This window comes from Cupressus sempervirens, chromosome 3 (genome assembly GCF_028749045.1).
Source record: "Cupressus sempervirens isolate cs-2001-9-10 chromosome 3, ASM2874904v1, whole genome shotgun sequence".
In the NCBI taxonomy this organism is placed as follows: Eukaryota; Viridiplantae; Streptophyta; class Pinopsida; order Cupressales; family Cupressaceae; genus Cupressus; species Cupressus sempervirens.
Genome location: NC_143120.1, coordinates 65,387,992 through 65,460,080, shown reverse-complemented (window position 1 = coordinate 65,460,080; position 72,089 = coordinate 65,387,992). Strand labels below are relative to the sequence as shown.

Below are 72,089 nucleotides of genomic sequence, written 5' to 3'. Positions count from 1 at the left end.
TCATTGAGTTATGCAACTCTAATTATGCACATGGTGTCTACAACACAGGAGTATGCATCATTCACTGAGTTGTCAAGTTGACAACATAGTTATCTGCACTCCTCATTTAGCACATGTTGTCTACACCACTAATTTGCGTGCTACACCATTGTAGGCTTATCCTCACATCATTGCACTTAATCCTATGCTCAATGGAGGATAATTCATATCTGGTGGACATGTGCCTGGTTGTATGACATATCATGATGCTGACTTCTATGCATTCTAGAAGTTCTCCTGAGGCCTTTATATTCAGGCACTCCTAGTGTACTTTTAAAAGCAGTTATTGAATGAATATCATCATTTTGATCATACTCTATCTATTTTGGTCTATTGTGTGCTTGTGTTGAGTTCTTTAGTTCTTGGGTGAATTCTGGCCTAAGCCAAATTCTTACAAAGCTCATAATAGATGAAAATAAATTATCACTTCAATTTATCTACCATCTAATCTCGTCTTTTTATCTTCTCCTTTCCTCTTCTATTTTGCTCCAATTGAATCTCTTGCCAATAGATTTTTGCATGACTCTTCAGTCTAACCTTCACAAACTTGATCCTATCAAGATTCTCTATATCTTCATACTCAAAATATTCTTCTAATTCATTGATCCATTTGATCAATTATTCTAGGTTAAGATTTCGCAAAAATGTGGGGGCCTTAATCTTGGAGCTTTTCCCAATATTAGAAATGGCCCTAAAAAGCCTTTCTTCCTCTTAGTTGAGAACTTTGCATTCTCCTTTCTGATCAACATTTTCTTCTTTGAGCTCATTCTTACTTTCATCTCTTATTGCAAGATTCATCCCCTTGTGAATCTCTTTTGCAATGCTCACACTTGTCTCTAGAGAGCTCTAACCTCAGGTGGCACACCATTGAATCTTTTGCCACATTCCCTTTGTGGAGACATTTTTTGATTTATCACTAAAACCCTAAACTATGATCCTCATGCAAACTCCCTCATAATTGGTGATTTGTTTACACACTCATGAACTCCTATTATGATACCACTTGATGAAGGGTGCTCCCCTTAATACCACAAACACATACATAAATAGAGGCACAACAATATTTTACAAGAACACAAAATGGGCTTTTCATTATCTCCAAATGTATGGAATTTTAGATTTTAGAAATACAATATGCAAAGCCACATGGGTGCCTTACTTCCAATATTCTGCAAGAAATGCCTACAAACAACCATCCAGAACTGCCCTAGACATCCCTACCAACCTTCCTTATATAGGCAACTTTCAATGTCTAGGAAGGTTCTAGACATTTAAGCCTAACCCTTGAGGCCAACCAACCCTAAAATTATATTATTTTTCACATTTAATTGCATAGAATTGGCTCAATACAATTACAAAATAGATATTTAGGTAGCCCAAATTTTGGAGGCCATAATTTTTAATTGTAGACCCTATTGGCTACTATAACCACTTTAAAAAATGGCAGTTGTTGATCTATAATTCCCAACTCACACAAGCTCTAGTTAGATGAGGTTTGACCCCCTCTAAAGCCTTCAAAATTAATTGAGCTCAAAAATTCTATACCAAAAATTCATATTGAAGATCATCAATAAATTTATTCATATATATGATCTAGAAATGGAACTCAACTGGCAAACTAATATATCTAAGATGAACCCCCAATTGTAAAATCAGAAAATTTCAAGCTCGTATGACCAACTCACTAAAAATAGTAAGTTTCCAAAAATAGCAACTCTACATTGAAACACCCTTATTGAAAAGACATAAACAAAAGTAATTTTTCGGTGATGTAAGATTGCCCTTACAACTAGGATGCTCCTGCATCATCTACTAGACTTTATTTAGATTCATATTTCATATCACAAGTAGATTAATTGCTTAGGGTATTTTAATTTTTTTTTAATAAACATTGTTGTTGTTTTCACCATGTAAAAGCTTGGTGTACACCTCTTGAAGTTAACAAAGAGCCAAAAAAAGAAAATTAAGTCCATGCCTATGTGAGATTGAAGAGGTGAAGGGAATCATCCAAAGATTCTATGCTAAACATATAGGAGTATTCCCAAAAGCTCAAGGTTTAAGTGAAAAAGTAAAAAAAGTAATAAAAAAAACTTGCAAACTTAGAAAACTTTGTAGTCCTCAATTTTGGAGTTTCGGACATCTGACAACTTCAAAACCCCAACAACTTTAAAAAATCCAAAAAGTAATCAGCACTTAATGAATTTTGCACCTCAAAATTTTGGAGTTCGAGTCATGCTCTAACAATTTTGACTAATCGCATGTTTTTGCATATTTTCATGCCAGATCTTATTTTGGGTAGCTTGCATGTGGCATTTTGGATGCTTATACATACCTTGGAAGCATGAATCACTTGCATATGATCAAAGGCTTTCATGTGTTGGCATAAAGGTATTTTCCATTAGTGACAACACTCATTATAAAGTTCAAACCGAGCGTCGAAGACACAGTTCAAACCGAGCATCGAAGACACAGTTCAAACTGAGCGTCGTAGACACAGTTCAAACCGAGCATCGAAGACATGGTTCAAATCAAGTAAAGTTGCACTTAGTGTTAACCGAGTAAAGATAGAAGCAGTGTTAACTGAGTAAAGACAGACGAGGTGTTAACCGAGTGAAGATGTACTTAGTGTTAACCGAGTAAAGATGGACTCAGTATTGACCAAGTGAAGAAGGATTCAGTATTAACCGAGCTCAGTCAGTTAACAAAGAAATTAGCTTTTACCGAGTGACACTATATCTACCGAGTCACCAATGGTTACCGAGTTCCAAGCAATGTTGTATGACTAGTATGAACCGAGCCCCTACCTCTACCGAGTGCATGACGATGCCATGTAACGTAGTGGATGCCATGTATCAGAAGGTCATCAAGTCTGTTTGAAGAACCCGAGTTTATTTTACTATTTGGTTGACTTTGTTATATTTTGTTTACTTGTGTTCATCCGACCTTGCATCTATAATTACTGAAATGGTATATATATGTTGTAATTGTTGTGATACAAAAGTGATGTATGAATATGTACATATTGTGATACAAGAGACAGATGCGAATTCAGCAGCAGAGCAGTATATTAGCAAGGTTCACAAGGTGCAGTAAAGATTTCATCAATCACAAGAGGTGATTATTGCAAAGGATCTAATCAAGGTATATGTAGATCTGATTGGTTCATCCTTACAGGTGAGTCATCTAAAAATCCTCTAACAAGGTAGACTTAACAGTCTTTGTATAAATCTCCTAATAGAGTGCATACTTGTAAAGTGTGTTTTAAATCCTTTAACAAGGTGGATCTAGCAATCCTCTTTGCTCCTAATAGGGCAGATCACCAGAAGTGATCATTGTATGCCTTAACCGGCTAACTTCCTACTGCAGAAAAGAAGCTTTGTGGGTTTCATCCCCACCCCAGTTTTACTTTCTATTTTGGAAGGTTTCTGGGTCACCAAAATCTCTGTGCATATGTGTTATGAATATTTATTTATCTCTTGCATGCATCAGATTAGGTAAATGAATGATTTTCAGTTTATGCTGAACTAACTTAAAAGTTGTATTGTTACTGATTCACCCCTCCCCTCTCAGTAACTTGTTATATGTTGAATATTTCCAACAATTGGTATCAGAGCTATTTGGTTCTCAGGACAAAGCTTGACAGCTTGAGCAAAGATCAAAGTCAATGGAGATATTCAGACTGGAGAAAGTTATAGAAAATGAAAAGTTAGATCTAGAAATGGCCATGGTTCAACTCAAAGAAGCAAAGGAACATCTTTCTCAATCCCTAAAAAGAAGAAAGGAACTTGCAAGACAAATGAATGACCATTTTTATGTTGAAGAAAGGATTGAAGATTTGTTACCATCAAGTAATTCAGAAGAAGCTGACAAAGCAATCAAAGAACTTCTAGAAAAGAATAGATCTCTGCAAGAAGAGGTAAGAAAGCTTAAAAGAGAGCAAGAAATACAGTCAATTAGGCTATGTGAAGTTTTGGAACAAAGAAACAAAGCACAAGAAGAATTGGAAGATAGAAGTCATGAAATTCATAATCAATCCCATCAGTATGAAGATCTTATAGACCAACTCTCTAATGCAAATGAAGAAATCAGGATTCTTAGAGCACAAAATGAAAGAATAAGGAATGATTTAAACACTGAAAAGCAAATCAATGAAATTCTACAGAGTGACTTAAGAACTGAGAGACAAATCAATGAAAGCTTGGAAAATGACCTAATCTCTGAAAGGCAAGTTAATGAAAGAATGATGAAATCCCAAACAGATGTAAATCAATTAAATCAACAAAATGAGGAAAACCTTCATAGACAAAAGGGTAAAGTTGGTCTTGGATACAAGGAAGAAGGTGAATCCTCCAAACAAGGTGAACAAAGGAATAAAAGATCCACTTGTAATCACTGTGGTAGGTTAGGACATACATCAAACAAATGCTGGAGCAACGGGAAAGCAAAATTCAGTGGCAAATGCTTCAATTGCAATCAACATGGTCATAAGGCAAATGAGTGTAAAGAAAAACCAAAATTTGAGGGCAACTATCACAAATGCAAAAAGCATGGTCACAAAGCATTCCAATGCAAAACCAAATCATTCAATCCAGCTAAACAGATTGTCAAAGCCATATTTGGATGGGACTACAACACCTGGTGCAGATGTCACTATTGTGGAGAATATGGACATTCTGGCATAAATTGTGCTAGACATCACCTAAGGAAAAAGGACACTACAGTAAGATGCTATACATGTACAGAACTTGGTCATATAGCTAAAAATTGCATGAATATCAAAAGAATTGAAGATGAGAAGAAAATCAAAGCAGACAACATTCGGAAGCAAATGAAGCAGCAGTGGATTCCAAAATCTACCGAGCAAAATAAATCGAGTAATGGAAATGTCACTCAAGAAATGGGTGATTCCACCATTTCCAATTAATATTCATAAAAGAATGATTGGAACTGCATCCTCCAAGATTTATCCTAAGCAACTCCAAAGGAAGAAGGATGATCAAATCAGTATTTCAGATACACTTTGACTTCAGGACGGTTCAAGACTTTACCGAGTTTGGTCGGGTGTAACAAAGCTTCATTAACCGAGTAGCAGCTACCGAGTTAGGTCGGTAAGAGGCTTTACCGAGTTCGGTCAGGCGCAACAAAGTTTCATTGACCGAGTTGTGTCAATCGAGCAAGGTCGGTTCGTGACCTAACCGAGTTAGGTCGGTACTTCAATGTTTTCATTTGATCGCCGAGTTGATAATATCTACCGAGCTAGTGGATGACAACCTGTCATTTCATCTACCATCGTACCAAAACATTTATGGCAAATTTGTTGTCAAAAGGGGCAAAATTTGATCTCATTTTTCACTGCGAACAAAGGGCTAAGTTATCTTCTGCGATTCCAGAGCGAGCTTAAAGCATTTTTGAAGCGAATTTTTTCAAAAGGGCAAAGAATCTATTCAAATTTTTTCTACACCTACCGAGTAGCAATGGCATCCGGAAGTGGCAACTCCAAGACAAAGAAAGGTTCATAAATGCTGGTTAGAGGAGAGGAATGGAAGACCCTGAACTTCAAATTGGCACCGGCAATTGCAGAAGCATTGGACCCCAACGGTGCTCAGTCACAAATCCCTCCAAAGGTACTTCTTATTAATGACATTCGCTCTCATTTCAAGTGTTCCATTCAAGAACTTGGAAACCTAGAAATTGACAATGCCCTAGGTGAAATGAGCATAGATGGAACCTTGAAACCCGAACATAAACATCTTGAAACAAAAGCGTTAACCCATATTTCGCATTTGCCAAGGAAATTTCAAGTAAAATGGGTTAGGTATGTACTCAGTCGGGTTCACAATGGCCAATTGTGGTTAGAGCAACCAGTACCTATCACTAAGAGAATGATTAGCAAAATTACTAGACTCCCCATGTTGAACAAAGCCAAGACTACCAAAACCCTAGGTCGAGAAGAATTGCAGAGACTAACCCAAGCAGAATGGGATGGTAGAGGACTTAAGCTCAGTACAGTAACTGATGTTGAATTAAGATTTGGCATTCACGTCATTGCTCATAAAATCTACAGTTCAAGCCATCCAAACAGTGTATCCTGTGAAGCTGTGGATTTGGCATACAAAATAGTAAAGAAGAATGTAGAGTTTGATTTATCGGAATTGCTTTTGTCCCAATTCAATAAAAATATGGAAAGCATAAGGACTTCCAAGAACAACTCCTATAAATTTGGTTCACTTTTGATTTGTTTGTTTTTCTATGTTCTAAAGTCCTTTCCATCTAAAGGATCAATAGTATGGAAAAAGGATATCCCAATTCTTTATCAAATTAATGAATTCATCGCTGAATTAGGTGAAAATTTTGACAGTCTTTTGGATAGTTATTTTGAAGAATTTAAGGAAAGAATGAACAATAGGTTCCGAATTCCTTCAAGACTTGTTGAAGAGTACAAGGAAGATGTATGTTTCATGGTAGACTGTGACAAGGTATACATACAGGTAGTCAGGCCTCGGGTAGCATGGGTGAAACCTCTTCCCTATGAGGTAAATATTGATGAAACCAGGGACATCATAGAAGCACTAGTAAATGAACCTGTAGACCCAAGGCAACCAGTTTTTGGAACATATGATGAAGCTAAGGCCAGAATTGAGCTTCAAATTAAGATCCCTCAGGCCATTAGCAAAGGAAAGAGGAACATAGCCAAACTAAAAACAGATGTTGGCCCTCTCATGATAACAGAAGGGAGAGGAGAAGATGAAGAAGAGGAGGAAACTGAGTCTGAAAAAGAAGAAGAGCCTCAACGAAAGAAAGGTAAGGTGACTATCACCAAACCTACAAAGCAAACCACTGTAGTGTTCTCAAGGAGAACAAGACAGGGAAAGAAGGAACCTATACTTGTTAAGCCTCCACTCACCCTTGAGGCAAGACTGAAGCAATTAGATGCAGGAGCTAGCTTCATAAACTTCAAATCATTAAAGTTTGAAACCAGAACAGAACAGGAGAAAATGCAGATTGAGGAACTGGTACTAAACAAAATGGGTAAATGGAAATACTCCCCGGACCAGATAGCCTCTTAGATCTCCAAAGAGCTATTGGAAAGTTTGCAACCAAGATGGGAAGTTGCAACCAAGACTGTCGAAGACATTTATGAGCAGACCCTGAGGAATCTCCTGCCGAGTCTCACTAATGCTGAAGTGAAGAAATCACTGAAAGACCACAAAGGTAACATGATGATTAGATTCCACACTTGTTTGATACTTGTCAAAGACATTGAGCATGTAGTAAATGATGCAACAAACATGTGGAAAAATATCTATCATCTACACAAACCCAGTGATGATACTGTTGAAATCAAGGACAATGACAGCAGTGATGATAATGATGATGATGATGATGGTGATGACATTGAAGACATTCCAGAAGACCTGCAATCATTAATGTTAGAAGTTGAGGAAGAAGCTGAAAGAGAAATGAAAGAAGAAGCAGAGCAAGCTAAGGAGGAAGAAGATCCACTAATAATTGCAGCTGAAGTCATTACATCTCTTTCTCACTCTCCACCTAAAATAGGTACATCAACTGTGGAGATAGCTTCTATTGGTGAGATTATGAGCTCAATAGCCTCATCAATTGATCAATCTTCACTTGTCTCCTCTCAGCTCCGGGTACCATCTATGCAAGTGTCTACCACTTCATTAACCGAGTTGCAGCCACCTTCTTTGACCGAGTTATCCTCAGTCACAGCAGAAAGTTCTTCAAGTATATCAACTTCTACTACAGAGTGTACAGTAAGTGTACCTACAGGTACTACAATTTTGACTTCTCCTGCTCCAATTTTGGCAACTGTTAGTTCTCCCACTCCATCCTGTACAGCAATTTTGGGAGCAACACCAATTTTTGATACTATTAGCACTTCTCTCAGTCTTTCTCTAGTTAGTCCTATTCCAGTTTTGTCAGCTAGTCCAGCATCATCAACTATTGTTTCAATTTCAAAGGGCAAAGGTGCAGTCACTGTAGAAAAACCAAAGAGATACATGTTTTCCAGTAAGGCAGTGGATGAGGAAATAGATCTGGATAAGGACATTGTCATTCCTAAGATAGATCTAGATACTGCATCAGTTGATGAAATGAGAATGCTCAGTCAGCTATTAGATCAGAAAGCTAGGCAAAAACAGCTGAGGCATGAGAGAGACCAGGAATATAGCATTATTGAGAATGCTAAGAATATCATAACAGATGCTATAGGTGTTGAAGTAGATTCTACTCAACACATTTTGATTCAGTTAGAAGAGGTTGTATATAAATTTAATGAGGACAGCTCCGGCCAAGAGAAATTGATTGAAAAGGCAGAGAAGAAATTTGACAATAAGGTGCTTGAGCACATTGCTCAGCATATTGCAGTAAAACAGGTAGAATTGTCTACAATTTTGAGTAATTTTGAACATTCTTTTAATAATGTAACTTCACTTTTTGGCAAACTCTGCGATGTTACCGAGTTTACTAAGGAAATAAGAGAAAAGTTGAATAAAATTGATGCGATATGAAGGTCAGTGCCCAAATGCTGCAATCTGACCACAGTGCAAGTTCATCCCATCATCTGAGAATAAGGTTTTTGTCAGAGAAACAGGCAGAATTGTTGAGAGAAGAAGCAAGGATCAGGTCTACTCTGATTGACATCCAGAATATGATCCTTCCTGTCATGGACACAACGTAGAAGCATATTGCTCATTCTAAAACATTGATCCATGACAACAACTTCTCTATTGCAGATCACATGATTGAACTCTCTGCAGAAGTTCAAATTGCACTCTCCACCAGCAAAATTTTGCAAGAAAATTGGGATTAGACTTTGGCTCTTATTCTCAAGGTACATTCAGAATTTATCTCTCATTTTGGAATCTCCGTGTAAATATATACTGTTTGGCATTATTGTCAAAAAGGGGGAGATAGACTTCAAGAGCTAACTGTGCAAAAGATATATGTATTGACTTATAAATATTGTACATATTGTATGGGGGAGATATATGTAAATAAAAGGATATGTGTTGCAAGATTTGCAAAAAGATCAATTTTGAATTGTATGTCATTTTTATTTTGCACATAAACTTTAATTCATAATTGTTTTTGTCACTAATGCCAAAGGGGGAGATTGTTGGCATAAAGGTATTTGCCATTAGTGACAACACTCATTATACAGTTCAAATCGAGCGTCGAAGACACAGTTCAAACCGAGCGTCGAAGACACAGTTCAAACCGAGCGTCGTAGACACAGTTCAAACCAAGCATCGAAGACATGGTTCAAACCGAGTAAAGTTGCACTTAGTGTTAACCGAGTAAAGATAGAAGCAATGTTAACCGAGTAAAGACGGACGCAGTGTTAACCGAGTGAAGATGTACTTAGTGTTAACCGAGTAAAGATGGAATCAGTATTGACTGAGTGAAGAAGGACTTAGTATTAACCGAGCTCAGTCGATTAACAAAGAAATTAGCTTTTACCGAGTGACAGTATATCTACCAAGTCACCAATGGTTACCAAGTTCCAGGAAACTTTGTATGACTAGTATAAACCGAGCCCCTACCTTTACCGAGTGCATGACGATGCCGTGTAACGTAGTGGATGCCGTGTATCAGAAGGTCATCAAGTCTGTCTGAAGAACTCAAGTTTATTTTACTATTTGGCCGACTCAGTTATATTTTGTTTACTTGTGTTCAGCCGACCTTGCATCTATAATTACTGAAATGGTATATATATGTTGTAATTTTTGTGATACAAAAGTGATGTATGAATATGTACATATTGTGATACAAGAGACAGATGCGAATTCAGCAGCAGAGCAGTATATTAGCAAGGTTCACAAGGTGCAGTAAAGATTTCATCAATCACAAGAGGTGATTATTGCAAAGGATCTAATCAAGGTATATGTAGATCTGATTGGTTCATCCTTACAGGTGAGTCATCTAAAAATCCTCTAACAAGGTAGACTTAACAGTCTTTGTATAAATCTCCTAATAGAGTGCATACTTGTAAAGTGTGTTTTAAATCCTTTAACAAGGTGGATCTAGCAATCCTCTTTGCTCCTAACAGGGCAGATCACCAGAAGTGATCATTGTATGCCTTAACCGGCTAACTTCCTACTGCAGAAAAGAAGCTTTGTGGGTTTCATCCCCACCCCAGTTTTACTTTCTATTTTGGAAGGTTTCTAGGTCACCAAAATCTCTGTGCATATGTGTTATGAATATTTATTTATCTCTTGCATGCATCAGATTAGGTAAATGAAAGATTTTCAGTTTATGCTGAATTAACTTAAAAGTTGTATTGTTACTGATTCACCCCTCCCCTCTCAGTAACTTGTTATATCTTGAATATTTCCAACATCATGGACACAAAATGAGTGATATTTATAGAAGAATAGATTGAGAGTCAAAGACCGATTTTTCACTACAACTCAATTTCTTCAAGTTTTGGATAGATTTTTAAGTTGCAATGCATACATGCATAGTAGAAATGGATTAATTCCTATGTATAGTAGTTAGTAATATGTCTAGGAGATTTGTGCATAGAATTTCATGTATTTACATTGTAATCTTAGTTTTATGCATGATGAAAACCTTAGCTTTGAAATTCTTAGTTTAGGAATTGAACCACCGTATAGATAAGAATGTACAATGGAATTAAAATTGACAAATTTTTTCTAGTTCTTTTCTCTGGGAGCTTTTTTGAACCAATTATTGTTAATATAAATATAATGTTTCACCAAAAAAAATTGACAAATTTTATAATAAAGATCATACAATTGTGGTGTGATATTTTTTTCTATTTGTGAGAATTAATGAACAATACAATGCTAGTTTATGGACTCAAAGAGTCAATAGATTTGTTGTGATTAATGTTTGTGAGTACTAGATTTTATGGAGTTTGTTATTGTTGCACTTTACTTTTATTATTATTGGTAATCAGTTTTGACTAGAGCTTTGAACTAGTGCGATCACATCTTTGGGACCTCATCCCCTTCGTTATGCATACAATCCTTCTTATTATTGTAGTGAGGCACTAACACCTTCCTAGAGTTAGACCTGCTCAAGATTCACACATACTAAGTGAAAAACCATAATCCAAAAATGATCGATACAATTCCAACTCCTTATCCCTCTAATAATGTCTCCTTATCTCTCCATCACCTTAACACTCTGATAGGTCTTCTTATCTCTTCGTCCCCTTATCACTCCAACACATCTCCTTATCTCTCCAATCTATTATTAGGGACAATGAACAATGCTAACTAGGTATGAGGGGGACTATAGGAGGATAACCAAAGAGGCATGATAATTGTGGAAGCACAATAACTTTGATAGAATATGGGGACAACATCTAAAAATGTTTGTGAATTGATCAGTCCAAATAATCACCAACATTAGCTAGTGGGAACAACGGGAAAATATCCAAAGGGGGCATAATTGGTCACTTGGGGGGCATCAAATCATCAATCACGTGGGAGCATTTTCAACATCATTCCTTGTGCACCTTGGAAAAAGACTCAAACTTATGATCTATATCAACACAAGCTTATAGTGTTATCGTTTTACTATGGGGTCAACCCCTTTGCTCTTTACTTGCTACAACATATCACAGGGAAGATTTATGCTAGTGTGTTCAAGATGAATTTGTCTTGTGTGTACACACCTATGGTAGCCTTCGACTAGATGAATTTTGACAAATTATTGTATTTGTGAAGTTTGAGTTGGCTTGTTCGTTGCTACGTGGTTTCCTTATCTTCTTGATGATTTAATTTGCAAGGTGATTAAATGATAGATTATGTCTATACAAGTTTATATTTATATAACTATTTTATGCTCTCATTACCCTAACATCTTTGTGATTTATTTGGTATTGGTCAGTTTAGGAACTCATTATAGAAGATAGATTTAGTTGCATCGGTAAATCAACATTTTATCATAAAGGTAAAATGCAAAAAAAAGTTGGTATCATCGTTATTTCCCTTCAACCTCATAGATTTCTCATCAAACCAACACTCATGAACAAATACACCAGTCTTCAATTAAACTATCTAGGCGGTTGAAAAAGTAACCTAAAGGAACTTGGGGGTAATTTTATTATCCTTTCATACTATGTAATAATACTGAGGAGGGCTTCAACCTTTTGTCGATCCAAAAATAAATAAAATTATTATTATTATCCTTTCTAGAGAGGAATTTGCATCAAATTCCTATTGCTTCCTACGTGTAAAAATGACACCCAACAAGTCTTTTTCTCCTCTCCAAACTTCTTGTTATAATCCATTGTCCCATGTAAATATATTTCTTATAACTTTTGGTCCCCTCACTTTTGCAAGTTTTCCCTCCCCAAAGTGAAGCCCCCAAAGATGCATCTTATTTATATATCATATTTTCTTTGTTTCTCTATTTTTTAAAAGGTTAGGATGAGTAATTCCTATTTTCTTCCAACTACCCCACCACTCATTCCTAAACCCAATTGAATTTTTTTGTTAGTTTCCATTTCTTCTCTAAATTTTAGTGCTAAAAGGTGGATGTTAGATAGGTTTTATTAAAAGCCAACCTCTTGGCTACCTTTAAACAAGCAACTTACACATAAAGAATAGACATCTCATAAAATTTCTCATGCATATTTTATATCAATGAACATTTAATTTAATTTAATTGACAATTTTTTATGAATGATGCATTTTCTATTCATTTACAATATAAAGCACATATTGACAAAAAGGTAGTGGGATACAAGATCACCTCGTGAGAGTTCAAACAACCAAGCTAGAAATAGTTACAAATATCAACTATTCATAAAAACAAGGGCAAAGCCTAAAGAAAGCCTGCCAAGATGGCCAAAGCAATGCCAACCGAGGGTGGAGGGATAGTATCGTGATTATCATTTATTCCTTAGGTGTTAGGGCCAGGGTTAGATCCAAAATGGACCACCCACCTTCATCTTGTTTTGTCTTTTTTTGCATCTCTCTAAAAGGGCAAGATAACAAGTGCTAGATGAGGAAATCACTTGGAAGAAGTGGGCCATGAGGTATCGCCATCAATATCTAGCCATCATGATCCACTAGATGCTAACAAAGCAAGAGGAATCTGTCATGTCCCCTTTTCAAATAATTAAAAAATAATAATCTTTGCTAAGGCAGGCAGGCCCAAGAAAGTGAAGTTTCAGAAAAAGGGGGTTAATCTTTGGAAACTATTGGACTAATAAATGAAAATTATTATTAAAATATGTTTCATTAACCTCTCTTGGATGTGAGTTATAGTTATGTCCTCTTTTAAGAGGTTTGGAGGCATTTTGGGGGCATTCCAGAACTTGATTTTTGCTCATTCTTTGTTATTCTTCAGAGGCTGCCAAACCTGTGGAGAAGGAGACCCAAGAACGGGAGTTTGCAGGTTTCCAGGGAGACCCAAGAACGGGAGTTTGCAGGTTTCCAAGAAGGCTAAGGACGGGAGTTTGAAGCCATTCCATGTGCATGCTCATACAGAGTTTGCCTTTGTGCTGAACAGTGCAGATTTGTGGGTTTTCGGGTGTGTTTTTTGTATGAGTTTGGTGTTTTCAGTTGAGTATTTCATATCAGTTTGGGTTGCTGCTGTATTTCAGACTTTAAGGTGTTAAAATAGAGCTGAATATATGTATTGGGACGTGATTAAACTTCTGAGATAGATTATTAGTGTTTTTGTGGTGTTTCCAAGCATTTTTGTGTTAATTTCGGGAGCCCGATGAGCATAGTTTTTGTCCTACATTTGAGAACTGTTATGTAAAGGCTATACGGATCTGGAAATGTCATTTTGTAGGCTGTTATGCTGCTAAAATTTCAGTAAAAATGTCCACTTTCATATTTATTAATAATAGGTGAAGCTGTGAAGCTTTTGGCACAATTTCTGGCATACCCGATTTGGGGTTTCTTGAGAAATTTGGTGGATCTTTGTGATATTAGCTATTTGATCTTGAAAATCTGATTAGAGGTTGGGAATATCATACAAAATCAAAAAAGGGACATTTCAGAATCATGGGCCAACCAAAGGTAGAACCACAATGTGTAGGAGAAGCCAAGTGACACCTCCACACTCACCTCCCCTGCTAGAGGAGTGATAAGGGGCTTGTGATTGCAGGGTCTGAAAGTAATGAACATAGGGATTATGACTATGAAAACACCCATGAGGAAGAACCTAGTCCCCCGAGGTAAAATATGATGATGCTCTAGCAATTATATGTGGGGTGTTACCCCAATGTCAAAGCAACTCCTAAAGGTGGGCCACCTGCAATGCAACTTTATTAATCTGCACCTAGATTTACATAATCACATTGTTACATGTACATGATTTAGTACACATAAAGACATCAATATCTAGAAAGTTGTGTGTGAATAAAATAATATTTCTATCCTTCCATACTGTGAATAAGATTTCTATCCTAAGAACATGCCATATCTACGAGAACTTGAAGGGAACCTAGGAGAATCACCCAACAAAACCATTTGCCAAGAAAAATGGTCTGGCCTTAATTATCATTAAAAAACATGAATGCATCTCCATTATTGTAAGCTCTTTTGCAAAACCACAAAATATGGAGAAGACTCAAATTGCCCATGAAATTTTAAATTTAATTAAAATATTATATTTTCTTAATCTCTTTTATTAAACCTATATTGAATAAACAATTATCATTATAATCATAATACAAAATACTATTTTAACACCAATCGTTATCAGAGATAATAAAGAAAGACAAATATTTAAAGTCATCATTATGACATACTTCGTAATTTTTTGGATGGAAATCTTTAAAGTGGTAGTTGTAATTCTACTATTTAACTCTTAATTTGTCTTCCACTAACCCGTTATGATTATTTTCTTAAAGGTAGATTCTCTAGTTTCAATTATAAAAAGCAAAAACAATCATCCCATTGTGAATGCAATAATTTTAATATACCAATGACAATTTATCCATTTTAAAATAAGTAAAATAATATTTATATTATCAAATAAGATAAACTACATAAACTTAAGGGATGCGACAAAATGAATTCATGAATCAACAAATCATAGAATAAAGTATACTCCACTCAAATATTTTACTTATCTTTATTGTTCTTTAAACTTTGTTTATTAATAATTTTTACTAAAATGTAGAAAAAGATGTCTGGTATAGCATATAATTGTAACTAATAAGAAGCGATAGAAGAGGAGCTATGAGTACCCCTTAAAGTATGCAACAAGTGTACGACTATATGGACAAATGTTAAAGCACAAGGAAATTCTCCATAAAGTGAGACAAAAGTCTCTCTAACCCCCCATAATGTAAAGAAAATAATATCTCCACCTTCAAAGTGAGCTTAGCCATAATGTGAATATAACTCAATTAAGTAGGTTGACAAAATTAGTTAGGCAAGACATCTTTTTGCACTAATAAGCATAAGTTACAATACGTTCATACAAAAGCTCAAATTTTATGGTTGGAGAATGATGATTAATAAATGCTAAATTTATAGATTGTTCTCATAAAAAATTTGAAGATCAATGGTCAATAATCAATGAGAAAAATTGGAAGCTAAAAACAGAAGCTAAATGATTGTTGACTTAACAAACTAATGTATGAGAGAACAATTGATGAGAGAAGTGAGTGAAAGGGTTAGATGCATTAAAATAGTGGATGTAAACAAGTACAAATAGAATTGAATTTGAATTTGTAATGACTGCCCCAACAAAACCAATGCCACATTAACAATCTCCATAAAATGCAAAAGTCAAGGACAGTCAAAGTCATTTGAATATTGACCAGTCAACACTAGTTGATTAATGATCATTAACTTTAACAAAAATGATACATATACATATATACCCAAATCTAAAAGAAACCATAATTTTGTTACCAGAATATCGAGATGTATCGATTATGTTCACCATTTTGACAGAACTTGTCTAAGAACACATGGGCAAGAATATTGTTGGAGTGCTATACCACCTTACCATGAAACTATTAAGCTTCCCTAGAATCTTTCTTGACAGAATGATACCCAAATAGACAACGAGGAAGACTAACCAAGTAAAACCACGAGAAGTAATGGAATTGTGTCTATCAAATACAATATATCTTCTCTCTAGTATAAAAGACACTAATTCTCTATTGAATAGTATTCCAAACATATCATCATATCTTGAGCTCATCTCATAAGATATTGTTACACAAGGTGCAATATCTAAAAGAAACAGAAATTTAGTTACTTTCTAGTCAAAGCCACTTAATGGAAATAATCAACCTCCAACATATGTAAATAGTGATATTTTCAACATTAGGGAAATATGCTCATATTCAATACCCTTCCAATTCAGTCTTTCTCTTAGAAAAGATAACATGACACATTCTTACAATAGACAATCTCTACTACAAATAAGATAAGAGATAATTGAGTACCATTATTTCAGTCCACAAATGTCTGATAAGAAAAAGTACTTTAAGGTGCATGAAATACTAACTATGCTTAAATCAACATCCAACTAATCATGCACTACATATACATCAAGAAACCCACTATAAATGTTGTATACAAATAAGAACAATCTCGCTCTCAATGAAAGTTCTGTTTGCAAAAATAACTAATATCATCTCACTAATCATACTAGTGGTAGACACCGAGCTGAATCAAAATTCAAAATATAATGATCACTCAACAACATTTATCATAGTTCAACATCATAAAAGCAAGACGATATAATTAAGAGAAACTATAAGGACACATCACTTATAACATTACAACCAGGTTGACATTGTTAAACATTCAAGTACCTTTATATAGAACTCATTGATTTACACTGGCTTAACTAATAACTTTTCTAGCAGTGTATATCTAACTGCAACTAAGTTATTCAATTCCATTGAAAATAGAATAAGAAATCCTAATTCATAAATTTAGTATTTATTTTCACCTTCTTTAGTTCTCTTCTTTGTCTTCATCACACTAAGTAACGATTCAAAGTTCTAATTTAAATAAAGTGACAATAGTTGGATACAAAGTCATGTTAAAGTTAATGCTCCTTCAAATGGAAAAATGGGAAACTAAGCCTAATGTTGTGTAAACCAAAATTTCAAACCATAGCTGTTGAATGAGGGAGAAAAAGAGAAACATCTCTAAACATTTGAGAGTTTGATTTCATTCTTATCGATAATTCCATAACAATAAATAAAGTTGTTTCCTTCGAAATAAGCATGGCAAAAAAAGTTAATTGTGTTTGCTAAGGAAAGTGAAGTCATGATATCTGATGTTTACACTTGTAAATGCAAGAAGAAACTAAAAGGAAAAATCACTCCAAATCATGAAGACTTCAATATGTTTCAACATCTATCAACCATTAATGGTTTTGGTTCAAAATCTAGCCCCCTATGCTAGTCTAAACAGATTCTAGAACTTTTAGCATGGAAAAACTAACAAAACATTAAGTTTGTTTGTCCAACTAGAATAGTGCACTTCCTATCTTTTCTTGGAAATGCAGAATTTGTATAACAACCGATAGCTAGAAAGGTTCAAAGATGAATTTGGTTTAGAGATTTAAGTAAACTTAAGAGGGTTTATGAACCTACCTATACTCAAAACCTGCCCCAAAAGGTCTTCTAGAAGAAGTTATGATGCAACATTTAAAGATGAAAAGAACATAAATTACTAATCAATCCTCTGTATTTCCAACTTAGCAATTTCTTTAATAGAAAAAGTCAAGGATTTCGAAAGAAGTCAAGCTAAGAACAGAAATATTAAATACATATGCACATCCAATGTAATGTTCCCAAGTATAGAGGATTGAACAACTAGTGGAGATGAAGCTCAAATAACTTGTACATGCATGAAAAGATCAACCACACAATGTAATAGGGGTTTGTACAATGGAGGAAAGAGGAGGAAGTATAGAGTTTCTATCCAAGAAGTTCGTATGATGTCAGAGCAAGGTGCAGGAGAGGCTATACGGTATCCACAAGAGGGCCATATGATGAAGGAGCAGGAGCCGTACAATGGGTGAAAAAGAGGTCATACAAAGGAGATGACTAGAAGGCCATATAGTGGAAAAGAAATGATGTACGGTGACCAAGTTGCAAGCTATATAGAGTTTGACGCCGATGCAATGATAGGGTGTCTATACAGTGACAAAGTAATGTGAAACAGAGGGTCGTACGACTGGAATTGAGGGTTGTACGAAAAGAAATCTACTTGGTTATATGGTGCAGATGGAAAAATGGCCTTACAAGAGGGAAGAAAAGGATGAGCACACATGAGGAAGAATACTGAGACCGTGCGGTGGATGCTGCTAGGAATCATAGATAGGTAGTGAGGCATACAAAAGATGGAATGGATCTACACTTAGTTCTAGAACAATGCATTCGCCAATTAATACCAAAACAACTGATTCAATTTGTTACCAGAGATATAAGTTTACGCATTTGCAATTAGATAGTGCTCTGATTTGCTAGACTCTAGCAAAGTATTACATGCAACAATGAAATAGGGTGAGGGTTGAATCCCATTGAAACCGTACGAGCCAAATAGGGAAGATCTTTCACTTCCAAAATGGCAAATGATCCATAACTCCAATAGGAATCCACAATACATAGAAATAATCCAATAAGCATACCTAAAGACTACCTACAAGCCATGCTTAAATACCCATCGGAAAACTTTTCGAGGGTGTGCAAAGATAGTCAATGATGACACAAACTATGGAAACAAAATAAAAATGGGTCCGAAATATATTAAATCAATCAGCCCATTAACAAGGTTTAATTAAATACATTTATTTTATGACAGGGACATTACAGTCCTCTCATCCCAAAATTTGCTTGTCCTCAAGCAAATGCACATCTAGTTCTAAGAAAGCTTCTATAATTAGTTCCTTTAGTTCTGAGTCAGGCACTAAGCAGATCTTCCCACCGAAGTAGATGATGTCATCAATAACTTTGTATCTTTCATCGTGTACATAGCCATCCATCAACTCACATGCAAAAGTGTTCTTGGAATACTCGACCAATAAATAGGCCCGCCAATGATCCAAGGAATATGGTGAGTTGTTGACTATCTTGTTTTTACTTGTAGTGTCTAGGACCAAATCTTGTTTAAAAATTGCCTCCATCTTCTTGATTATGACTTCCCTCAATCCTTTATTTGGCATTCCTCTTAGCAACACCTTCTTGCCCTCCATCTCAAATGAAAAGTCCATCCTTTTGAAACTTTGGGTGTACTAGTCAAGAGTTTCCAATCACTGAATGCCCAAAATGATATCAGTATCAACCAAATCTATGACAAAGAAATCATCTGCCATGGTATAGTTTCCCATGGAAATTTGTAGTCGTGGGATCACATGAGTGCAAGGTATCAAGGTTCCTCTTGCAACCTTAACCTCAAGTCCTCCATGCTCAACTACGCGTAGGCCTTTACTAGTGACCAAAGATGAATTGAGTGTGGCGCCACTATCAATCATGATTGGGAGTCATTTTCTATGAAGTATGTCCTGAACCCTGAAGATACCACTTCCAGTCAATGTAGTGAGGGTAGCAATGGAAACCCCCTTTTTGTATTAGGGCATTTATTCTCTCCAGCTGGATAATTTCTTTATCAGTTGCTACATGTATTTGTCCTTTGTCATCATCAGGCATCACCTTGATGTAATGAATCTTTCCTTTCCCAGGGTAGTGATGAGTAGGTCCCCATGGTTCTTTGCATGTGAAACATGTAGAGTTCTTGCCAAGAATCTTCATCAATCTGACATTTCTTTTGAACCATCTCCTTGTCCTTGTCTTCTTATGGGGATGGTGTTAGTGTAGCTATGTGAGTTTTGGAGGAAGATGCGACCATGTCACATACCTTCTTAATAGCTTCATTGAATGCATATGAGTTGAACCCTTTGATCCAACCTCTCAAAGGCTCTCTCAACACATCCACGAATAAGACAATTCAATGTCTTTTAGAGATGTTTGTGACTAGTACTGACAACCTTTGGAACTTAGTGATGCATTTGTCTACAGTGCCCATTTGCTTTAGCTGAGCTAGATCTTTGAAGTTTAGCTCAGGATCCTTCCCATCGAAACAGTCAATGAGTCTCTCAGTGAACTCGACATAAGAGGTCACTTGGTCATGAACAAGAGTGACTGATCTATGATGCCACCACTCGTGTGCCACTCCTTCCAGATGAAGTGCTACAAACTTGATTGCTTCCTCTTCAGGTATTGGATTGAGTTGGAAATAGGTATTTGCCTTTAGGACCCATGACTGTGCAGTAATGTCTCCAGATCCATCAAATGGTGATAAGTTTACCTTTCCAATCTTTCTCCTAAGATCATCATTAAAATAACAACGATTTCCCCCACCAGAATATTTCATTCTTAGATCAACATAGTCTTTGTAAGATATATCACCTTCCATATTTGCGTTTCACCAATCTTCTTGAATTTTTTCTTGCATTTCCTCAAAAGTGGCCTCTCTTCCTTTGCATGGTGCTTCCGTTCTTGGAAGGAAGATGGGTAGTGAGGGTCGAGAGCGAGAGTGTTGAAAGTTTGTCCTTCCTAAAATGGAATCGTCGCTATGCCCATTTTGTTCTCCTGTTGTTTTTCCCTTGGCAAATTTTTGTAGAGTTTCCTGCACAAGCCTTTATGTATCGTTGAGTTGTATTTGATTTTTGTTCAGCTCTCTTAAAAGATTCATGAGTTCTGTCGTAGGATCCTGATGATTTGCCATTCTATCAATAGGGTAATTTCGCCTTCTCCTTTGAGTATAAACTTGCATTCACTTCCATAGGTAGGCAGGATCAAAATCTTTGATACCACTGTAATGTTCCCAAGTACAAAGGACTGGACAATTGGTGGAGATGAAGCTCAGATAACCCATACACGTGTGAAAAGATTAGTCATACAATGCAATGGGGGTCCGTACGATCGAGAAAAGGGGAATAAGTACAAAGTTGCTATCTAAGAAGTCCGTACGGTGCTAGAGCAAGGTACAAGAGAGGTTGCATGGTATCCATAGGAGGCTTGTACAGTGAAGGAGCAGGAGCCATACGACAGATGAAGAAAAGGCTATACAGAGGAGATAACTAGAAGGTCGTACTATGGAAAAGAAGTGATGTACAATGACCAAGTTGCAAGCCATATAGAGTCTGACACCAATGCAATGATAGGGTGTCTGTATGGTGACAAACTAATGTGAAACAAAGGGCTATATGGTTGGAATTAAGGGTCGTACGGTTGGATTTGAGGGCCGTACGATAGGAATTCTACTTGGTTATATGGTGCAGATGGAAAAATGACCTTACGGGAGGGAAGGCAAGGATGAGCGTACATGAGGAAGAATATTGGGACTCTATGGTGGATGCCACTAGGAATCACAAATAGGTAGTGAGCCGTACGGAAGATGGAATGGATCTACACTTAGTGCTAGAACAATGCATTCATTAATCAATACCAAAACAACTGACTTAATTTGTTATTAGAGATATAAGTTTACACAATAAGATAGTGCTCTGATTTGCTAGACTCGAGCGAAGTATTACATGCAACAACGGAATAGGGTGAGGGTTGAATCCCATTGAAACTGCATGAGCCAAATAGGGAAAATCTTTCACTTCTGAAATGGCGAATGATCCAGAGCTCCAACAAGAATCTGTTGTACATAGAAATAATCCAATAAGCATACCTAAAGGCTACCTACAAGCCGTGCTTAAATACCTGTTGGGAAAATTTCTAAAGGTGTACAAAGATAGTCAACAACGACACAAACTATGAAAACAAAGGAAAAATTGGTTCGAGATATATTAAATCAATCGACCCATTAACAAGGCTTAATTAAATACATTTATTTTATGATGGGGACATTACATCCAATAAGTAACTACCGTTTCATATGAAAGAAGAAATGAGGTTTGTAATATTGTGCAACATCAGATTACTACAAGATACAACACAAGCAATACTGCATAATTAATTACCAAGTTTAAATCAAACAAAAAATAACTAAATATAAGGAACCTGGTACCTTGTTGAAGATGTTGAATTCCATTCTTAGTTTCCAATCTCCCCTATATTTTCCCGATTGCCTTCTCCCGAAAGATGAATTGACTTTTTACCATGCCAAAATTCAGTGCCCTTTAACTTATCAATTCCTTTGCAGCATCGCCAACCTCCAAACTCTCACAATTATGAAGAACATAAAGAAAACTATCGCAAATTTGCCTCCTAAAAATTATTACCAAATTCCTCTACAAAACATAGCTGCATGGCCTTCAAAAATTCCACTACATCCAATCCGTCATTCTACAACATTATGTCTCAAACCGTTCATCATTTTGGCAACAATTCTTCCAATTTAGGAAGGTTGGGTTTTGGTAGGGTCTGGGTAGTCAACTCATTGGAAAATCCCAAATACGCACACAAAAAAGTTTACCAAATCTGGCTGATTCTCAAAACGAGCCCTTTTCCCCAACAAAAGATGATGGTTAAAAAGGCATCGCAGTGAGACTTCCTTAAGGTGGTGTTTCGTACTCTAAAAACTCTCATTGCTCATAAGGTAGTTACAAAAACTATGCCAAAATCGAAGGAAGAAGAGCGGATGTGGTGGGTATCTTTTAAACACTTAATACTACAACTACCCTTAATCATCAGACAAAAAAAAAATCATTACCTTATTATTCGTTCATCAATAATGCTTACACAGAAAGTGATTTGATTTAATTTAATAAAGGATAAAATAAATTTGGCAAAATTACAAGTGACAAGAAGTGAGCAATAATTTCAAAAGTTAAAATATGAGTTGTGACAGAATTGTGTGAAAAACATATTAGACTATGTAGAAAAGTGTTGTATATAAGGATTTTGATCTCTTACACTCCATGTAAACACCACACTCTACTTACATCACTAAAGGAACTAAAGTTATTGAATAATTTGTAGATTTAGATTCATTGTCAAGAATTTGGTGTTTCTAACAATATCACTCATAAAAGTTATGCAAGCTATTTTAGGTAGGTTGACATTTAATATGGTAACATTATTAACAACCAATGAGATTTTCCACAACTAACCAATCCCTTTTCCAATATAGAAAAGCTATCAAATTTTACTCAATAAATGTATTCCAATTCATATACATCTTCCAATGTACATTCCAATTTTTTTTATCATTACATAATTTAGTTCTAATTTGTTAAGATGAAGTTTCAACTATAACAGATAATTTTAGTTGTAGTCGTTATTTTGTTGATTTTCTATAAATATTCTTTATTATATCTATCTATCTATATTTTATTTACCAACTAATTTCTAGAGTACAAATTATGATCCAACTCATTTAGTTTAGGTATGTAAGAAGACCACGTGAACATCATGGTTAGTATGAGGTCCAACAAAACATAGGCAGGTCGGTATCTATTACAGAAAAGTCCAGAAAACAACCGGCCCATAAAACCCTCTGTACACACTCGGAGTCTTCTTCATACCTAAATAGCGTGGGAAGAGTTTGGCGGTATTTTTGAAGTTTCGAAGAAGGAAAAGGGCAAATCTGCGGGCTTGAGGAAAAACGACTCGGAAGAATTTGTCTTTCCTACATTCGGAAAGCTCAAATACGAAACAACATCTGCCCATTTAATTCTTTTTGCTGTCGAGCTAACAATAAATCTTAGAGAACAATGGAGTCGAAGCCCTCTGGATTAGTTTTGACAGATTCGGTTGCCCTAAACGCAAGCGTCGTAACGTGGATTTATGAAACATTACCAGAGAAAGCGAAAGATCTGCACATAATTACACAGGCGGCACGATTAGGTTTGATACTCTAAATTTTGAAACGGAAATGTATTCTTTTTTTCTTTCTTGTAAATCATACATGTTTGTATTAACTGGTGTTATATTCTGAATTTCTTGTGCATAATTTTATTGACTTTCCTTAGGCGTGGTTTGAATTCATAAGTTTTTGGATAACTTTCATACCTGCTTGGAGTAATTGATCTAGTAAAGTTGGGATCTTTTGCTCTGTATGGGGGAGGTAGATCGATTAGGCATGTTCTTGGGTAACTTTTACACCTGCTTGGAGTAATTGATCTTGTAAAATTGGGATCTTTTGCTTTGTACGGTGGAGGTATATCGATTACGCATGATACATTTATTGTATGTGAAGAATGATTTTTAAAATTCCAGATCCGTTTTCAAGAACTGATTAGTTAGTTTTAAGATCTTTTGCACATAATACTAGGATGGATTTCTCTTTCCCCAGAAAACTCGGATTTGTTTAGTGTAGTATATGTGTTGAAATTTGGTTATTTTGCATATAATCACAGCGGCGGTGAGGCAGCTTGATTAGGCTAAACCGTAATACGAATATATGTTTTCTTTTAAAAAGATATATTTATTTAGTGCTTTATGTGTTAAAACTAGGGTCTTTTGCACATACAGGCGGCATGATTAGGAATGATGTCTGTTATTTTACTGTGAATTATTGAATAAGTCTTAGTTTGATGTATTGATGTATGGATATTTTGCAGAAGGAAAGTTGAATTTCGATTCATCATCTCTGGAAGCGGTTGTATCAGTTTCAGAGAATTTGGAATTTCATAGCCAACTGTGGCTTGTGGAGCTTGCGAGGGTTTTGAAGTCTAATGGCACAATCTTTTTAAAAACCAACGTTTCTTCAAATGTCGTAAGTCTAAAATAGCTCCCTTATTTTTTTATTTGTATTATCTGAGTTTAGTTTTTTGTATTTCATCACCAATTCTTAAAATTTGAAGATGCTTTCTACTTTTTCCCTACAGCCAGATGATTTCCTGTTTTCTATTCCTTTCTATATTTGTTAGTCTGTTTTCAATTCTACGAAGTTTTTAGTTCTTACTCAATTATTACTCACATGTTATTCCATAGATTCTTCTTTATTATTTTTTCAACTCTTTGAATTTTGTGGGTTTTTTTGGTTGGTAGAATGTTTATTAATAGTAAATAAAAGGTTCATACATTATTATGTATAATTCAAAAATAAAATATCTGCAAAAACTCCCTACCCCTTCTGTCTACGGACGGACCAGAATATATACTTTTTCATGGTGGAACCAAAATTAACCGTATCTACACAGTTATCTGCAACAAGCCATAAAGATGGTCTAGATACACCTATTGACACAGAACAAAGTCTTGAGCCCATTGTCACAGATGTGCAAAAATTCACAACAGACCAAGATTGGGCTTGAAACATAATTGAAGATGCAAAAACCAGTTGCATATTTGAAAACAGAATGAAAATTGGGTGATGAACCACCCCTGCTCAGCTCCACTGCCCATGATTCCGTCCATGAACCATGCGACGGACATGTCCATGGCAACCCCGGTCTCTGCCAGCTCCTAAGACAGCATGTCTCTCCAGCAGTTGGCTAATTTGAACTTGAAGCGACTCCTTTCCATCCACTCCTTTGATACTCCAGCAGCCACCACCAAATCCTAGTAATGGACATTGTCCACTATGTAGCCCCTATACTTTTTTGCCCCAGCTTTGTCCTGTGCCCTCAAAAGACGAGATAGATACACGTGTTGGGAACCCTGGCATGCCAATCCAATCCCCCAGTCTCTGCCAGCTCCTAAGACAGAATGTCTCTCCAGTAGTTGGCTAATTTGAACTTGAAGTGACTCCTTTCCATCTGCTCCTTAGGTACTCTTAGCAGCCGCCACCAAATCTGAGTAATGGACATTGTCCACTATGTAGGCCCTATCCTTTTTAGCCCCAGCTGTGTCCAGTGCCCTCAAAAGACAAGATAGATACACGTCTTGGGAAAACTGGCATGTCAATCCAATCCCCTCTGGCCACAATGAAATTATGGCCTGGTTCTGCCAATGTGAATACCTCATCAAATTCAACCCCCCATTCCACACAAACACAGCGCTCAACAACCATTCTCACCTTGGCTCTTGACCCAAATTCCATGCCTCAGGCACAAAACATGGAGGAGATATTAGTATTGGTCCTGTACTTGAATTTTGATGCCATAAAGTTAATGTCAAAGAATGCTTGCACCAGAATGAGGAAGAAAGGATTATCTGTTGCAAATACATTTTTTAGCCTTTCCTCAGAAAGTAATCCCCAAAATGACATTTGTTATTTGGTGGCTTTGAAACTAAAGTTTGCTTCAATTTCCCAAAGACCATCTTGTTCCGCTGAGACCTCAAAACCAGCTTGAAACTTACCAAAATGAAAATGGGCAAGAACTATCTTAAAAATGGAAAATCTCATAAGTGCCCCACAATAATGCCCTTCAATAAATTCCCTGCCAAGACATCAATGCAAATACTCTGGTTTGTGTGCAACACCTGCCCAGATTAACTATTGTACACCAACATGCAAGATCATCATTACCATCTTTTGATTGGTTATACCAAAACCTCTGCCAAATCTCGTCTGTAAATGGCACTGCTAATTTTGACAAGGAGCCCGCTAGGAAATTACCTTCCCTGTATATGTGGGATACCTTGAATTTATTGAAAAATGTAAATTTCTTTCAAATAGCATTGATCACCTTGTCAATTTGTCACACTTTTGAGCATGTCTGTTCGCAATCATATCCATTATCTCCTGCGAATCCCCCTCCAAATGTATGCCTTGTAATTTGGATTCTAAATCAACCACTAATAGGCCCGCTTGAACTTCCAGCCTCATTATTAGTTTCCTTCATGAGCTTCTTTGTTTCTATTGCAAGGGTTTTACCATCCACATCCTGAATAATACCCATGGCACCTGAGGTTTGCGAATTTTCATGAAGAACAAACTCTTCTGCTTTGTCACAGATTTGTAATATAGCTTTTGTACCATGAAGGAAAAGGATGAGTGTAAACCATTACATCTTTGTATCTCTCAATTTGGCTTCTGTTGTCTTCCAGATATGTGGGTATGAGATCATGTAATTTTTAGTTTGCATCTTAATATCTTAATGATTTGTTTATTTGCCAGTCATTTCACTGCACCTTTTTCATTGGTTCAATATTTTTATTTCTGCTATTTCTTTTTGTCACCCATTCCTGTTCCTTTTAGAAGAGCTATTACTTCAGCCTTAATATTTGTTTCTGTTCGTCATTGTCTCTAAAGATTTCTCCCTCTCATATTAATCTTGGATTTTCCTTTAACAGTTCCATTGAAATTGAGCTTATCCAAACTGAAGGAGGATTTTTTCAGATACCTTTAGGTTTTTGCTGTCTATTTCCACCAGACATTTTACAAGGCAATCTTTATTCTGCTATTCTTTTGATATTTTTTAGCATTAAAGTTGCAAATGCTACAAGTCGAAAGCCAATATTTGATGTTTTACCTGATTTTGTCAAATTGTTTGTGGATTTTGTTGGCATTGCTTCTTCATATATTCTAGGTTTGTAGTAAATTCAAATTGCCTTTTTATCAACCTGTTCTGCCAACTGTTTGTATTTGTTGCATCATTTACAAAAAATTGGAAAGATGACTGGCAGTTCTTGGAGTATGGTAGGTTTTTTGGCAGTTGAATACAATTTTTTTGATTGTTTGATTTTACTATTTTAATGGGAGTCCTTTTATTCTCAGGATGCTGAGCAGATTAAGATTGCTTTGAAAAAAAACCTTCTTCTAGCTGGATTTGTAGTTGATGATAGCATGGATGTCAAGGTCAGTAGGCTTGGGACACTGATGGTGAAAGCTCAGAAGCCTGCTTGGGCAACTGGATCATCCTTTACACTTAAGAAAAAACTTGCTGAGAAACCTGAAATTGTGGCCAAGAGCATTCCACTGCCACCCTTTAAAATTGAAATAGAGGATGACATGGATGATCTCATTGATGAGGACAGTTTATTGACAGAAGAAGACTTGAAGAAGCCTGAACTGCCACCTGGTTTGTATCAAATTTCTAAATTTAGGGTTTGCCGATTGTGTTTTTGTTCCCTTCAAAAAGCTGCTTTTAATCTTTTTTCTGTCAAAATATTAAACAAAACATAGTCTTTGAGCTTTGTTGTTTTGAATTATCTCAACAGATAGATTTAAAGATCTTGCAAAAAAACACTACAGCATTTAACCATCTTTTAGGCCTGTTATTTACTGTACTGTGGAGATCAATTTACATGATTCATCTAGATTTATGTTAGGACCTTGTAGACATCATAACTTGATGTGCTATTTGAAAAAATGGGTTTAATGCAACTTTTTGTTTAATTCTATTGAAAATCTGTCCAGTTATTTTAGTATTCAACGCCTGTTATGCCCTGATCTAATTGTTGAGACAGAACATTGATGTGCCATGCCTTAAACTAAATTTCTAACGGGTGTAGAATCTTAGGTGTGTCTGGGAGTTTTGATCCACAAGGCTTTCAAAAACCAGAGAACATATTTATATATTAGGTATTGTAGATGAACCATTCAGTCTCTAGGTCTGATCATAACATTAATATAGCTAAATAAGTCTAAAAAATACTGGCAGAGTACAGTAGATGTGGCAGTTTTACATTCATATGCCACTGCTGCTGCTCCCATTCCTGGTGCTCTTAGCATTAGCACCTTCATCCTTTTCATTGTACCATTTGACCAACTTGAGGAGGCCCTGCAGGAAGAGTTGTTTCTCTTTCTTGTTGTTTGCCCAAGTCTGACCATATAGAATCTTGGTGGCATTGACAATCACCAATCCGTCTGGGAGTAGCATCTCAAACTTCCTCTTTGAAATTTTGAGTCATGTAACCTGTGAGGAGATCTTTAAGAATGTGAGTTTTTCATGAAGACTCAGTAAGTGGTCTTCTCCTACCTTGATACTTATCCTCATTTTTAAGTTTCCATATTTGCCATATAATGTCAGTGGATAAAATGAACCAGAACTGATTCACCTGATTAGAGATATGATTGATTTTATCAGATAAGATATCAAACCAATTAGAGTTACTATGCCAATTATAACATAAAGCTCCAAAAATACAAAAGCATAGTGCATGGCATATCTATCACAATGTATGGCAAGGAACAAAGAATGGCATCTATGGCATCAATGTATAGACAGTGAATGAAAAAAGGAAATCGCATTATATAAGCATATTTATACTGCAAGAAAGTAAATGCGTACACAAAGTGTTCATCTCATAAAAGCATCATAAAGTCGTCGTATATCATATATATAAACAAGTATTAGAATATAAAAATCAAGATATTTGTATCATAGTAACGAGAATCGCGACGATTCACGTGATTTGGCAGTTCAATTCAAGCTAGGCAATTTTTTGTGAATTGGGGAATCAAATCGATGATTTCTTGACATGAATCGTCATGAATCACATGAATCAGCATGAATCAGCATGAATCGCCATGAATCAGCTGGAAAAATTGGGCAGCCCTATCGGACAACTTAAAAACTTAAAAAAATACAACTTTTTTAATGAGTTTTTTTCACATTTCTCTTTCTTAGAACTCTAAAAGGCATTTTGTTTGTTGAGTATGACAAAAAGAGGGAAAAGTGAGAGATAGACTTGAGCTAGAGCTAGAGCATATTGACTTGTCTTTTCATTTTGTTTACAGATAGACATATGTTTCCTGGATCTTCATCTTACGTAGATTTATGATTTGATGTCATTGGTTTTATGGATCTTCATCTTACATACATTTATGATTTGACAATATTTATAATTCTATATATCTATGCGGTGACTCATTATGAATCTATGATTTCTATTTACTTAAGCCAAAATTTATATTTTACATATGTGATGGATTTATCATTTATGTTCCTTATTTATGTATGTTAGATTCTATTTGATGATGTTGTAGTGTGTTTAAGTTAGATTCACTAAAAGGTGCATGAAATAAGTTTTAAATTGTTGAAATCTCTAAATTTCAAGGGTTTTTTAAATTTTCCGATTCATAACTGATTCGATTCCGATTCATAGCCGATTCACGATTTGATTCGGCCTTGCTGATTCTGATCCGATTCCAATTCTCATTACTTTGGTTTGTATACACTAAGGCCCGCAGGCTCAATATCCATCATATGTCTGTTAAAAATGCCCCTTTGCATAAGAGAGAGTGTCCTATCAACCAATGCTCTCTACGTGCTCTTGGTCTTTACTCAACTTAGAGGATGAAGCCCCTATTGTCTGTTGTCCCTTTTGATTTTGCCTAGGTGGTTGCCTTGGTCCCAACACTCCCCACTGCTTTGTGTCCTCCGGGAGCGATATGCTAGAAGAAATATTATAGCTTGGTGCCTATTTCTCTTGTGGTTCGCCTCCCCTATACAAATCCCTCCAACACTATAACTTTGCTCGAGCATCCCCTGGCATCCTTGCTACCTCATGCATGCCCACATTTGCAATGCTACTAATGAACTCTTGTGACTCTACACCCCTTTGTGCTTTGGACACAATTGTATGTTGAGAGACTATCATTGCATCCCTCTCTATTGTCAACCTACCCAACTTAGCTATCAATCTATCTATATGTGAGTTAAGTGTTGATTGATTTGTATCCTAATCTGCCTACTTTGTTTTAAATCTCTCCATTTGGCCTGTCCAATCTGCAATATGGTTGCTCTTGTTTCTTGTTTGCCTCATAATCTGCAAATACGTGATGCACTTGCATATCCTCACGAGCTTGTATATCCTCATCATCTAGTGGAGCCTCACTATCCTCCACCTGCATAGGCATAGAATTTTACCACTGTTGTCATCATGTTGTCCCCCTCATCCCCCTTATCACTATTGTCCTCCTCTCTCTCCCTCCCTCCCTCCCTCCCTCCCTCAATATTGTTGTCCTCATCCATGTCATCCTCATTGTTGTCCTATCCCTGTCATCCTTCTCTCTCTCCCCCCCCAGCATTGCCATCCTCTCCCTCTTCATCCTTAGTACTCTTTGTTCTTGCCACTCGTAACCTTGACACTGGTACCTCAGGATCTGTCAATGAGTAGGCCAATGTTGTGCAAACCACCTATCATACTCTATTGTGGTTCCTAAATTCAGCCTAAGCTACTTGTGATTTGATAGCTACACCCCATGTCTTGACCTTAATCCTCGAGTGTGCAAATAGTGCTATTCATGTGTAAAAGTCCTATGATCAAACTCTGTAAGCCCACACATGCATGGACCCTACACAAACATTGTACCCTCAATGATCATCCTCTCGAGCACTCTCCCCAACCAATAGAGAATCCATGTCCTCGATTGTCTGGCACTAATAATCTTTTAATCACACAACATAATTTTACCACTAATATGTGTGCTGTTTGGCTAATGCCTCTCGCTAGATCTCATAACCCTAATCTCAAGCACTTCATCGTTGTAATCAAACAGTTGGTGTAGTGCTGATCTCCTTGTAGCAAAGTTGTACTTTGCTAGTTGTCCATGAATAGGAATCCTAAGGATGTGCCAAACATCCTCTGGTGTCACAGTAGCCTCATTGGTCAACAAATGAAAGGAACTAATCTTTGGGTGCTATCGTTCTGCCAGTATTGTGATCAACCCTTTGTTTGCCTTGATCTTGGGCACGTATGTGATGTAATGTAACCCTAATTCAAGTAAGATATCTCTTTGATATGGACTTAAACAATGCCTCTAATCCAAGCACATTAGTCTTCTCTCATGTCTGCAATAGGGGCACCTTCTTGTGTGTTTACCATGTAATGAGTGTCACCTTTCTGTTACTTTTTGTTTTGACGAAGTTTGATGAAGTTTGACCTACATTTGACTCATGTTTGACCTATTCCAGGGTGTTGACTCTATTTTGAAGCCTCTCAGTACTATTTTAAGTCAATTTGTGGTTTTGCTGACCAATTGTGCAATTGTCCTCCCAATTGTGCAAATTAGGCTACACCACACTTGGCATGCGAAGTGTGGCGAAGACCGCACTTGGTAGCAATTCTTTTCACAGGGTGTGTTCAACCACATATTTTGCGCTTCGGACCTTTGACTCTGATTTGATACCCTAACCACTCAAGAAATCATGCGAAACATCGAAATGACAAGTTGGCCTCGATGCACTCACCTGTGGTCTTGCACCCTTTGGTTGTCGGTAAATCTGCACTTGTTCCCTGTAACATTTTTCACTTGGTGATCGATCCATCCTCCTAGCTCCAAAGCTCCAATTCTTCTTTAAGTGAGTGAAAATGGCCTCAAAACTCCTCTTTAATCCCTTTTATAGCCCATTGGCAGCCTAGATGGTTGCGATGCCTTTTGCACTCTAAATCTCACAACTTTTGCAATTGAACTTCAATTTTCAATCCATTTGTTGTCGTGGATCTGTCTCATCGTTTTTGTCAAATTGATCTATCACTTGCTTATTTTAGTCGATTTGTATTATGGTAAAATAATTTGTGTTAGAGATCATAAAAGATCTATATATACAAGTATACACAAGAATATTTCTATAATGAAGAAAGAGAGAAATAGAAACACTCTGAAGAGAGAAAGAGTTTCCATATTGGGCATAGAGAGAACATGGAAATGCAGAAGAGAAGTGACCTTTAAAACTAGAAGTAAATCTACGAAAGAGAGAAGCAAAATTAGAGAGTTTGAACTCTAATACCCTCCCTTAATAGTCAATCTAACTTCAAAACAAAACAAATTATTGCAGGAGAATCTTCAAAAGGTGTAAAAGGCAGACTTAGGTTGATCAATGAGCTCTGCATGTTCTGCAATATTGGCATGTGGCTGAGATCCTCCCTGCTTCCGCTCATCAGAAGCAATGCGAGTCCTGCATTCTTGGATCACATGACCAAATTTGTGGCAATAGTTGCACTGAATTTGTTTGTTCTTGGAATTATTCTGACACTGAGCAAATGATAGAGGTGAGCTTTTATCCTTGTGAAATGATTGGGCTGAAAATACTTGTTCAGAGGAGGATGAAGGAGCATTGCTACCAAATTGTTGTTTCCAACGGTCCTGCTGTAGAAGTTTGGTGCACAAAGAAATGGAGGTCAACATTAGTTGCATTAATGTTAAGAGTCTCAATAAAGTGCTTAAAGTTATAGGATAGTGGTAGACTTTTCAGAGTAATGATCACCATATCCTCTTCCTCCATTGTACAACCAATGGCCTCAAGTTGATCTTTGATGTCCTTAATCTTTAGAAGATGTTCCTTTAAGGACATGTGCTTGTCCATAATAAATGAGAATAACTAATTCTTTAGAAAGAATGCTCTGCTTTGGTTTGATGTCTTATGGAGATCCTTCAATGTTTTCCAGATCTTTGCAACTTTGTTGCCGGGACTTGAGGCAACTAATCATCAGTAATTGAAAGCTTAATAAGCATGACCACTTCATGATTACACCCATCAAACTTCTCTTGAGTAGCATCGATTGTGGTAGGACGAGTCTCAGTACTCAAATGGTACTCAAAGGTTGTCATCATTTTTGCTTCTAGGTGTTTCAATTCTTTCCATTGAGTTGCTGATTACCTTCTAAGAGAAGATTGGTGAGAGATGCCATGACATGTTTTTAATACAAAACAATGTAAATATCTGAAAATGCACAAACTTCGAGGCAGATTGACAAAAGAGCTAACAAAATGAAAAGACACTTGGAAGAGAGCTCGAAAAACCCATAAAGAATCTGAAAGTAGATTTTGAATCTGCTGGCTCAAAAATTGAGGCATAGAAAATGATGCACCTAGAAAAAATGGAGGCCGACCCAATTGAGATTTGCAAAAACCCATAAAGAGTGCAAAAAGATTTTGAATCCAGCATGAAAACCTAGATTTTCGGAAGACCTTAAAAAATGGCAAATTGTTGTGAAAAAATGGTGGAAATAGGTGGTCTGTTTGTATAGCAGAGACAAACAGTTATTAAAACCCCTTAAAGGAGGAAAAATCGACTATTTTTTGGGTTGAAAAACTTAGCAAGTGTGGCGGAATGTAAAAACGTCTACTGAAAGAAGGAATTGAGAAATCACAAAAAACACAGGTCGTTTTGCATACAGTTGTAGGCTGTTCGTGCCAAGATGCAAGACTATGGCCACAATTTTGCAGAAATCGTGCACAACCACCTCTTTTGTAGAAGAGATTGCTCAAAACAATGATGCCCAGAAAAAAATCGTGTATGAAAACGATGCCCCGAAATACCAAATAGAAAATGCCCAAAAAAATGAAACCCAAAGTGATGCCCAGAAACCCTACTCGGGTTTGAATAAAAAAAAAGCAATTTCCTACAAAAACAAATGAACAAACCTAGGCAAAGATTTTTGAAAATTGTACGAGTCTAAAAATTTCATGAAGAAATTAAAGATTTTGAAAACCTAGTTTGAAAAATAACTCAGAATTTTTAATAATGAAATTATAATTTTTTCGAAAAAAATAGCTCTGATACCATATTAGGGTAAAATAATGAATGTGTTAGAGATCATAAATGATATATATACTAGTATACACAAGAATGTTTCTATAACGAACAAAGAGAGAAATAGAAATACTCTGAAGAATGAAAGAGAAGGTTTCCATATTGAACAGAAGAGAGAATATCCCTGATCATTATGGCTGAATTGATCATGTTCAAAATTGTCATCAAAACTCATCAAAATGTAAAGTACTGAGTTTTCTGGATTCGATTGTGTGTTTATTTATCATCAACGTTTCAGATCACACTCCATGATCCATCATCAGGATGAGAAAGTGCAGGATAGTAAGATGATGGATCATGTACTGTGATCTGAAACGTTGGTGATAAATAAACACACACAATCGAATCCAGAAAACTCAGTACTTTACAAATGGATTGTGGAAATCTGTTACTATTAATCATCAAAATGTTTCAAATCCTGTTCAATGTCATCAAAGCCAATTCAAAATCATGTCAACCTTTTTGAAATCATTTCATGTCAGCCCTAATCAGTTCAAAATCAGTTCAAAGGCATTTCAAACCCATCAAACCTTTATCAAAAGTGATCTAGGGAATTATATTCAATTTTCATTGATGCCTAATTCAGTTATTTTCAAATCAATCAAATCATGTTGAATCTTTGTCAATCTTATCATCATTAATTCGATCTGTCATGAACATCATCTAATTTATCCAAGGCATTGTCAAAGTTCATTGATGCCACATTAATCTTCATTAGTCCTTATCCATCATCATTTTCGATCAATTTAATGACATTGTCAAAATTTGTTTCAATCAACCTTATTAGTCATTTTCAAACCAATTCAAGTGCATTGTCCTAGTTTATTAAGGCCTTGTCAGCATTGAACCAGTTCATTTAATGGCATTGTCAAAGATAATGGTTGCTGTTTCAATTATCATCAGTAATCATTTTCACCATTATTGAGTGCATTGTCCAGGTTATCAATATCTCATTATTTCCTAAACTGCTTCAAAACCATCAAAATTGATTCAAATCTTCATTAAGATCATCAAAACCAAGTTGATTCCGCATCAGAATTATCAGTTCAGTCATTAATTAATTTCTCTTCTAGAGGTAGATAACCCATACTCTTATCCCTTGGTCTTAATCATTTAATCATATTATTCCTTTCTACTAACTATCTCAATTAATTAATTTCATATTAATTACTTGTCACAATTTCATGAATTGAGAGATTTTACAATTCCTAAACTTGCCAATTTCCATTTGGAGGGTAATTTGAATTTTAAATTATAAAATTCTACTCTTATACTTTCCTCCTAATTGTGCTTCCACTCTCTTACACCTTCCCTTCACCCTCTTACACCTCTTCTTTGCATTTTGGCTCTCAACTCTATAAATTGAGATCCACTTCTCAAATGAACTTAATATATTCCAAGTATTCTTAATTACCCTTAATTTGTGTAATTCAAAATTCATTTCTTACATCGTGTCATAATGTGTAATATTATGACACTTTTCTGATCTCTCTCCTCAATAATGACATTTTGCCATTTTGTGCACCTAATTGTCTTCTTTGCATTTTGGCTCTCAACTCTATAAATTGAGATCCACTTCTCAAACGAACTAAATACATTCCAAGTATTCTTATCATCGCTTTGCTTTCAAGTATTTAGTGCATTTTAGTCAGTATCAACAGCAACATCATATCGCTATCAATGCAGAAGAAAGGAGAGCATGAAAGCTACATTTGAAGATTTTGTTTATGTTGTTTTGCATATGTTTTGAATGCTTGTTTCAAATGGCTTTTATGATAGGATTAGATTATGTTTGCATATTGTTTCATATTTGTTGTTGTCTCTAATAAGCTTACTATACCTTTTTCTGGGTTTACACTAGGTTCTAAACTGTTTCGCCGTATGTCATTAAGAATGTCATGCCACTCCTTGCTAGTCAATATGGAATATGTGCACCAGTGGGTAGGAGTGATGCTGAATTCTGCACTGAGGCCGGCCCAAGGTTTAAGCTGGCTGCTGATCAATATGTCTTGGAATTTCCTAATGCCCTTATTGTGCCACCACTTGGCTGAGCAGCCTTGAAGTTGAGCAAGGGGGTTCCCTTTATATTGCAGATTCCACCATATTTAAGCATCAATGGGAATCCTAAAATATTAATGTCATTGGCAAGCATTTGTCTGTCAAACTCCCATGCCTTCCATATGCTCTTGAAAAAGCGAGAACTCTCAGGGGTAACAGGGAAGCATCCAACAATGTTCTAGAAATAAGATTTACCATCTTGTGCCTTTCCATTTTCTAGAATCTTCTATACACTGCTAATAATCTCCAAAACAAATGCTTTCTAGAGTGAAAAGCTTCAATAAATGTGTATTTCCAGTCCAAGTCACACTAGTTAGATTATCTTTTCTCATATCTTTTGTGTATTCTTCCAGTGATGATGGGTTCTGGAAAGTGATTCTGGATCTTAGACAAATTTTATACTAATTTACATCCCAATTCTTTGGAGAACTTTTAAGGTCTATTAATTGTAGGTAGTGGGCCCATTATATTTTAGAGCATCATTTATTTTATAAGGTTTACAAATTACAATGGATTCTTTTGTGCAAAGCTATCCATCTTTTGGCTCTCTTTGCTGAAATTCGTTTGAGGTAGAAGTTTCTTAACTCTTAATTGAAGGATAAGCTTTGCAGAAAAAAATGTATCTGCATATAGTATATTAAGAGTAGTATCAGTTTTATTACCATATGATATATCAATATGATCAACGGTTTTAGAAATCATCTTAAAATCACAGTAAATTGGAACTCCCCACTGTTGCTGCTGTTATTGTGAAAACAATCACCAGCTTTCTGAATTGACTGGTCAGCTGAAAATGTAATGTTACCAGGGTGAGATTGAAACTACCAATGCTGCGTTCTTGGGAGCCTCTCTGTATGCAATCTTACTGGCAAGTTCTGTTCATAATGCAACACCAAGGCAATCTGTACGGCAACAATCTCAGCTTCTAAAGCCTGCTTGTACAGTGGTCAAAGACTATAGGGCGATGGTCTTTGAATGATAACAGCCCCATAGGAAATGCTATGTTCGTACTGCTGGTAATGGCAGTATCTGCTGGGCCCGTACAGTCAACACCAGACAGTCAGTCTGTACAGCAGAATGTTTATGCGTATGGTGGGGATATAGGGTCTGCAGGTGTGCATGTGACCATATGGTCACCTTCAACTCAGCATACAATCTAAGGGCTGCATGCCATCAATTTGCCTCACTTCCGTATGTGTAGGGACACCAATTTCCCTGATTCAAACACAAGTATGACACAAAACAATCATTTGATACACCAAAACACTAGTCTGGAAACTCACATATGCAGGAGGAATTGTATTAGTAATGATAGCACTTAAGATTACATGAATTCGGACAAACAGTAGAATAGAGCTCGCAGTTTCTCCCACAGAAATTGCAAATATCGAGTAGGGAGGGTCTCTCACTTCGAAATTGTAGACAACTAAACTCCAACAGGATTTTACACATACAAAGACTATCAAATTTGCATACCTACAACAACTAACATGACTTTATATATGGCTTCGGGGAAACTTCCCAAAGGATTACAAAAGGTGCTGCCATGGCTAAAATGTTACCGACAATAAAATATAAAAGGTCCACAAGATTATAAGACATGTTTATTAATTCCAATAAAAGACCAAGAAGCAGGTAAGGGTCTACAAAATCCTGGTTAAGGGAAAGCCAACAATAGAAACACCAAATGGTGTCCGGGGAAAGAAACCAAAACAACAAAATCATTCTAATTTTCGGGCCAAACACATAAAATTATTAAATCAACTTAATTAATAATCTCGGGGACATTACAGAAAGTGTTGAAAAAAATGGTGCACCTCAATTTTTTATTTTTTAGATGTAGTTTTTATCTAGTTTAAAAAAAATCTGTAATTTTCAATAAACTGATTTTTTCCTGTTACAAGTTTAATTAATTTAATAACTCTTATCTTAGAGTTTGCGAGTTTTTTTTGAGAAAGATTTTTTTCGCTATGAATAAGTATTTCAGAAGATTATGTGTATGTTTTCCTTTGTTAAAGATTGTGCAAAAAATATTTAGATAAAAATCTTCTATCTGCTTCTAACCCAACATGTTGGTATTTTGTTTGCTGCACAGCTGATGACTGTGAAGTAGGCAAGGCAGGGAGGAAAGCTTGTAAAAACTGTGTTTGTGGCAGAGCTGAAATGGAAGAGAAGCAGGAGAAGTTGCAGCTGACACCAGATCAGTTGAACAACCCGCAATCTTCGTGTGGAAATGTATGATAGCCTTTATTACCTACATTTGATTAAAGTCAGCATGTTGTGATATTCTATATTTTAAATTGTTTCTAGTGAATGTCTTTTTTCAGTATTTGCATGGGGAAATCATGTGGCTCTTGAAGACTCATTTGAACACACGCATTTTATAATGGATAACTTAAGTGTCATGTTACAGTATTCTTTAAATTAATATTGGAAAGGCAATAAAGTTTTTCTGGCATTAGATTGTCTGTTACTAGATTAGCTGAAGAAAAGAATCTTGTGAAGTTTGTGGTGAACTATAATTGGTTTCAGGGTAATATAGGACAACGCTATTATCTGTTTTACTCATAAATACCGAGATCTGGCTGCATCCAATTTTATTTTGAACTGGCCAGATTGTCTGATTTGGTCTAGATTATTAATTTTACTTGTCTTTTTGAAATTCGGGATTTCCTATTTATTTTGACGACCAGAACAAATTTCAAACCTTTCAAGTGGGTTGCCTATTTAATTTTTGAATGCATGTTATTTTAGTTTTTCTGAATTATAGGAATGAAGAAAATTGAATGCTGAAAGGAAACAGTTTATAATATGAGCAAATCATAGGTAAATAGAGAACCACTCAATACTACGAAACCCTAACAATACAAAATTTAGCTATAAAGTTCAATATAAATTAATAATTAATTAAAGTACTCTTTGAATAAAGACTCTTTCAGTTTTGGTAACAGTAGATTAGCAGATCAGTGACAAATAAATGCCCAACATAGATGTATGTATATAACTGGGTCTGTCCGATGGGATACTGGAAACGCCCCTGTTGTGAGTCATTGCAGCCAGATCATGCTCGGTTATTGAGGCAATGACCCTCAAAATAACCTCTGAAGGGGGTGATTAGTCTAGAATGATCAACAGCTATGTTTATGGTACATGTAGCAGCTGATTAACAATGATTCCTGCAGTTAAAGTTGAAAATAATCACAAAAAGCAACAGCCTCTAACAGAAAATCAACCACCTAATAATAAATATTGCAACTCTTAATCAGAAGATCAGCCTTATCAAAATGCCAACACTCTCCTGGAAACTGAGATCAGATCTGGTAAATAGTACAGGAAGCTTTGATAAATGTAATCATATCCTGTAGTCGGCTACCAGCTCTTTAATGAACAGAGCAGAGCTAGGGTTTAGGACATAGAGCAGCAGCTTCAAGGTCAATCAGTTCTATAGGTAAACAATAAACAGCCCTGCAACAGGCCTTAAATTACACCAAAACAGAATATGTATGCCCTAAAATTTAATCTCCAATATTTGGGATCAAACCCAGATTTGCTCGCAATATAAACATTTCCAGCTGAATCGTTTAATAAAATTTGAAGTGGGATTCCCAAAATGAATTTGAGGGATATCATTGTCTGGAAGTTGCGGCCAAGGGCCTTGTTTGCACTAATTTGAAAATTTGAATTTTGCAAACTAACAGTCATGGATAACCCAAAAAGGTGTGAACCTGTATAGGCATTTACAAATTTGAGCCCTTAATTTTAATGCTTTTTCCTCCAAATCATGAAAAACTTGTTTCATTAGTTCTTCATATATTTCATAATGTTTTTTTACTAAGTTGTCAAATCAGGAATTGGAATGAGTTCAGGTACAACATAAATTTTAGTAGGGGTTTGGGTACATTTCTCATAATGCCCATACAAATATGTGTGTGTGTGTGTGTGTGTGTCTGTATATGTGTATGTATGTATGCATGTTCATATGATGGGGATGGATCTCTACAAAGTCCTAGTTCACCCACTAGGATGCTCCTAGGCTTCTCTACTAGCCTCTTAGGGTACTTGTGATATGGATACCCTTATGGTTTTTCTGGTCTTGAGTTCCCAGACCATCTGTACAGTACTTTCCCCAATTGCAGGCTAAAAATGAGGGTTTCTAGTTTGTTATGACTGCAGTCTAGAGGGTTTGTTTTTACACCCAACAAATGAACTCCAAACAACTTGTCCTTGGGTTCAGGAAGTCTTCACTGATTGCCTCTTCCATCCATGTTCTTGGACTGAACCAACCAAACCATTCAATGCTTCTTTCATTCACTGTTTTGCTGATTGCATGCCTAGCTGCGTATGAAGAACTCACCTAGGGCTTCACTCCAAAAATAACAAACCTGTTCCAAATGACACCAAAATGCATATTTACATAGTTTACAGAGTCCCCTACTTGATTCCAAATGGCCATCAAGGTTCAACCAATTGGAACTCAAGATAGAGGCATTTGTTTGCTGATTGCCTTGTTCAGGACAGCAAACTGGCAAGTTCAAAACAAATTTACAACTACTAACAAAACTTATCAATCAAATCTCAACTTGCTATCTGAGAAACTACACTCAATGCCCTACCAGATCATGTTACACAGAGTTCCCAATCAATCCATTAATGTGTGGATGTTGGGCTTTGAATGAGGACTGAGACAGATTTCTTGTCTTTGCTATTTACTTCGAACTCCAAAACCACAAAATCAATGCCAACCCTTGCTGTAATGGGCACCCCTGAATGCCCCAAAAACTAAACCAAATTGCTGAAAGGAATTATGTCAAACAGTTTGCATTCAACCTCTTATTTCTCCGTTTAATGTTTTAAACCCCTTATAACTCCAGAAATCAAACATTTATTTGTTTGTTGTGTTTTGTGCATGGAATTGGTATCATACAACATAAACAAGAAAGAAACTACAATAATATGCAAAGTGGAAATGAACTACAGCCAAATAAATGTTATTTTCAGAATTCATAAAACCAAATACATGGCAGATTTATCAACTCACTAATTACTTCAGCATCATTGACATAATACTCCAGTCCATGCTTTCGGACTTGCTGCTACAGTACTTTGTCCTTCAATCAGTCCACTACCTTCGTAATATCGTTCCCTCAAAGCGGCATAAGCGTCGGACAAGTAGTGAAGAAGATATGAGCAAAATACCAAATCCGCCTGTAGCCGGAAATGTAACTAAACTGCCTGATAATGAAGCCGATAACAAAGAATTTTAAAGGCCAAACCCCAAGGGAATGACGTCTAGAATGTTACAAGAGAGGATAAACGTCCTTAAATGCCAAGAACGGAGCTGCAACTCACACACCAATTTCTTCTCATATTCAACCTGCCTAATGAAAGCCACAAATGCTTCCTTTTATTCTATTTCCAAGGGTCCGCTCAACTCATATGGGCAATGTGGGATAAAAGATGTGTAATATATAAAACATATATTAAAACACCCCTTATGTCTCCCTTGGGTACACATCACCAAAAAATAAATATTAAAGTAACACTTTAATATTTTACAATTAAATTAGACGTTACTTTAATAAAACTTCAGGCATTAAAATGTATTAGCAATCGAACTCCGAATAATGCGAGTGATAGCTCATCGGAAAGCTCACCGAGGAGTATCGAATCCAATCACGAAAATTGACCTGCACTGTGTCCTGCCGACTTACTAAAAATAGTATGCCTGAAACTGAGTAAATCAACTTCGTTTTGGCCCAAACTGGAAATGATTAGGTCAAAACACTCCAGGATCCCATTAAACCCTTCGTTAGCCCTCGGGACCATTTAGAACAAGGCTAACACACACACACTTGGTCAACTGCTAAAATGGGGACATTACAGTCCGCCCCCCTTGAAATTGCTTGTCCTCAAGCAATCTCAGTCCAACCTGCTGAATAACTTGCTCACTCTCCCATGTAGAATCTTCCTCTGGCAGGTCTTTCCATCTGACCAAATACTCCTTCACTATCTTGTTTCTAAGCTTCCTCTCTCTGGTGTCCAGAATAGCTTCGGGTACTAACACAAGCTTCCCCTCCTCATCCAAAGGGGGTAAATCCGCAGAAGGCACTACACTCTGACCAATGGCTTTCTTAAGCCTAGACACATGAAACACATTGTGCACTCGATTGCCCCATGGAAGCTCAAGCTCATAGGTGACTTTGCCCACTTTGCGAATCACCCTGTAGGGACCATAAAATCTAGGTTTCAACTTTTCAGCTCCCCGCTTCTTGAGTGATGACTGTCTATATGCTTGTAGCCTCAAGTAAACCATATCCCCTACCTCGAAGCTACGCTCTATTCGGTGCTGATCAACATACAATTTCTATTGATTCTGGGCTTGTTGCATATTCTCTTTGAGCACTTTTAGGATGTCCTGACTATCCTGCAATAAGTTTTTGGCTTTGGGCACTCTACTGTCCCCCAAAACTAAATCCATGAAGCTAGGTGCTTCATAGCCATAGAGTGCCATGAAAGGAGTCATCTTGATGGACATATGATAAATGGTGTTATAACAATACTCTCCCATATGCAACCATCTGATCCAAGTCTTTTGTTGTGCAGTTACATAGTTCCTCAAATATCCTTCCACCCATTTATTCACAATCTCTGTGTGTCCATCTGTTTGTGGATGATAACTAGTGCTAGGTGTAAGATCTGTACCACACAACCTAAACAATTCTTGCCAAAAAACACTCATAAACTTACTATCCCGGTCGCTGACAATGAATCTGGGCAGCCCATGTAACCTGAATATCTCTCTCAAGAAAAGATCTGCCACCTGTGCTGCTGTGTAAGTGGATGGAATAGCAAAGAAGTGAGCAAACTTCGTCAAGCGGTCCACCACCGCATAGATGTAATCCCTTCCCTGCACTCGTGGTAAACCAGTGATGAAGTCCATCGAAATACTTTCCCATTTCCTATCAGGAATGGGCAAGGGCTGTAATAAACTTGCAGGAAATGTGTGCTCTCCCTTATTCTGTTGACAAACCACACACTCCCTGACATACCTCTGAACATCATCCTTGAGCTCTTTCCATGAAAACCGCTCTCAGATCTGCCTGTAGGTCTTGAAGACCCTCGGATGTCCAGCTGTGGGTGCATCATGAAATGCCTTCAGTATCGCCTCTCTCAAATGTGATGACGGAATCAAATAAACCCTGTCCTGAACTCTGATCAATCCATCTATCACCTCATACCTCATAGTGATCATCCTGTATGGTACCTAAAATCAATCCAGAAGCCCAAGCATCTCCGACATACTCTGCTATAATCCGATCTCTCCAATCTCTTGAAATCTCTGCCAGAGCACATAAGTGAGGTCTCCGAGATAAGGCATCAGCCACCACATTTTTCTTACCTTTGACAAATTCTATGTCAAAGTCATAAGCCTGCAATTTAGTCACCCATTTTTGTTGCTGGTCATTAAGATCACGCTGGCTCATGAAGTATTTAATACTGTTGTGATCAGTCTTGATCACAAAACGTCCACCTACCAAATATGATCGAAATTTGGCCAATGCATACATTATGGCCAACATCTCCCGGTCATAGACAAAACAACTTTTCTCAACTCTCCAGAGCTTCCTACTCTCGAATGCAATGGGATGCTTCTCCTGCATCAATACTGCTCCAATCCCATCACCTGATGCATCACAATGAAGCTCAAAAGGCTTTGTGAAATCCGGTAGAGCTAGAACTGGACATGAAGACATTACCTGCTTGAAATGCTCAAAACACCTCTGTGCTGCCCCTGTCCACACGAAGGCTCCTTTCCTGGTAAGATCTGTCAAGGGTGTAGCAATCTGTGAGAATCCCTTAACAAACCTCCTATAAAAACCACATAAACCAAAGAATCCCTTAAGCTGTGTAAGGTTTGTGGGAGTAGGCCACTCTACAATAGCTCTAATCTTTTCGGGATCAACCCGAACGTCATCTGCACTAATGATATGCCCAAGGTAAAGGAGCTCAGTCATGCCAAACTCACATTTAGATTCCTTGGCATACAATGACTCTCTCTCTAGAATAGATAACACCTCCTCCAGATGATGTAAGTGCTCCTCCCAGGTTTTACTGAAGACCAAAATGTCATCAAAGAAGATCAAGACAAATCTCCTCAGTTGCTTCCTGAATACTTGGTTCATACAACTTTGAAATGTAGCAGGTGCATTGGTTAGACCAAATGGCATAACCATGAACTCAAAGTGGCTATAGTGACATCGGAACGCTATTTTCTCAATGTCCTTTGCTCTCATCCTGATCTGATGGTATCTGGATCGCAAATCAATTTTGGTGAAGAAGCATGCCCCATGCAACTCATCGATGAGCTCATCAATCCTAGGAATGGGATACCTGTTTTTAATTGTTTTCTTATTCAGTGCCCTGTAATCAATGCATATGCGCATCGTCCCATCCTTCTTTTTTACCAATACTACTGCTGAAGCAAAGGGGCTCTTACTGGGCCTGATATGCCCCATCTCCAACAAATCTTTAATCGCCTTCTCTATCTCATCCTTGTGTTTCTTAGGATGACGATAGGGAGTAATCATAACTGGTTTGGCTCCCTCCTCGAGCTCAATAACATGTTCCATCCCTCTGTAAGGAGGAACCCCATGAGGAATATCGCTAAATACTTTAGCGTGTCTATCAAGTATCTTTTGGATATCTGGTGGATGACTCTTTTCTTGTGGCTCTGGTGAAGTTGGCATAATGTAGCACTTTGCCGCCCACTCTATGTCATCATGACGAAAAAGTCTCTGCATTCTCCTCAAGGACACTACTCTGCAACCTCCATCTGAAAGTCCTCTAAGTACCACAGTTTTGCCCTCATGCTGGAATCTCATCTCCAATTTCGCTAGATTGAGTGTGAACTCAACTAGTGAAGCCATCCATGTCATGCCGAGGATGACATCATAATCTCCCATGTCCACAACATAGAACTCATCCTCCAACTCGTAGCCATCTCCAAACCTGATGCGAAGATTAGATATCTTCCGAGTGCATAATAACTTATCACCGTTAGCCACCATGACTCTAAACCCATCATGCTCCTCTGTCTGTAACCCTCTCCTGGCTACCAACTGTGCATCTATGAAGTTATGTGTAGCCCGAGTGTCAATAAGAGATATCACTTTCTGCCCCTGGATAGTACCCCTGACCTTAAATGTGATTGCCTTTTGGGCCCCTGTCAAGCGTGCCAACGATCTATCATCCTTAGGAATGTTGCTCTCCTCTATAGTGTTACCCTCATCTGAATCGGAGTGCTGATCCTCCCCTTCTGACTCTGACTCTTCTACTGAAAAATACTCCATTTGATTTGCCTTAGCCTTGAGAGAACATTTATGAGATAAGTCCCAAGGCTCTCTACAATGGAAGCACAGTTTCTTCTTTCGAAGTTCATTCAAGGTTTCATTGTCTAGTCCTTTTGATCCTTCTTTGGGTTTGCTATACTCTTTTTGAAACGGTTTTTTGTCTTTGTCCTTGCGGTAGGAAGAATCTGTTGAATGGTTTTTTCTTTTGTATACCGAAGGGGCTAAATCTCGTGCCTTTTTAGTTGCTTCAGCTAAGGTGAGTGGATCATGTCCCTTCACCCAACTTCGTAATGGATCAACAAGACCATCACAAAATAACACCACCAATCTCCTAGGAGAGATATCAATAACAAGTACAAACAAGCGCTGAAACTCGGCAATGTAAGCATCCACAGAACTTGACTGTTTTAACTGTGCTAGCTCCTTGAAATGTAACTTGGGATCCTTAGTGTCAAATCTCTCAATCAATGTTTCGGTGAATTCCTCATAGGATGTAATCTGATTATGCCCCAAAGTCACCATGCCATGATGCCACCATTCATGTGCAACGCCATCCAAGTGCATAGCCGCATACTTGATAGCCTCCTCCTCAGGCATAGGATTTAGCTGCAAGTATGTATCTACCTTCTGCACCCAAGCTCGTGCAGTCATCTTCCCTGAAGCATCATAATAAGGTAAAGAAAGTTTTCCAACTTTCTTCCTCAGCTCAAAGTTTTGATTCCTCCCTCCTGCTTTAGGCATGTGTCTCTCTCTCAAGTCCATATAATCTCTAAGAGAAATATCCGCCTGAAACTCCGGTCCACTAGCCTCCCAGTCCCTCCTGAACTGATCCTGTAACTCGGTAATCTGCGGTTCGTTTACTGGTTGAACTGGATCTGTGGGTGGGAAAGTGGGTAGAAGAGGTCTCGAGCTCGCAGTTCGCGCTAGGCGTGCAATGTGTCTAAATTTATCAGCCTCATTCCCATTGTTGCCGTGTCCATTATTACCATTAATGTTATTCTCAGGACCATTGTTGTTGCCTTGGCCTCCATGGTTATTGTTTCCCCCATTGTTATTGTTTCCCTCATTGTTATTGTTTCTGTTGTTGGCATCACCTGGATTAATATTGACACCCATCTGTCTAGCCATGAGCTGCAACATCATGTCCATTCGCCTATTCTGCTCCTGCTACATACGCTGCTCCTGCTCTAATGTATCTAGTAATTGTTTGAACATTACGTCCCCCTGATCTTGACCGGCATTCCCGCCTCCGCCTAATCCTGTATTCCTGTCATCTCGATATTACAATAATAGATAAGACGTCTATTATTAGTTAATGGTTATCTTGTAAATATCTTTAGCTTTAGTTTGCTTTCGTTTTTTGCTTTCTCTGGAATAGAATGTTTCTATTCTTTACGATCGTTTCCTAAGGAAACATCATCTCTTCCTTTTGTATAAATTGACCTTTCAGTCTCTGTTATTAATAAGCAAGTATTTACCAATTACCTTGTAATATGGTATCGGAGCTAAATACTTAAATTTTTTCGGAAAAATTTATAATTTCTTCTTGAAATTATTTGTTTAAATTTTTCCAAAATTATTTCAGCTAATTTCTCCAAAACCCACCTAGGGTTTTTCTGCTTGGAGAAATTCCCGAATTACGGGTCTGCAAATCGCGTGGAAATCGTGGCCATTTTTTGGAGACTCGCATTTTTGGGGTGAAAATCTGCATGTTTCTATATCAAATCTTCATGCTCTTAGCCGTCTTAGTCTATCATCGTGCTCTGGGAAGCAGATTTGACCATTTTTCATCAAGAAATCTGAAGTTTTTTCAAGCTTTTTTCAGCTAGGGCCGTTTTTTTTCGAAACCTTAATTTTTGGGGTCGAAATTTTTTTTTGTTTGCAGATTCTTGGTGGGTTTTTCGAGAGCTCAACTGGGTTGTCCGTTTTTTCTGGGTGCCTCGATTTTTGAGCCAGCGGATTCAGAAAACGACAGCAGATTCCTTTTGGGTTTTTCGAGCTCTCTTTTGGGTCATTCTCTGATTTTTCTGGGTCTTCCGTATTTTTGCCTCGAAGAACGTGCCTTCACAGATTTTCACAATTTTTCATTGAAAAACGTGCCATGGCATCTCTGACAAATATTCTGCTCGAGCATAATTCCAAATTCAATGGTCGCAATTATGGAACTTGGAAGCAGCGCATCATCGCAATCTTCGAATATCGAAACACCGATCAACTTGTTCTGGGTGTTAAGCAGCGTCCGACTTCTCCGGGTCCTGATCAAGATACATGGGATCTGAACAATCGAGAGGCAGTAATGCTTCTCAAACTCTCCGTAGTTGATGACCAGCTTTCTCAGATTCCATTCGGCAAGACAGCGGCCGAAATCTGGACACATCTAAAAGGTCTTCATGAGACTTCCGACAAGAGCAGAGCCTTCTTTCTGAAAAACACTCTGTTTTCTATTGTCATGGATGAGCGTACCTCGCTCCAGGCACACCTGAATCGGATTCAGGAAATCCGTGATCAGTTACTTGCCATCGGTCGCAAGATGGAGGAAGAGGATATTGTGGTAATCACTCTTCGGAGTTTACCAAATTCCTATGAGCATTTTATCGAGACTCTCAACATCACATCTACTGGTGTTGATCTAAAGTTCACTGATCTCTGCACCCTGCTACTTCAGCAAGATCGGTGGAAACAACAGTTCGGTAGCAGCTCCAGTTCCACCTCCACTGAGCAAGCCTTTTCTGCGAAATCCTTTCAGAAGGATAAGGGCAAGTTTCAGCAACCATCTCAGCAGAAGTCTTCTGCTCCAGCATCCGATGGTACCAAAAAGAAGAACATTCAATGCAACTATTGCCACAAGTATGGTCACATGAAGGTTGCATGTCGGAAACGCTTAGCTGCCCAGACTAAGCAATCAGGTTCGCAACCCAAAGCGAACAATGCAGAGCACACTGAGCAGGTGGAATCTGCCTTTTATGCCTTCATGGCTAAAAGACCTGCAGATCATGTACAGTCATCTGCCTGGTACATTGATTCAGGTGCCTCTCGACATTTCACTCACCGCAGAGACTGGTTTACTGACTACCAGCCTTATTCAGATTCTGTTATCTTTGGTGGTGGAGAAGAGTACACGGTTGTTGGTAAAGGCAACATTCAAATTCAGTCTGTTGGGAGGAAGCTCATATTCCTTGATGTGTACTACGTTCCAGGGATGGAACTAAATCTACTCTCGGTCAGTCAGTTGTTGCGACATTCTCCACACTTGGCAGTCACCTTTAGTTCACATCAGTGCACCATCACTGATCGGGCGACTAAGTCTACTATTGCAGTTGGTCTTGAGGATCATGGTCTTTTCAGACTTACTGATTCTGGTGATTCTCAGGACTTAGCTATGGCTGCTCGGCGATCTTCCATCAGCTCACTTTGGCATCAGCGATATGGGCACTTAAATGTGCATTATCTCTCACAACTTGCTCGGTATGAGCTTGTTCTTGGTTTGCCAGAGATTCAAACCCAACACCTTGGAGTTTGTGACGCATGTCAGGCTGGGAAGCAATATCGCACACCTTTCCCCAGTGGCGATTCTTGGCGAGCTTCTCAAGTACTTCAGCTTGTTCATGCTGATATTTGCGGCCCTATGGCCACTCCTTCTGTTCTTGGGTACAAGTATTTTCTGTTGTTTGTAGATGATTTCAGTAGAAAAATGTGGGTGTATTTCTTTAAAAAGAAATCTGATGCATTTATTGTATTTCAGAAGTTTAAACCCTTAGTTGAAAAAGAGTCTGGGAAATCTATTATTACTCTTAGATCAGACAATGGGGGGGAATTTTGTTCTAATGTTTTCTCTAGCTTCTTGGATACACATGGCATCCAACGCCAGTTCACCACACCCCACACGCCACAACAGAACAGTGTAGTTGAACGTCGGAACAGGACAATCACCGAGATGGCTCGTTCCATGCTCGAACACAGACATGTTCCGAAGCGTTTTTGGGCAGAAGCAGTTAACACTGCAGTTTATCTGTTGAACCGGTCACCCACAGTGGCGGTCAAAGGTAAAACTCCGGAAGAGGCCTGGTCAGGTCGCAAGCCCAGAATCAGTCACCTGAAGGTTTTTGGCTCTCTTGCTTTTGTTTGGATCCCTGATGCTTCACGCACCAAGTTGGATGCCAAGAGTCAGAAACTGATGCTTGCTGGATATAGCAGTCTTCACAAAGCCTACCGCCTTATTGATGTTGAGACATCTCGTCTCATATACAGCCGCGATGTAGTCTTTGATGAGCAGCGAGGACCATTCATGCCTGTTTCTCCTGTTCCTGATCCAGCAGACCAGCCTATGCAGGTTCATGATTTGGGAGTTCGGCTTCCATTAGGTCCACCTGATGGGAGGGCTCCAGTAGCTCCTACAGCTCCAGTCCTACCAGTGATACCTGTACAGCCACCTCCGGCTTCTCCTGCAGGATCACCTCGTTTTGAAGATGCTTCACCTGAGTTTGATCCAGATTCTTCTGATCAAGATCCTGCTGATCAAGCATCTCCTAGTACTACTATTGGTCATTCTCCTCTCCGGCCTAAGTGGTGGGCTAAGACACTTGCTGATCTTCATGATGATGAGCTCATTGATGGGAGAACTACTCGAAAAAAGAGCAAAACTATAGATTCTGTTAACTTTGCTCTTATGGCCAACATTCACAGTGTGTTTGAACCTCAAACATATTCCGAGGCTAAAGGAATTCCAGAGTGGGAACAGGCCATGCAATCTGAACACCAGAGCCTGCTGAAGAACAACACTTGGGTCCTTTCTGATCTTCCCCCAGGGAAGAAACCCATTAGCTGCAAATGGGTCTACAAAATCAAATACAAATCATATGGTACTTTGGATAAGTACAAAGCTCGTTTAGTGGCAAAGGGCTTTTCTCAGCGTCAGGGCATTGATTATGAGGAGACCTTTGCTCCTACTGCAAAGATGAGCACCATCAGATTAGTCCTAGCCATGGCAGCACAGTTTGGCTGGAAGGTCCATCAGATGGACGTAAAGAGTGCTTTCCTGAATGGTGATCTCCATGAAGAGGTCTACATGACGCAGCCTCCTGGTTTCAAGGTTGCTGGTAAAGACCATCAGGTTCTCAGATTGGTAAAAGCTCTCTATGGTTTGAAGCAGGCCCCTCGGGCATGGTACATCAAGATTGATACGTACCTCAGTGATCAAGGCTTCAAGAGGAGTTCTTCAGACTCAAATCTGTACATCAAGACTACTGACAGTGACATCATCCTTCTGGTTATCTATGTGGATGATCTGATCATCACTGGCAGTTCGGCATCTTTGATTCAGGGAATCAAACAACACTTATGCCAGTCTTTTGATATGACTGACCTTGGGCTCATGCATTATTGCTTAGGTGTTGAAGTTTGGCAACAGTCTTCTGGTATATTCATCTCTCAGTCCAAATATGCCAGAGCCTTGTTAGACAAATTTCGAATGCAGGATTGCAAACCTGCATCTACACCTATGGAGAAAGGTCTCAAGTTATCAGCCAAGTCTGATTCTCCTTCCGTTGATGATACTACGTATAGGCAACTAGTAAGCAGCCTCATCTACCTATCTGCTACTAGGCCTGATATCAGCTTCGCAGTCAGCTATATTTCACGCTTTATGACAGCTCCTAAGGCTGATCATTGGATGGCAGCAAAGCGTGTGCTTCGTTATGTGAAGGGCACTTCTGATTATGGACTTCTGTATTCTCGGAGTTCTAATCCTACACTCAGTGGGTTCACAGATTTAGATTGGGCAGGGTCTGTTGATGATAAAAAGTCAACATTTGGATATGTGTTCAGTTTGGGATCCGGTGCAGTCACATGGACCAGCAAGAAGCAGCAGGCAGTTTCTCTCTCTTCTACAGAGGCTGAATATAGAGGGACTGTTAAGGCAGGATGTGAAGCTGTCTGGCTTCGTCGGATGCTTGGGGATATGCAGATGTCACCAGCAGGACCGACTACTCTGTTTGTTGATAACGAAGGCGTTATCAAGTTAGCACGGAATCCAGTCTTCCATGAACGAACCAAGCATGTGGATGTTCATTGTCATTACATACGATAGCTGGTTGAAGTCGGGACTATAGATTTGCAGTATGTTCCTACCTTAGATCAGACTGCAGACATTCTCACCAAGCCTCTTGGTCTTGATAAGTTTGTCAAATTTAGAGGACAACTTGGTGTGTTAGATAGATTAACCATTAAGGGAGGGTATTACAATAATAGATAAGACGTCTATTATTAGTTAATGGTTATCTTGTAAATATCTTTAGCTTTAGTTTGCTTTCGTTTTTTGCTTTCTCTGGAATAGAATGTTTCTATTCTTTACGATCGTTTCCTAAGGAAACATCATCTCTTCCTTTTGTATAAATTGACCTTTCGGTCTCTGTTATTAATAAGCAAGTATTTACCAATTACCTTGTAATATGGTATCAGAGCTAAATACTTAAATTTTTTCGGAAAAATTTATAATTTCTTCTTGAAATTATTTGTTTAAATTTTTCCAAAATTATTTCAGCTAATTTCTCCAAAACCCATCTAGGGTTTTTCTGCTTGGAGAAATTCCCGAATTACGGGTCTGCAAATCGCATGGAAATTGTGGCCATTTTTTGGAGACTCGCGTCCATATTGTTGCTCGGATCAAAGAATATCTCCTCTGTGTCTGTATGGCTGGATTCAATGTCCCCCTGCACAGATGTACTAGACTGTTTGCTTTGCAAGTCTGAAATCCTATTTTGTCTTGCTCTGGTATCGCGGAAATTATAAGGCCCCTGTCGCATGCTCAATGCTTAGCCTGTGTTTTTTTTCTTATTTCTGATTTTAGTGTTTTGACATTTCGTCAAACACTTTTCCTCTATCCGGTTGTTCCAAATTCCCTATAAGACCTCCACAGGATGGCAAGACTTATAGCTCTGATACCACTGTAATGGGCACCCCTGAATGCCCGAAAAACTAAACCAAATTGCTGAAAGGAATTATGTCAAACAGTTTGCATTCAACCTCTTATTTTTCCGTTAATGTTCTAAACCTCTTATAACTCCAAAAATCAAACGTTTATTTGTTTGTTGTGTTTTGTGCATGGAATTGGTATCATACAACATAAACAAGAAAGAAACTACAATAATATGCAAAGTGGAAATGAACTACAGCCAAATAAATGTTATTTTCAGAATTCATAAAACCAAATACATGGCAAATTTATCAACTCACTAATTACTTCAGCATCATTGACATAATACTCCAGCCCATGCTTTTGGACTTGCTGCTACAGTACTTTGTCCTTCAATCAGTCCACTACCTTCGTAATATCGTTCCCTCAAAGCGGCATAAGCGTCGGACAAGTAGTGAAGAAGATATGAGCAAAATACCAAATCCACCTGTAGCCGGAAATGTAACTAAACTGCCTGATAATGAAGCCGATAACAAAGAATTTTAAAGGCCAAACCCCAAGGGAATGACGTCTAGAATGTTACAAGAGAGGATAAACGTCCTCAAATGCCAAGAACGGAGCTGCAACTCACACACCAATTTCTTCTCATATTCAACCTGCCTAATGAAGCCACAAATGCTTCCTTTTATTATATTTCCAAGGGTCCGCTCAACTCATATGGGCAATGTGGGATAAAAGATGTGTAATATATAAAACATATATTAAAACACCCCTTATGTCTCCCTTGGGTACCCATCACCAAAAAATAAATATTAAAGTAACACTTTAATATTTTACAATTAAATTAGACGTTACTTTAATAAAACTTCAAGCATTAAAATGTATTAGCAATCGAACTCCGAATAATGCGAGTGATAGCTCATCGGAAAGCTCTCACCAAGGAGTATCGAATCCAATCACCAAAATTTACCTGCACTGTGTCCTGCCGACTTACTAAAAATAGTAAGTATGCCTGAAACTGAGTAAATCAACTTCGTTTTGGCCCAAACTGGAAATGACTAGGTCAAAACACTCTAGGATCCCATTAAACCCTTCGTTAGCCCTCGGGACCATGTAGAACAAGGCTAACGCACACACACTTGGTCAACTACTAAAATGGGGACGTTACACTTGCCTTGATTGGATTTTGTCTTTTATACCTATACTCCACACGTGTGAACAGTTAGTACAGGCCCCAACTGATTTTGGAGAGCTTTTTAATGTTTTGACAAAAGTTTGTCATAGTTGTCATGACAACTTTGCTAAGTTGCAAAGTTGTCATGAGCAACTTTGCAATATTTTGCATCCTCTTGCTCCATGACTTCAACCTAAGACTTACGGATCTAATTTGGTCCCAATTCATCATCTAACATGTTTTCTCATGTTTCCAACTCTCCTGGGGTCTGGTCAACGTTTGACCAACCTAGACCCTTACAAGCAACTTTGCACACTATTGACAACTTGAGACAACTCAAAGACCCAAACTTCACACACCTCTATCAACCTATTTAACTTAGACTCTCACACACGTCTGGGACTTTATTTTAGTCCTTATTCACTGATGGTTGGCCAAAACCACATACAAGACCCTTGTTAAGATCCTAGGTGCTCCTGCACCCATATATATATAGATGCAACATAAAAATAGAAATAAGTGTAGAATGTCATATACCTATACATATGAAACATATCATTCTAATTTAAATTCAGGTTATTGTATCAAAAAGATCAAGCCAGAATCTCATGATAAATAAGTTCAGAGTTTGCTAATCAGCAGTCTAGGTCTTAAAAATAATTAAAAGATCAAACTAGAATCACTGAACATTTCAACATTTAAAAGCACAAATCCCAGATGTGTACTGGCAGGAGAATTGTTTCAGAATCAGATTCTGAAATGTTTCGTACCTGGAAACATCAGGAAAAATACCATGATTCTGCAACTTAGGTTTTTACTATGGGATTATTTTTGATATTATCTATTCCGGATCCCTTCCAGGAGAGCCAGCTGTGTTTGATTGGATCTGTACACATAATCAGTTTGTGTAGACATTTCTTTATGTAAATGTATTCTTGATACACATAAATATTTGATGGTCCTCTTCCAATATTCTGGTAACCCTTTAACTAAATCAGCCCCCTGTAATTTTTAGTCTCTTGTTATTGATAATTTTTACAATAAATATGTCTTTATCGGTGGGGTTTTCAATTGATTATTGGAAGTATTTACAGTGCTTGCTATCTGATAAAATAGTTATATTTGCTATCGGTCTTATGTCATTTCGTTTTTAAATTTCAGTGTTCTCTTGGAGATGCATTTCGATGTTCAGGTTGTCCATACAAAGGACTTCCGCCTTTCAAACTCGGGGAGAAGGTATGGCTACTGGCACATATATTCATCAATATATAACATGAATTTGAATTATTTGATTTCAATCTAACATGACAAATGTTACTGAATGAACACTCTGAGCATATTTTGTTTGCAGATATCTCTTAGCGGATCATTCCTCACAGCTGATGTGTGAGGTGTTATATTTACCAGCTTTGAACATACCAGAATTCCTTCAAGTTCCAAAATTGATTGTATTTAAAGCATTCTTTCTAAATTTGAGCACTCTCAAAGAGTCTAAAGTGCTTTGTGGGGTAGATTCTTCAGCAGTTCCTAGAGTTGGGGTTTTCATTGAACGATTCAAAATTCTTTCCTTTTAAATGGGAAACAACGGTGACAGGGGATCTCGTATCTGGAGGATGTTTTTGTTCTCTTATTAGTTCCAATTATGTCAGACATTTTTTGCATTGCAACAAACATGCTTAGTGTAAACTTGTTTTAATGCTAAGATTACATTATGGTGAGAACACCATTTTTGGTATGCCATTACCTCATGGTGTTGGCTTGGAATTACTTGTTTTGAAGTTATTGATTCTTAATTGACCATTTTTTACTTGTTCCGAAGTTACTGGTTCTTAATTGACCCATCTTATGTGCATGAGCTATTTTTCATGAAAAAACAAAATATTTGTTGTGCTTCTTAACACGCTTCGTTTTTTGTGTTTGCTTTTGTGGTTTTGGCAAAAATTGTAAATAATGATTGGTTTTTTTATATTTAAAAAATCCAGCGTGTTCTCATAAGCTCTTTGATGTGTTTGGATACATTTATTTGCTCTTGATGTCGATCCTACAGTAGCATGTAAGAAATATTTTGAAATGTTGGGAACTAGAGTTTTACTTTTTCTCTGGGAGATGACTATTTTAGCGAAAAATAAAATTGGATGAGACATTTTTTTCTTAAAAAATTGCCTGAAAATTCCAATTTAAACATGAGTTGTTCTGCAGAAGATTGGATCTCATGCCTTTTACTTGATTTTTGGGTCAAAAAAATATTATATATCCTGGTACCTAGTTAAACAACAGTTTTTGGTAGAATTCGCTAACCTTCTAGTATCCAGTTAAATTAGAAAAAAATCCTTTTAACCTTTTGATTTACCATTGATTAGCATTAATCTCTTTATGAGTTATGCTAATTGAAGTGATCATTTCTGTTAACTTGTGCACATTTTCCTAGGGCATAAATCTTTGATTATAATTATATATCTAGTGATGGTGTGGTTTATCATGTGGTTCTTATGTAGTTGGTGAGCTCTGCGTAGTTTGACGAACAAGTAGCTTGCTATTGCACCTTGGGGTGCAATGGGTACGTCAAAGAGACATTGAAGTTGAACTAAAGCTATAAAATTAGGTTATTATTTTACATATATTAATGCAACTAATTAGATTAGTCGGAATACTAACCATATATTTATGCAACTAAAGAAGAGGTTTTGGCAGAAATTGTAAAATTTGATTGTAAATAATGATTAATTTTTTTATATTATAAAATTTAGTGCATTCTCATAAGTTCTTTGATATGTTTGGATGCATTTTATTGCTCTAGATGTTTATCCTACAATAGCATGTAGGAAATATTTTGAAATGTTGAAAACTCTGGAGTTTTACTTTTTCCTTTGGAGATTATGATTTCTAGGATAAATAAAATTGGACAAGACAAGTTTTTCATGAAAAATTGCCTGAAAATTACAATTTAAACATGAGTTCTAGTGTAAAAGACTGGATCTTATTCTTATTATTTGATTTGATTTTTTTTTTTTTGTGTCAAAACGTTATATTTAACATTTTTTTTTGTAAAATTCTATTACTTTCTAGTATCAAGTTAAACAACATTTTTTTGTGTGAAAATCTTTTAACCTTTTGATTTACCTTTGATTACCATTAATCTTGTCATGAGTTACACTAATTAAAGTAATAATTTCTATTATCTTGAGCACATTTTCCTAGGGCATAGATCCTTGATTATAATTATATATGGTGTGGTTCTTCACATGGTTATTATGTAGTTGGTGAGCTCTTTGTAGTTTGACAAACAAGTAGCTTGCAATTGCAATGGGTACGCCAAAGAGACATTGAAGCAAAATTAAAGATATAAAATTTGTTTATTATTTTATATATATTTATACAACTAATAAGGTTTGTTGGAATACTATTTAATTTGCCACATTATTAGTAACCATAATCCTAATCCTACATGAGTTCATAGCTCAAATTGTAAAGACAATCCGATTGTATTCATGACAAACTTGAGTCATTATCTCTACTTTAACAATAGTAAAGACCCTAACACTGAACATGATCTAATCATATTACCAAATCTAACCTCAATTATAAGCTTAATACTATTACTAACTATAGCCGTAACCATGATGTAATCCCATAAATTTAATCATAATTCTTACACTTAACTAGAATCCTAAACTTAATTAAAGGTTTAAACCCTAATCTTAAACACGAACATAATACAAAATCTAAACCTACTCATAATTTTAAGCATGACATAAACTCCTATGATAATTCTAACCCAATATGTTAATCCTAATCAAAATTGTAACCTTGTTGGTTGATAGTTTGTCCCTCCTAGGTTTGACTTATACCTTGACTTTTGAATGCCCAATGTGTGGAGGAACAAAAGGATGTTACCAACATATGGGTCAGTGTATGGATAATATCACTGCTCTTTGAATTGGAAGGTACAACTCCCTTGAGTCCAAAGATTTGCAATAAACACTGTCTTTAGTAGAGCAAGGGGTTTTGTGGGTATGCTCTTACCCAGAGAGCAATAGAGGCAACAACAATATTACTTATAGCTACATGAAATCCAGGCAAAGAGAAGGATTTGGACAGCCCACAACACCTACAGATATGGATGTTGCAAGTTATCTTTCAGCTCTTTTACACTACTACCTTCTACTCTACCTCTACTCACTCCTAGAAGTGCAACTACTGGATGCAAGTAGTGTACAATGAGAAAAGAACATTCATGTGCCCAAGTGGCTCTTTGACCAAACAAAGTTGCCCAATAGCAACTTCCCAACTCACTTCAACTCAAATCTCACAATACATGATGCAAAACAATACTATCTAGATGCAACATCAACAAGAAAGTGGAGTAAAATTCAACGATGTAGTGATACAAAGCTCATATTGTCAAATTACGACAACTTATAGATTGCTCCGAACTTAATCAGTTTCTCATTAAACCAACCCACTTCCAGCCACTGGAATGAACATGCAACTAACTATGAAATGCAATGCAACCAAGGAAACAAAACATAATTGAACATGAAAAGCAATACCCAGATTGTTTATGCTGTTAACTTCACACCAATACACAGATCAATGCAACATTAACAACTCCATATGCAATTGTCCTTCAATTCCAAGCTAAACTAAACTACTAAGATGAACAACAAACAATCAAGTAAACTAGGTAGTCCCAACTACAAAGCCAATTCATAACAAAAGTTTGTCAATCTTTTATTCATCTTTGAAAGTTACATTTATAGGTCCTCATAGAATTTTGACCGGTTACATTTCGTCATTACATATCAGAGCATTCCCAGAGGCATAACCAAAATTAGGCATGACAATAGTGATTGATTACAAAAATATGCATGCGAGGAGAATTGCCAAAAATGGCTACAATAGACAGAGTGTGTGTGAGAGAGTGACAATTGTCTAAATTCAGACTGAAGAAGAATCATCAGAAGAATGTAATGCTTCTAGTCATGTCAGTTTTTCTTCTTCTGGGTAATCGACATGGCCTTATGCACTCTCAATGCATGTAGACATTGTCTACTCTAACCACCCAGTAGTCATGGTCTTTTGTTAATTCCTTCAACATAGTGATCTTTGAGTGGAGTTTGTCAGATGCCCTCTTCAAAGTTCTGTCAATAGCAACGACCTCCACGATCTTAGAATCTTAAATTGGTGGGGCTAGTGGGTTCTTCTATGTATTCTAGGAACTTTGCTTTCATTTTCCAATGTCTACCAACTGCTTGTTTGTAGTCACGTATGACTCAGTGTGCAAATCCTTGAGGTACATGTAGACCTTTTGAATCATCTTCTTCACATCTTCATATACACTCTTCAACTCTTGCTAAGATTTTACCAAGCTCTCCCTCTTGAACTCCATTAATTGTTTCCAAAGAAGCAATGATTCTTTACCAATTCTAAGGATTCCAAGATTGATGGCAACATCAGTCTTCATGTTTATCACCTCTTGGAGCAGCACCAATTCTTCTATTAACTTATCTGACTCCGTTTGCATTGAGACTTGATGGGTAGATACAAACTCTCTCAACTTATCCACATTCAAAATCAAATTACCAAGGTTCTCAATTAGAGGAGGAACTCGAGCCTTCATGTCATCTAAATTTTTATTCTCCTCTGCCATGGGATCAAAAGTGCTTGGGGTGACACGACCTGCTGGTACAATTGCAAGGGGCCTGAGCATGCCTCTGATATAATCAGTCAATTCCTTGTTGGAGGCCTTCAAAGTTGCCTTTATTTGCATCAGCTCCTCCAATCTATCCTCGATCTTCACATTAGAGTACTTCCACACATTAAGCATGGTATCATTGGGGGTCCCATATCATGGGTTTTTACTTGGAAATCGCCTGGGCCTAGGTCTTTAATTCTTCCCTCCTGCGGTTGAGCTATTTCCATGACCATATGTCCAGTATTGGCATCAATGACAATCACCAATGTCTTCTGCTTCTTATCCTTTTGGGATGGGGGTTGTGATTGCATAGCCTAGGCTATCAAATTCTTAGGAGGTGCACTATCCTCCATCCTCCTTTTCTTCCTCTCAATAGTATCCTCTAACAAAGAATTAGTTCTGAGGATATTGAGTGCTGACTGTAGCGCTGAGGATCAAACAACTTCCTTGCAACTAGAGGAGTTTCCTTCTTCTTGCTAGAGAAAGGAAATGTAACAATCTTAGTCACATAATAAGCAAGAGCATTACCTTGATCCGTTCCTCCTTGTTGTTGCGACTGTGGAGTAATTTGCGCTTACTGATCATCTCCATCTGGTCCATCACTTGTTTGGTTGCTATCTCCATCGAGATTGATCATTGGAATAGTCGAGGAGTCTTTGGCTACTAATTGCTCCTTTTCTTTCTTTTTCTCTTTCTCCTTTTTTGCCTTTGTGTCTCCAATATTGCTAGTGTCAGGCAGAGAACCTCCTCCACAAGTAGGAGTGATTTGCACATTTTTATCATTTGATGGTTGGTCACCTCCTCCTCCTACTAACTGTGATGGTCCCATGTATGTAGAAGTGGTTGTTGCAGTGGTAGAAGTGAATGCTGATGCTGTTTGAGCTCCTCCATATACACCTATAGATGAACCAACATATCCAATTCTCTTCCTCATAGGTCTCGTCCACTCTACCCATTTTTCAGTTCTTTTAATGATTCCATCCATCACAATCTCCATTTTATCAATCGTGATGCCTTATGGGAGAGTTGACACAATGGCTGTGTCCTTAATTTCTTTCTCATATGTGGAAGACCTCATAGGCGAACCATCATCCTCAACATCACTCACATCAATGTTCACCTTGTCTAATTTGACTTGCTCCACAGTGAGCCTAGACCAAAACTTCTCGCGCGTTTGAACTTCAGTATAGCAATCAACACAATAATCTTCTATATTTGGCACATGCTTGTAATTGGAACCAAGTTGAAGATTGTCCCTTACATAATTTACGGGATCAAATTGTGGCTTTACGAATTCATAGTCTTTTAACTTATACTTTCTTTCAAAGGCTTTTAGCAAGTTCTTAGCATCAGATCTAGATGCACATGAGTATGATCCTATAACCATTGGGAAAGGGATTCTCGCTTTCTTAACTGTTGAACACAAGCTATTAACTTCAAGAAATTTCCTACGTGATTTAATAAGCACAATTTTATCCTTTGGATACCTTGGTAGCCTCCATGGGAAACCACTGAATCCATTGGTTCTGATGTAGGAGAAAGCTGAAAATTGGATGAAACAACATCCAAATGAGTAACCACTAAAATAACTTCAGATGAAAATCTTCTTTCTAGACACCCTTGAAACTCTCTGCATAATTGCATGGTGAAGGCATCATCCACCTTTACAAACTCTTCATAGCTCTTCTCTAACTACAAGCAAGGGCAACAGTTATAACCTTTGTTGTCTCATCAAAATCTTCAATACACGGCAAGCCAAGTCACACATGGTGTGTTGCTAAGACATATATAAGATGAGAAGACATATAAAATTGCTTGAATGCCTTAGCTGATCCCATCCAACTAGTAAATTCATCACAAATGATTTGGGCCCAATCGATGAATTGGCCCTTTGCACAGACTACTTGCACCAGGAAGAAATGGTGCTCCATAAAATTAAGGACCTCTTCATAACCTTTTAGTCTCAGCAATAAAGCTAGAATGTCTACAATTTCCCTCTTGAGATTCTAGTTCCAAACAGGGTCTTGGGAAGCTTACTCTTGTTTCTCTTCAGTGGCTGGAACCATGTCGTTAGAATGTTTCCTCGCCTCAGAGTTCTTTTCATTGAACATGGAGGCGCTCAACCCAAATTCTATGTCATAGAATTCAACACTCTCTGTGATCCTGAATGCACGTTGCATTAAACCTCTGTTGACTGTGAGCAAGACAGAGTTGTGCAACATCATAATTTTCTTTGTTGCTGGATTATATTTGGTTATGCACTCCTTGACAAGCTTTGGTGCCTGGACTGCCATGGGAAACCAACAACCTCAACTAGCCCACTCTCTTTAAGCTTCAAAGTGATAAGATGAATGGGCTAGGCGTTGAGCCTTCTATGCAACTCTCTAAGATTATAAAAATTTAAATACATGTTTGTATAACTCTTAAGCTCACTCTCTAATCCAGGAAATCTATCAGTTCCACCAATTCTTCTAGCCATTCACTAAATAACATCACACAGAGAAAGAAAACTAACACTAATCATGAAATTGTGCCTGTTGCAAGATGAAGTGAACTTAGCAACAATTCGATCTTATTGAATTCAAATTTGAATGTTGAGCATTGAATTTCCCACGTCACATGAGTGAAGAACACCCCCTTAACTCAAATTTCTCCTTTAATGGTGCAACGATTGAATTTGCATTTAATTTGGCCGGTTAATAACTTAATTTCATATCAAATCTACTATTAAGCGGAGTCGTACAATGGGTTTCAACCTTTAAGCTCTGGCATAGTAGAAAATGGATTTTTTCGATTCTCTATTGTACATAAGCTTTCAGAAGGGAAGCCTTTGATGTAAGAATCTGACTTGAAGGGAGAAATACACTTTGCTTTCTTATATAGGAGGAGTCACACTTCCACTGCTTTCCCAAAAAGCTTAAATACTTAACATTTTGCCTTTGTCAAAGTCATGGCCTTTAGGCTTCTTTCCCAGGGTAAGAGAACTTCATTTTCACTTTCTTGACATTCTGCATACTTTAGCTTTTACTCTCTTTCAGGCAGTTTGAGAAGCATAACAATGGCATCTCCACTAGAATATCCCATTTTACAACACTGGTGCTATCACAAATTGTGCTTTAACACAATTTGTTAGAGAAGTAACTCTCAAGGTATTTTTTCTGAAATTGGAGGTGTCGATTTTCATCTTTTCCAAAAATACCTTATAACCAGTCACTTTTCCCTTGGGGCAGCATAAAATAAGTATCCCCTCACGAATATTCACCTTTCGTAATAAGCCGCTACCCAAAGTTCATTTAAAATTACCTTTTTAGAGAAGTAGCATTTCAAGTGCATTTTTGGGCGAATATTCCTTCCCTAATTATCTATTGAGAATGCATTCTTCATGTTTGTACCTAATTCGCTTGCTCCAATTTGTTCTTTCAAAAAATGAGGTTCACAACTACTCCTATCGTTTTAGCTTCGAGGCTCCTAAAAAATGTTTCCTTCTGGATTAGGATTATCCCAAGCACATCCAAATAAAAAAATCTAGCCATTAGCTCCAGAGAGTTGTCCCATCTCTATGCTTTCAGGAAATGGTGTAAATGACTTCGCTACGCAACTGAAACAACCATTTCTTGACACTACTTAAATTATTTGCATTTCCTTTGTCTCTGGAGCTTTGAGCATTTGATCTTCATCAAGCATGATGATACAGAGTTCGTCCTTGTTCAAAGCTTTATAATTTATTATATAGATATATTTCAAATAATATAATTTTAAAATAATAATTGTAACTATATATTTTGTTAATTAAAATATAATTCTATTTTTTTTTCATTAGAATATGATTCATTAACTTGAGCAAGAATTGATTTTCTAAGTTAAACTTAATAATTTTCTACTATATTAAGAAATAATAATCAATATTTTTTTAGGATAATGGAAACTCACATATTGACCAAAGGAATGAATAAGTAAAATTATTAATTTAACAAATAAATAGTTTATTAATGTTATGTTTGATACTCATTTTTCCTTTGGATCATATCATATCTTAGAAATCAATAATATGAAAAAATATTACAATTCTTTAGTACTTTGCCTCCATCTTGAAATTAGAAATTAGATTTTTGAAAGAAAAAGCTACTGATTTTTTCACTTTCTCTAATATGTTTCAATGATAGATGTTAAAAAATAACGTTAAAAAATTAACATTCACAATGTTAAAAAATTAATGAACAAAAAAGTTACTTTTTAATTAAATTTTGCTAAATTTTTATGATGAAGAATCAAATTCGATTTTGTTTTTAAAAAATTACCATGCTTCCAATAATAATTTTTTTTATAGGAAAGATAACTAAAGATAAATCTCAAATCTATTAAATATATTATCTTTATATGTCAATTTGATTAGCAATACTTTACATGTGAGAAATAAGTAATGCTCTTCTTAGATCAAAATTCACCATTATGTTATAGGCTCTTGTTCAAAGCTTATAATTTATTATATAGATATATGTCAAATAATATAATTTTAAAATAATAATTGCAACTATATATTTTGTTAATTAAAATAGAACTGGGGCGGGGGCCCTAGCTCGGTTGGCTAAATCTTCCCTGTTGCAGGGGGTTGGTCACGGGTTCTAGTCTCCCCGTCCTCGTGGTACCGGTGGGCATGTCGTGCCAGCGCTACCGGTCACATTAAAAAGTTTACCAGGCGCACTGCAGTTTATAGGGGGGCCGTGTTGCACCGATTCCTGCAGTCTAAAAAAAAATAAAAATAAAAATAAAAATAAAATAGAACTCTATTTTTCTTCATTAGAATATGATTAATTAACTTGAGCAAGAATTGATTTTCTAAGTTAGAATTAACAATTTCCACTATATTAAGAAATAATAATTAATATTTGTTTAGGATAATGTAAACTCGCATATTGACCAAAGGAATAAAAAAGTAAAAATATTAATTTAACAAATAAAAAGTTTATTAATGCTAGGTTTGATACTCATTTTTCCTTTGGATCATATCATATCTTAGAAATCAATAATATGAAAAAATATTGTAATACCCAGGATTTTAGTACCTTGCCTCCATGTGTTACCATAACCTTTGTTAATATGAATACCTTAAAATGGACATGTTATATATTCACCGTTTCAAATATGAAAAACTCATATGAAGATCATGCCAATACTCATAATGATATGTTTGTTATTATTCCATGTCATAGAAAGGTCAACTATTATATCTTTTCAACTGTCATAGCTTTTTCATTAGGGAGTGTGGATCAATAGAATAAATTGCAATAATGGTATGTGTAGAGATCTTTTTGTACATATTTGAACAAGATAGAATGCCATTAACCATATTAATATTATTCAGGATGGGTAGAAAGAATAAATGGGAATCACTTGTCAAGCTAGATGTGCAAGATATCTCTAATGAAGGAAATCATTTTTCAAGCTATGAACTTGAATGGACACCGATTGGAGATGATACTACTCATCAGATAGATTGGTGTGCTGCTATCCCTCTTGAGAGACTCCCTGACTTTGTCAAAGGGGAAGGCTTATTAGATGGTAAAGAAACAACATTTATACGCAGAAAATATAGGGAGTATAATGTGATGAAACCTACTGACCATACCACAAAGATGTATTCAAGGTTTGTTTAAATTCAGTATGTTAATTAAGTTTTCCAACACTTTTTATTTATTTATTATATTGATTAGTATTTTTTTTACATGTATAAACAACTATCATTGTGCTTTTGGGCCCGAGATTAAAACAAATAAGCATCAAAATCTGAAAAGGAAATGAAAATTTATCCAAAAGAGGGGTTGTCAAACCCACTTTCATGTTAAGGTTTTGTATGGCAGGCCAAATGTTGCAATTATTGCATATAACTAATATAGTCATCAAGATGCCAACAGTGAATTTTGTCATGGAATTGATGACCCTTCTGGTGATCCAAGGAGTAATGTTGCACCAAGACTATCAAATGAATGTAAATCATATATTGAATCCCTATTACTGATGGGTGTGGGGATTGACACAATATGTGATCAACATTATTTGGATTCTGTTATGAAAAAGTTGATGAAAAAGAGAGACACGTACTTGTTGAGAAAAGATGTATTAAATGCATGGAATAGAGTGCGTTCCCTACATTCACAAAAAAATGAAGATGATGCCAAAAGTGTGTGTTTGTGACACATAGAGGAGAAAGATAACTTCTTCTACTATAAAACACCGAAAAATGAAGAAAATATTCCATTTATCATAGGCATGCAAACACCATGGATGTTAGAGATGATGGTGAAACATTCACATGATTCCATTATTGCAATGGATTCTACATTTTCAACAAACAAATATGCTGTAAGTAGAACAATGCTAATTTTATTTGTTGATGTTAATTCAAGTATTAGAGTAATGTATCTTAGAAATTAATTTATTATTGACTTATCTATGTGCAGTACGAATTATATACCTTGTTTGTATTTGATGAACAAGAGGCTAGTGTACTTGTTGCATGGGCCATATCCTCAAGAAACAAAGTTGAGGACATAAATGAATGGCTAACTGAGGTGTATAGAAGAGGAAAAATATATAAAGAGGATTGGCATGTTAATGCATTTATGAACGATGATGCTAGTGCGAAAATTGAGGCAATCAGGTTTTACTATCCTTACTTTATATTTATAAGAATATAATTGCTTAATATCTAGGTTACACAAAGATATGTTTTCTACTTTTCAACATAAAATAGTTTCAATTTAAAAATTACTTGATTACACTTCTATTTATGAACTTTCATAACATGAAACTTGTAGATTATCCTTTGGTTGTCGAGTATTGCTATGCATTTGGCATGTACGCAGAGCATGGTTGAAGAATGTATACAAGTAAGTTAATATTTAATTGCAATTTATGAAAGTTTGCATATGTCAACACCGTAACTTTGTATTGTGTTATAAAATCCAGATTTGTCAGCAATAAAGATGTCGGGACAAAAATATTTGATAGATCAGGTGATATAATGTATGCAATGAGTGACAATGAAGATGTTACCGCTCATTTGATAAAAGAATTTATGGAGGAATTCAAAGAAGAAAAGAAATTTATTGAGTACTTTCAAAAGATTTGGTGTTATGATGAGAGTCGTATTGGTAAGATTATCAAAGTTATACTTAATATTTTTTTATGTATTTATACAATTTAGGTTAGTCATTTTATATACTAAGATATCATTTTTTTTTTGTATAGCAATGTGGGCAAAAAACTATCGAAGCTTTCCTCATGCAAATCAGGAAACTAATGCTTCAATTGAGTCCTATCACTCCCACATCAAGAGTCACTATTTAAGTGACCTTTCTAAAAAATGCACAAGAAGAATGGATTGGCTCATTCATAAACTTCTTCATAGGGTAGAGCCATTCTACAAAAACAAAAGATATTTGCAGCTATCAGGATTTTTAACCAACTTTAAAAAGGAAAGATATTACATAACTTCTTTAGAGAGATAAAAAACAATACTAGATTCAGATTGTTATCCATATGATCTCCTACCAAACACATATAAAGTAAGAAGTCAAAAAAATCCAACAAAATGGTACTTTGTGAGAAAATTTGGGCCATATTTGCATGTATGTGATTGTGAGTGGGCAAATAAAGGAAACATGTGCAAACATGTGTTGAAGATCATAGATATTCTAAAGAGGAAGACAACAAATGAGCATGATCATGTTGTTGGTAAGTGTCATTTAAAATTTAGGTTTAGTACATACATACATATGTATGTATATTATTGTTTCCCAATGCTAACTAAATTATTCCTTTTTTCCAAATTGCAGAAGCTTCCACTCCATTGGTTGATGATAATAACAAAGTTAGAGAGAGTTCGAGTCATGGAATTAATGTCATTGGTAATTATGATAAGATATTTATATTTAAATATTCAATTATTTTATGGCTCTTAACAAATTAACTAGTTCATATTTCAATTGTAGATGATTGTATACATTCAGAAGATCAAGATGTGCTAGAAATTGATGGGGAAGTTCATAAAATTGGTAAGTTTTAAGAATATCATTTTATAATGAAATATATATAAGGTTCTTTTTTAATCTTTGTTATTCATATTGCAAGTGGTTGGGAATCATCTAATAGTACCAATGATAAGTTTCAGAAATCCATTGACTCTTTAAACTCATTGCTCCAAAATTTACCTACTAGCGAAGATGAAAAAAAAATTTTTAGTCAATGTGTTGAGAGATTTTTAAAAGATACCCATGCATCTATTGATTCATGTTCCAAATTTAAATCACTCCCTGGTTCAGACAACATTTCTTTGAAACAAATAGCACCATGGTTTAGTCCTAGCAAAATGCATAAAAGTCATTCAACTTGTCAGAAACACAATGTTGTATCTAGAAACTTAAAGGAAAAGCTCGAGGAACATAAAAAGTTTCAATTCCCATCTAAAAGATGTAGGAAAAAAAAGAAAAAGAAGGTTACTAATCACTCAAGAAGAGCAATACAAGAAGAAAGAGAGACTATAAGGAAACAAGGTGAGTTCAATTATTCAAAATTATTTTAGTATCTATATGATTGATACTTCTTATTTCTACTTCTTATCTTAAACATATGTCATTATTCAAATTATTTTAGTAATTTACATAAAATACTTTTTTCCTTTTGATTTATTATGTTAAACATATGTCATTGTAGGTTTGATTGATCAAGAAAGTGCTCGAGGACGTCTATTACCTTTCTGTCTTGATCTAAACCAAACAACAACAGATGGGATTGAAGTTACAATTGGTAAGTTAGTTACTATTAATTTACTTTATTATTATTTTTTTAATTCCATTTTTGATGATTCTAAAAAGACATGAACAACTGATGCAATGCATGTTAGAAAAGGTAATACAATTATGATAAAGAATTCAATACTTTTGAATAATTAACTTATAAATTAATTGTATACATTTAGAACATATATTAAATTAATTTTTAGTCTTGCAGATTTAAATGATCAACAAAACACTCAAAAATATGGTCAACTATTTTCTTTTGATCTTAGTCAATCAGTGGAAGAAATCAACACAATGCAAAGTGACTATGGTAAGAAAAAAATAAAATAAACTTCAACCAATCATGATTCTTTTATTTGAAACTTATGTGCATTTAACTAACTTAACTAACTCAATGTATTTGTAGGTGATGGTGATATGAACATGGAGGATCACAATCAACACTTTTTAGAATAATCAGTATACTATACTTATGTCTTGATTGTTGAAGAATTTACATCTCTTTTAAAATTAGATTTTAGAACCTTAGTGAATTGTAAAGGTAAGATTGTTAAAAAGTATTCTACATAAAATGGCTATTATGAACCAAAATTATTAATATTTTTAGAATTTCAATATAATTGAATGTATATTTGGATGTCAAATCAAATCATGTTATAAAATTGGTTCTAATGTAGAACATAGTTTAATGTAAGTGAGAATTTTTACAAAACGAGATTTTATGAACTTACCTATGTTATTGATGCTACCATGATGATTTGAATTTGATTTTTTAGATATATCATGTTTTAAACTTATTTCATCTAGTGTCTCTCCCTACGCAGGACACATTATGCTTTATAAAATGTTTCCTAAGTACATATGTTTAAAATATTAAGAACTGAAAATATTAACATAAAAAAAATGATGTGAGCTTATGTGAATGATAGTAATTTCTTTTTATTACATAACAAAAATAAATATTTTAATTTTAACTATTTTCACATACATTGCAAATTTTTTTGTGAATCGTGTAATACAACAAAATAAATGTGTTAATTATGAATATAAATAAATCTTTTAATTTAATAAAAATTGATGAGATAGATAATTTCATTTAGACAAATATAAAAGTTATTTTTTATCATACAATAATATTGATAATATATTACATTAATTATAATTTTTATATCATAAATGATAAATATATATAAGAATATTAATTAAAAATTTACATTAGAATATACTTTTTAAAATTTTAAATCACAATGTATCATTTTAATAATTTAAAAAATTTAAAAAATTACAAATCAATAATTTATTTTAAATATAAATATAAATTTTGATCAACATTTCCAATCAATATAGTAAATACAAATAAAAAAAAATTCAAATTGTCAAAAAAATAATAATTAAAATTTTTAATCATCATATATAACAATATATGAATTGAAAGGAACATGGAATGGATTAAATTACACACGCTTCAATTGGAGTTTAATCTGCTTGTGGTCGACAAAGAGGAATTGACAGATAGTTACCGTTGGCAAAGAGGAATTGACAAACAATTTGGTCATGAAAAAGAGAAGGAATTTACCATGCCATCATCGCATGGCCATGCAAAGCAGACAATGGTGGGGTGCATTTTGGCCCTCGTATAGCCAGTGCTATTCCCTTTAGCATATTCTTCACTTATTATCACCAGAAATAGATTCAAGCTTCCTTTGTCAAAAAAGTAGGTTCATGACTACTCCTCCAGGCGAGGGAGTAGGCATATAGGTGAAACTCTGAAAGTGACATCCTTGGGAATTTTTCTACTGATACAACTGGTTCTTGGCTTTCTTCTCATCAAGGGAAGATGCTCAACAATAACACCTCCCAATCCTACATCACCTCAAGGATAATACTCACTTGATTGGCATGAATCTCATAAGAGGGGTCGAGGAAGAAGGCGAAGCAAAGAAATCTCAAAATCTTGCATAGGCTAGCTTAAGGATAAATGATGAGAAGAAAAACCTCCAAATGGAAACCTAGACTTGGACTTTGATACAATTGCATTGAATAGACTCCAAGTTAGAAGCTTAAAAGGGGAAGATTGAAAGTCTGGCAACAAACCCCAACCATAATTACAAGCACGATATAAATTATAGACCTAATCAAAATTGTAATGATAAACCTTGATCATATCCTTAACGATAACAATAAAATTGATACAATACTTAACTCTAACCATGATCCTACATACAATTGTAATAAAAAACCCTCAAACATAATCATAACCATGACCATGAACTCTAACCATAGTCAAGCACTTAACTCAAACCATGATATTAACCATAATGTAAACTATCTTGAGATAAATATTTTTTGTTAGATTTTAATCATTACAAGATATTTTGAGATGTTTAAGAAAAATTGTAGTAGTTGAAAGGTATAATAAATGCACATGATAAAACAAACTTATAAGATAAACATATTAATTAAAAAAATGAGCCATAAAAACCCTACGTTTAAATTACAATTATTCCTATCACACACTACTAATTAATTTTTTAAATATCATTGTTGAGAATAGATTGAAAACAGTAAAAGAGGGAGATTGTTTGAGGGAGATTGTTGAGAACAAAGTATGATCAATATGTTTCAATCATTGTTTTGTCGCTGATGCCAAACCTACTATTTGCTAGTAAGACAACTGCTTATATGATTTAAGCACTATCACTTATTTGATTGATGAAGAGGATTTGATCGAAAGATGTAACAATAGCACCTGGAGGAAAGGTTGAATCATGCTTATGTAAAGAAGTACAAGAATTAGTTAAGATAGTGATAACATGATGTATTGATAATCTACTTAAGGTTACACTAAGAAGGTTTAGAAGAACAAGTTACACAAAGTTTGTCTGCCAAGCTTGACCTCGAGTGGATAGTAGGTGTTAAGCAAAGTCAGTGCAAGCCAAATAGAAAATTAGTTGGAGCTGAGTAAATGCTTATTCTAGTGTATGCCGAGCAGAATAGTGGATGCCAAGTAAAGTTTAGTTGATTCCAAGCACTTGTAAACTTTAGTTTGTGCCGAATGATTTTATAGAGGATGCTGAGAAACGTAGTATGTGCTGAGCATCAAAAGCTAGATAATGCTGAGTGGATGCTTTATTTAAAAGATCGTAAATTCGATGGATCTAAGCTGACAAGTTTGTTTTCTTGGATTATGTGAACCAGGTGGAAAATAAGATTGATGAGCTAGAGGCATAGAATTAAAGGTAAACTATTTTTAGGTGAATTCAAAGAGGATTCAAGGAGAAGTTTCTAGAAGAGATATGGAATGTGGGATAGATTCATTGTATCCTACTTAATCTGTGGTAACCCTAAATTGGACGATGGAGAATGAGCGGTAAAAGATCTTATTCTCTATTTATAGGGATTGGCTGGTTAGAAGCAAAGGTTTTCATGTGTGAGAACCTAAGGAAGACAAGGAGTCAAGGGTTTTGCTTCATCAAGTGACCTAAGAGAAGAGTCTGCAATGGCATGTTAAGCAAGAAGGCTTAAGGATATGAATGCTTGAAGGGTGAACAAGCTATTAGAGATGCAATGAGTGAAGGCCAAGCAGAATGGAGGACTGAAACAAAGATTTGTAATCTGCAAATGAAGTTGTAAGTTGTTATCAGATCAAGTCTTACTATTACTCTCGAATAATTGTATCAGTCTAGGGTAAATCCTTTGGATAAAGGTTGACCTAATAGTCATTTGTAAATCCTTTAATCGGGTG

General features: G+C 36.3%; 1 protein-coding gene across 1 annotated transcript; it reads left to right on the top strand.

Annotated features, from left to right (window-relative positions):
• Nucleotides 1-23,507: 23,507 nt before the first annotated feature.
• On the top strand, nucleotides 23,508-55,669 carry LOC149564807 (Cytokine-induced anti-apoptosis inhibitor 1, Fe-S biogenesi). The gene is made up of 6 exons (XM_089818390.1): nucleotides 23,508-23,833; nucleotides 24,550-24,704; nucleotides 27,594-27,897; nucleotides 38,513-38,652; nucleotides 55,013-55,087; nucleotides 55,203-55,669. The coding sequence occupies exons 1-6, from the start codon at nucleotides 23,701-23,703 to the stop codon at nucleotides 55,239-55,241; spliced, it is 846 nt and encodes a 281-aa protein (XP_089674516.1). The 5' UTR covers nucleotides 23,508-23,700; the 3' UTR covers nucleotides 55,242-55,669.
• The last annotated feature ends 16,420 nt before the right edge of the window (nucleotides 55,670-72,089 follow it).

What these genes read in the sequence shown, in the direction of transcription:
- LOC149564807 (XM_089818390.1), top strand. Translation starts at nt 23,701, where the DNA reads ATGGAGTCGAAGCCCTCTGGATTAGTTTTGACAGATTCGGTTGCCCTA. An exon ending in TACACAGGCGGCACGATTAG is followed by an intron (nt 23,834 to 24,549) that starts GTTTGATACTCT and finishes GATATTTTGCAG; the next exon opens with AAGGAAAGTTGAATTTCGAT. An exon ending in CTTTCAAACTCGGGGAGAAG is followed by an intron (nt 55,088 to 55,202) that starts GTATGGCTACTG and finishes TTTTGTTTGCAG; the next exon opens with ATATCTCTTAGCGGATCATT.